This window comes from Phascolarctos cinereus, unplaced genomic scaffold (assembly GCF_003287225.1).
Source record: "Phascolarctos cinereus isolate Bilbo 61053 unplaced genomic scaffold, phaCin_HiC Scaffold_7;HRSCAF=346, whole genome shotgun sequence".
Taxonomy (NCBI): domain Eukaryota; kingdom Metazoa; phylum Chordata; class Mammalia; order Diprotodontia; family Phascolarctidae; genus Phascolarctos; species Phascolarctos cinereus.
The window spans coordinates 69477432-69549520 of NW_027556180.1; the positions used below are offsets into that span (position 1 = coordinate 69477432).

General features: G+C 42.5%; 1 protein-coding gene across 1 annotated transcript; it reads right to left on the reverse strand.

Moving 5' to 3' along the window:
- Nucleotides 1-7460: 7460 nt before the first annotated feature.
- Nucleotides 7461-52216, reverse strand: IGFBP2 (insulin like growth factor binding protein 2). The gene is given in 5 exon segments (XM_021002836.2): nt 7461-8002; nt 8420-8560; nt 9838-10055; nt 51699-51858; nt 51860-52216. Coding segments are annotated over 5 exon segments (957 nt in total). The 5' UTR covers nt 52136-52216; the 3' UTR covers nt 7461-7840.
- Between the last annotated feature and the right edge of the window lie 19873 nt (nt 52217-72089).

Consider the following 72089-nt stretch of genomic DNA (forward strand, 5'->3'; position numbering starts at 1 on the left):
CGAACAAAAAAAAAGCTCAATGTGTGGAAAATAAAACAAAACAAAAAAAAACCTGAATGTGGAAGAGCTTAGCTCCTGTTTTAGCATTTTGTACTTAAGAAAATAAAAAACAAAGGATCTCACATTTTATTAAAAAAAGTGAAGATTGCTGTATACTATTTATTCAACTTATAATTTATGTTACTCTTTGATCTTTGTCTTTTGTCATGACAAAGCATTTATTTAATAAAGTTATGCATTCAGTTAGCCTGCGTCAGCTTCCTCCAAGGACCTAGGAAAGACAGAGCAGGCAAAGGGGTGAAGGTCAAGCCAAGAGTAGATGCAAAGTCAGACAAGAAGAAGGATTGGGGACAAAGGTTGCTACTTGAATTAGGCCTCAGTTATTTCATCTGTGAGGGTTAAACTAAATGATTTCTGACTTCTCTTCCAACTCTAAATCCAGTTATCCTAAATCAGAGCTAAGGAGGCCCCTTCAGAGAGCTTCAGAATCCTGGGACAAGTCGCTCAACTGGACCATTTCAATGTGTCTTGTATCCCTGGACTTGGACAGTGTCAATACTCTTTTGTCTGGTATCCCAGGAAGGCAAGGAACATAGCAAGTGGGCCCTAATCTAACTCCCCAGTTTTAGGAAGATCTGTACATAAACCATTCAAAAAAGAGAAAGGAGATCCCACAGTCCCTCAGCCCCCCATGCAGGTTTCTAACACCTGGAATCATCATAGAACAGCCAAATTGGAAAGGATCCCAGGTCATCTCATCTCATCTCAGAATCTCAGAGGGAAAAGGGAGCGTAGAAGCCACGTAGTCCAACTTGTACTAGAACAGGAATCCCTAAAATGTCTCTCAAAATCGTGACACTTCAGAGCAGTACTGACTTGAGGAAATTTTTCTTTATGTTGAGCTTATAGCTATTTTTCTGTGACTTGAACTTTTGCCCCTAATTTGCCCCTAATTCTTCCTTCCAGAACAAAAAAAAGTCAGCTTAGTCTTAGGCAGAGATAAGTAACCTATCCCTACCTATCCCCTCCTGAACTGGGTCTCAGTGGGCAGGCTGGTCATCGAATGTTAAAACTGAAGTTTGGAAGGAAGAGATAATTGAGGCCAATCTCATTTTAAGAAAGAAGCAATTTGCCCAATGGTTTAATAACTAAATTAATGGTGGAGCTGGGATTAGAACTTCCATTACACCCCTAACTCTAACTAAAAAGGTAATGATAACTTTTAAATTAAACCAAGTTACCATTTTTGTCTCCTTGAAGACCTCCATGGCCTTCTCTCCTGAGAAAGTGTTCTTGGTAGCAACAATAGGCAGATCAGGGCTTTTTCTGGGTTATTTAACTTCCGTCCTCCCATTTTACATCTAAAGAAAATGAAACCCAGAGAAGTTAAGTGATTGGTTAAAGCTTATATAAAGACTGAGTTAGAATTTGAACCCCAGTCGTCTAACTCTGAATCTAAGACACCCCACAGCCTCTAATGCTTAATTGGAAAATTCTAAGTTCTCCTCCATCTGGAAGGATAATAGTGTACCCTCTGCATAGTTATCTTGCAGAGATTTAGCAAACGTTATTTATTCATTTGAAGGAAAGGTAGCACAGTGGATAGAGTCTTGGGCTTAGAATCACGAAGACTCATCTTCATGAGTTCAAATCCAGCCTCAGACACTTACTGGCTGTGTGACCCTGGGCAAGTCATTTAATCCTGTTTGCCTCCGTTTCCTCATCTGTAAAATGAGCTGGAGGAGGAAATGGCAAACCACTCCAGTATCCTTGCCAAGAAAGCCACAAATGGGGTCATGAAGAGTTGGATATGATTGAACAACAAATTTATACACTCTCTGGATCCTCTAAACTTCTTTCGTTCTACATTAAATCATCCAAGCTTTTTTCTTCAGAGGTCCCATCACCCATGTCCCCATGTCTCCTTGCCCCATCCCTAGCTGCTTTCTTTATGGAGCCCAGAACCTGATATATACAATGTGGTGACATCTTCCAATCTGTCTTTGTGTGTACTGTCATTATTCCCATCACCAATTCTTCAAACCCTTGAGGAAAGCAAGACTCAGAAATGGGAACCATTTGTCCAATCCACCTCTGTAGAGGAACACAGAGGAATACTGCTACCCTGCTATCCTAAGCTGTGAAATTTTAATTTCAAGGCTCCCATCCTCAGGATGCTGAAGCAGATGGGATAATGACTATAGGAGAATTTTTGCTTAATAGAACTGAATAGTTGTAAAGGTGCATGGGGCATGGAGATCACCTCATCATAAAATTATACCATGTAAGAACTGAAAGGGGTCATCTAGTTCCACCTCCAATCAGGTTCCCAAATTCCTTTTTACACCATTCTTGATACTGCTTAAATCTTTCAGAGTGAGAGGGAGATCACTACTGAAGACAACTCATTCCTTCTTTGTTTTTTCAGATGATAAAACTGAGATTGAGGGGAAAAAAAACATAGAGTCCTAGATTTAGAGACAAAAGGGTGCTAAGGAGCCATCTGGTCTCATTTCATATATGAAGAAATCAAGGCCTAGAGAATTAATCAAAATTATGAAATTTAATCTAGAACAATCCATACACAAAAGGAATGCTTACCACAGCACACCCAACAAGTAACTATCATAGTCTTGAAAGGTCATAAATTTAGCAGCCTGAGGATCCTGAGAGTTTAACATAATCCACTGATTTTACAGATGAAAACACTGAGTCCCAGAGAAGAATTACAGAATCATAGTTTTAGAGCTGCAAAGGACCTAAAAGGTCTATTATCTTAACTTTACAAATGAAGAAACTGAGCCCCAGAAAATGACTTGCCTAAGATGATTAAGTATAAATGGCAGAGGCAGGATTGAAGTCAGGTCTCCTGCCTGTACTTAGGCAATCCCAAATCACCTTGGGGATGTGCATTATTCACACAGAGGGATATTTAGTGAGAGCCAGGAATCAAACCCAAGTTCAATTCGAGTCTATTGCCTTCACTCGTCCTGGTTTTTCCTGGCTGATCACAGGCCACTATTGATGAGCCATTAATGCTGGTCCAAGAGATATGGAGATAGGGGAATGCCATTTGGAATAAGGGGGAGCAGAGAGAATCATAAAAATTTTGGTGGAGAATAAGGGAAAGGAAACTTATTTTCATGCTTAACTTGAAATAGTAACATTCTTATCTTTAAAAAAAATTTTTTGGGGGGAGAGGCAATCAATCAGAGTTAAGTGACTTGCCCAGGGTCATACACCTAGTAAGTATCTGAGGCCAAATTTGAACTCAGGTCCTTCTGACTCCAGATCGGTGCTCTATCCACTGTGCCACCTAGATGCCTAGGGAACATTCTTATCTTACAGCGCATAAGAAGCATTTTGATAATTCCATATTTAATTTTTCATGGGGAAAATGGAGTCAAGCACCTAAAGTTTCTCAATGAACCCCTATTCACGTCATGCAGAACAACAGTTTCCACAGAACAGTTTCAGCTGCACTAACACCATATAATCTCTCCAACCCCATTCCTCTACTGGAGGAGGGCTTGAGGCTACCAAGAAGCCAGAGGATGGAGAAAAGAGGTCAAGGTCAATTAGAAAGTCTCCAATAGAGAGAAATGGAGTGCCTCTGGGATCTGTTTTTAGCCCCATGCTGCTTCACACTTTTATCAATAATTTAGATAAAGGCATAGATAGTCTAGTCATCAGATCTGCAGGTGACACAAATCGGGAGGGTGAGCTAATACACTGGGTGACAAAGTCAGGATCCAAAACAATCTTAGTGAGCTTGGACATTGGGCTGAGTCTAATAAGATGAAACTTAATAGGGGTAAATGCAAAGTGTCCCATTTCTATTCAAAACATGGACTTCACAAGTACAAGATGGTGGAGGCATGGTTGGACAGCAATCTATCAGAAAAAAAGATCTGAGGGTTTTGGTTTACTGTAAGCTCCATATGGATTAACAATATGATATGACTGTAGGGAAAAAAAACTAAACTAATACAATGTGAATTGAGGCATAGCTTCCCAGAAAATATACTCTGCCCTGACCAGAACACACCTGAAATATGGTTTCAGTATGAGATGCTACGTGTTAGGAAGGAGATTCACAAGCTAGAGGGAGAGTAACCAATATAGTGAAGAAGCTCCAGTTGTTGTCACATGAGGATTGGTTGAAGGAACTGGAAGATTAGCCTAGAAAAGAGTCAGGAGAGACAAGATAGTTTTCTCTACCTTAATTTGAGTAGGTATCAGGGAAAAGAAGGGTTAGACTTGTTTGACCCCAGAGGCTAGAACTAAGGGAGAAGTTGTAAAGAGACAAATTTAGATTTGATGTCGGAAAAAAGCTTCTAATAATTAGAGCTGCCCAAAAGTGGAATGTGTTTCTGCGGGATGTAGTAATAAGCTAGATATCTTCAAACAAATGCTGGATGACCACTTATTGGGTATATCATAGAAGAAATTATTTGGGAGGTATAAGTTGGTTTTGGTGGGGTGTATGGGGTATTCAGGGAGCATCTCTGATGTGAGGGCTGCTGAGCCCTTTTCAGGGCTGCTCATCCATCTTTGTAAATGGGCAGATGAGCTAAACCAGGTGGGAGGTAACTACAAACCCAATGGTGAGTTAGATGAGGTGCTACCCCAAGCATGTGAAGACTTCCTCTGGCAGGAGGGGAAGATGAGAACAATTTGTTCCAATGGCCATGAAGGCAGCTGAAGCAACAACTTAGAGCTTGGTCAGATATCAAAGATGCCAAGGTCATCCACTGCAACCCAGACATTGTCTTGCCCCTTGGACTTAAGAGAGAGTGAGGCTAACAACTTTATGCAACTCTGCCTCACTTAAATCCAATTGATGCATGAGTCAAGACATCATCCTGTGCTGTCATTGGTCCTCTTTGAAACCAAAGGACAAACAGCTAGATGGTCACTGAGGTCCTTTCCAACTCTGAAGCTCAACTCTAGGATTCTGCCAGCAGGGAGAGGCAATTATTCCATTTGTCCACCCTAAAATAAAGAATGTAGAGCTGGAAAGGACTTTAAAGCTAGTCTAGTCCAACCACCTTCTTGTGGAGTTGAACAGAGATCCAGAGAGTTTATGTTGCTTGAGCACATAGGGAGTAGATGACAGAGGAAGAAATGGAACCCAGGTCTTCTAATTCCAAATCCATACTCTTTTCATTATACTATATTGCCTCATGTCTTTTTTAGGTTTGGAGTTTTTAATCACCTTTTGGAGTGTGAGGAACACTTTTAACCTTACCAGAACTCCAGACCTACACACACACACACACACACACACACACACACACTAATTGTGCTGTTAGTAGCTAATAATGAAGACAACATATGACTGGATGTTGACCCTTTGCAATAGTATAGGTTGGGAACCATTGGTTTAGGCCATTCTCCATTACATCCCAGGGTCCTAACAAGGTCAAGATAAGCATAGGGGATCTAAAAACCTCATACAGACAAATAAAGATATATCTGAATGTCCCCTTCTCTTCTTTTGCTCCTGTCCCTATTCTAAGGGGAAGAGGTGGAAGGAAATGAGCCAAAGATGGAAGTCAAAAATTCTGAGATCATCAGTCTTGACACACTGCACCACTGCTCCTAATAAAATAGTCTGAAACTCTAGAGAATTGCAGTTGGAGTTTCTGATACTGACGCAAGATGGCAGCACAGCCCTACTTTGAGTACTCAGGAGGCCCAGACTTAGTTTTGTATAAATGATTTTCACAGATTTCCCCTTATGGGCTTTGGTTCTGGCCCAGTCTTCTCACTCTCTCCAATTTCAAGATCTACAATGGATCCACTGGTATCCCTTTAAACTAACTACATATACTTAAGTCTACCAGTGCACACTCAACCTCCCACCCTTCAACTCATTGAAGACACTCTGCAAAGGAGATTAGTGAAACTGGGGAGAGGTGGCATTTTTTCAGGGCTACATAGCCTGCCCAGTGAGGTGATGAGTTGGGTCCGTGTGAAATGATTTTCAGAAAGAGAAAGATTAGTATTCATACAAGCCCTTAAACAATGCCCTCTCTCCATGGCCAATAGGAGGCAGAGAGGTGACAAAGTGTTAGACCTTGAATCAGGAAGTTCAAATCCAGCCTCAGACACTTAGCTATGTGCCACTAGCCAAGTCATTTCAGTCTGTCTACTTTTAATTTCCTCAGCTGTAAAGAGGAAATAATAAGAGCACCTACCTCCCAGGATCGGTGTAAGCATAAAATGAAAGAGCATTTGTAAAGTGCTTTTTAAATTTTAAGGCACTATACAAGGTGCCTCTAAAGTATTAGCGCAGTTTTAAGCTTATTAATGAATTAAATGCTAGTTGTTATTGTTGTTATTCTGTGAACATGTCAATTCCCTTTTGAGCCTCAGTTTCCTCATCTGGAAAATGAGTGGGGTGGGCCCTAAGATTCCTTCCAGCTTTCTGCCTATGATTTGAGGAGTCCTTGGATTTGGTGAGATGAGAAACAGAACAAAGGAGGGAGGAATAAAGAGGGAGGAGGTTTTGCAACCCCCTGACATGGTTTCAACGAATGAAGACTTGGGCTAGTATAGACCAGTCCTGGATGTATAGTCAAAAGGTATCCAGGGTTCGAATCTTGGCTCTGCTACCTATTACCTGTGCAATTATGAGCAGGTCTTTTCCTCTTTCTGGGCCAGTTTCCTCCTATGTAAAATGCTAAGAGTATATTAGAGGGTCTCTAGATGGTCCTTCCAGCATCCCTCTGATCCTGGGGCATGCTGGCTGATTGTCTTTGGCAGCAGGGCTGGTGATGCCACCTAGCTGCTTCCTAATGGCCATGCAGAAAGCGCACTTAGCAGCCTGTGTGGATATCGCTCCCTCTCTTACTGAAAATCAGCTCATTCAATCCTACCATCCAATCTCTTCAGCTCATAGGACAGGCTCCCTTAGCCACACTGCCTCTGGACCAGTGAAACCCCAGATTCCCAACCCCTGGACTTCTTGGTGACAGGGGAATAGTTTTGTTTGCTTGTTTTCAATTGGTTCTCTGCTTCTTAAAGTAATAACAACAAGAGTCTAACTAGCTTCAGTGTTTGGGGATTCCCATTTCCCAAGTTTCTCAACTCCCTCCTAATTCCCCATTTTCCTTTCACAAAGAAGTTCTTGGTTTTTGGGGTCCTTGTACTCCCCCTTCTCTTTTTGTCAGAGCAGGAAGAAAGCAAGAATGATGGAGAGTTTATTTACAACAGATAAAGCCACTTTCTCATAGGTCACAGGCAAAATGGGGCTGGAGGTCAGTATCCCATAGCTCACATAAAAGGGAAAGAGATAAGTTTCTTGGGGCTGATATGGTTTGATCTCAACTGAAAAGGTTGTACAACTTCAGAGAAGTTCCTACCCCAATCCTCCTGACTCAGAGATTGGTCCCATTTTGCCATGTCTAGAGACAGCCTCTGCTCTCCCAGTCCCAGGAATGTTCAAGACACAGTTGTTGTTGTTTTTTTATTCCTTCCTTTAATCTTAAGTGAAAGAGACACAGGGCTTCAAAAATAAAAACCTCCTCCCCTTCCCAGACCTTCACTGGCTTCCACACACCCAGCCACCTCCTTCCCTCCCCAACAAGGGAAGAGAGAAGGGGACAGGGAGTAGGCATTTCATGCAGGAAAGGGGGAAAGCAGGGTATATGCCAGGCAAGGTGCTGGTCTCTTTCCAAATATAAATACACGTGTCAAAACTTGTGGAAAAACCACCACCACCACCATCACCACCACCAGCACTCCCACCCTCCCAGCCACTCTCCTCTCTCTGCTGATGTTTGGGGAGGAAGGTTGAGGAGGAGGTGGCATCAGGGCACTGGTGGGCTCCAGACTACTGCATTCGCTGAGCGTGTGCCCCCCGAGCCTCCTGCTCATTGTAGAACAGATGACACTCAGGATCTCCTCGGATGGTGGGGGCCCCCTGGATCAGCTTGCCAGTATGAGGATTCACACACCAGCACTCCCCACGCTGACCGTTCAGAGACATCTTGCACTGCGGAGAGAAAAGAGGAGGGGGTAGGGGATAGAGGAGATCATTACCCTCAGCATCATCTATTAAGATTTCAGACAGCTCTTGCTTCGCTTAGCTCTCTGAGGCTCAACCTAATGGTCAATAAGTTAAACCTCCTCCCGAATTGATTCACCAAAGTCTTTTCAACTGTATGCTGTAAACAAGGAACAACATGGGCTGATATAATTTTGGGGTGAGGTTGGGAGGTAAGGAAGGCTGGCTAGGATAAGTCAGGTTTACTGTATTTACAGATCTATGTCTTCCCATCAAACTTCTTGGCCTTGAAAGTATCCAGTTGGATGGAAAATGGCCACCCCTATGAGCTAAGCATGGTCCCTTCAAACTCATCCCTACTTTCCTATTCTTCCCCAAACACCCTGGGGACAGGTGCCCACTTGCCTGTTTGAGGTTATAGAGGCCTTGCTTGTCACAATTGGGGATGTGCAGGGAGTAGAGATGCTCCAAGGGACCACGCTCATCTGGGAGGCGCATGGTAGAAATCCGCTCCAGGACCTGGTCCAGCTCCTGCTGGCAGGGGGTCTATGCAGGGCCAAGAAAGAAAGACAGGAAGTTCAGAGAAGGGACAGAGAAAAAGCAGGCTGGGGGTGGAGAAGCTGTCTGCTGACCGACAAGGAGGGGAGCCAACTCCCACACAACAGACAAGGGGACAAGTTTGCGTTTTTCTTTCCCCTCCCTGGCGCAGCCACAGCTCTGGGGAAAGGCTTCAGTGAACTAGAAAGCTTCAGTGGGCTTGGGGAGGGTGCAGAGGCTTGGAAAAACTATTTGCAGGAAGAAACTACAGCTGAAGAATTAGAATTCTAGCACATCTCCATCTGTTGCATGGAACAGTGGAGAGAGCACGAGAGATGGAGTCAGGAGAACTGAGTTCTCTGACTCCTGCTTTGGGTACGTCCTAGTTCATGTGACCCCGGATAAATCACTTCCCCTAAACCCCAGGTTCCACATCTGGGTACAAAACAGCACCCTCACAGGAATATTGTGCGGATCAAATGAGATAACATATGTAAAGCTCTTTGCAAGCTTTTAAGTACAATGTCAATGTTAGTTGTTTTTGTTTTATAATCAATGCCATTATCATCCAGGCAGCCCAAGTTTCATCCCCCCTCACCCCATAAGATCCTGCCATATTCCTAGACTGGCAGTAACAGGGTTATGGAGGGAGCCCTATATGAGGTTCAGATCTGAATGTATGTGTGCAAATATGTACATAGGAATATATAGAGAGACAGACATATATGTGTATATGTATATATTTATCTATTTATCTTTCTCTGGTCTAATCTCAAAGTCTAATAAGAAATGAAAAGGAGCATAGATTTAGAACCAGAAAGAACCTCAGAGGTGTTCTATCCAACCCTCTCACTTTACACACAAGAAAACTGAAAACCAGAGAGGCTGAGACCCAAGATCACACAAGTGGCAAAACAGCTGATCCAGGATCTGAACTCCTTTTCATTGCATACAGCAATGGACATCTGATTGGTCCACCATCATCCCAATGGTTCATAAAAGGTGGACATCTGATCATCCATTATCATCTCCATCATGCAGAAAGAGAACTGGGGCTCAGAGAGTGATTTGCCAAGGTCAAATTGCTGCTAAATGACGAAGAGAGGAATTAGAACCTTAGGTCTCCTAGTACAATGCCATTGCCACAATTCTCTTATCAGGTACACCACTGATATGTCCTCTGCCTGACATTTAATGCAGAGAAATTGAGTGTTGTCTATGTATGTGGATTCTTAACAACATGCAGTTCCCCTCTCCCATCCATCCCTCTCTCCCTCTCCTCTGACCCTAGTAGGAGGTGGGCGCAGTTTCTTGGTGTCTTCATGGATATGATGATGCATGTTGACTTTGCCCAGCTGTCGATGCTGCCCTATAACCTTCTCCCGGATCACTGCTAACTCCTTCATGCCAGACTTGTGGGGCTTCCGACCCCCACCACCTAGCACGCTCACTGTCCCATCCACATGGTTCTCTGCCAGTCCGCCATCTGAGTCATCAATGGTATCTAGAGGAAAGAGAAAGAAAAAATGTGACTCCCAGTTTTCCAAACTTCAGTCCCAAAGTTTTTACACATGTAGTTCTTTAAAAGTTGTACATATCACTATCCTCTTTCATTTCTGGCATTCAGTCTAGCCCTTTACCTGGAGTCTATAAAGTTACTTTCATTTCGTATTTTGATAACTATATTTTAATATAATTGGTTTCTTTTGTAATTTTATGATATTTAGTTTATGTATTTAGAAACATTATTCTGCAAAGGGGTCCATGAGCTTCTCCAGAGAGCCAAAAAGCTCCACAACATAAAAAAGGTTAAGAACCCCTGATCTAAGCAGATTGGGGGAAAAGAGAGAAAGCTGGTATCCTTTTTCCTAAAGCTCTCTGGAGAAAGCCATTCCAGGGTTTTTCAAATGTCAAAATCATAAAGTTCTGCCTCACATCTCACTTAGATATATTTCTCTTTCTATAACCTAATAGTTAAGCCCAATTTATATCTGTCCTGAAAATTAAAGATGATCCATTTCCAGGCTCCCTTCTTCAAAGCCATCAGTAGAGTGCCAAATAATAGAATCATGGTGGTTCTTCTAGTTATAGAGTATGCAAGATGGAGAGGGGAAGGCAATGTCTGAGAGATGTGGGAACAGGTAGAGCTCACTACCTCAACAGCAGCCATGGTGGTCTTTTCTGAATTTCAGAACACAATTATTTAAAACACAAATAATGAGGGTGAAGAATACAGAGACTCAAGGATGAAAGGTTTCTAATGGGAGGATAACCAAGGACCAGAATTACTTGTTCTTGCTGGTAGAAGTCCCCTGGAGGATCTGGTGGAGCATAGAGGGGAGGAAACTCAAAAGAAAACAATTAGAGTTGGCAAAAAACCTCAACTGTCCTTTTCTTCACCACATTGAGGGAAGGAGGACCCTACCATGAGTTCTGAGAGTGTGGCTGTGGTCTCCTTTCCTCTTAAAGACCTCCCTTACTGTACAATTTTTCTAACTCCTTTCCCTTTTCTGGTGTCTCCTAATCCTTGAGATGGCCAGTCTTGCTCCTTATGACTAATTAAAACATTTCCTGTTCCAATTCAGTTGATAAATAATATGGATGGAGTGCCCTCCATACTCCCCAAGGTGCCACTGAATAATCCAAAGGGAAGAGTTTTTTATGACAAAGGAGGTGACAATATGAAGCAATTTCTTTTTGTAGCACTCACTTTAAATATATCATCTCACTAGAACTTCCTAACAACCCTGTCAGGAAGGTACCACAGTGATTCTAATCTCCAATTTTAGAGATGATCAAACTGAGGGTTAGAAAGGTCTATTGACTTGCCTACACTCATGCCGCTAAAATGTACCAGAGATGGGACTTCAAGGCAGGATTTCCTAAATCCAAGTCTCTAACCACTAGATTACATTGCCTCTTTTTTTCTGAGTGAGAATTGCAGACCAATCTTTGGTGTAACAGCCATCCAGCGACTTGGATTCTAAACACTCTCCTATCATTTTTTCTCCAGTCTAGAGGATCCCCAAAGGTGGTATGATATAGTACGGTCATATCAAGCTTAAATAGAAACAGGGACCACTAAATCGTACAAAGGGATCCATGCAGGCACATAGAGACTTAGAAAACCACACATGAACATTACCTATGATCTACTGTATTTTTATTAACTTTGCTAAATATTTCCCAATACAATTTTCATCTGGTTCAGGTAAAACTTGGGAGTGTTGCTGACTGCCATGCACCCTGTGTTTGACATCTCTGATGCAGTGGACAAAGAGCTAGCTCTGCAGTCAGGAAGATCTGGGTTCAAGAGGTGCCCCTGAAATATACCAGCTAGGTAAATTACCCTGAACAAATCACGTAATCTCTCAGTATCTGAGGCCACCCTCTAAGACTCTAAACTATGGAAAGTTTGCTTCTTCCCTGGAGTATGTTTCCACGCTGGAAGTTATCCACACTGATGATACTCCCCCGATATATAGACTCCTTTCAAAACAATTGGGGGATGGAACTGAGTTTTTTTTTCCCTTCCCCTCTTACAGCTAGCCTACATCCCAATCTTTCTGTCACATCCATTGCTCTCTCTTATGATGCCCAAGTCCCCACTCAAATCCAAATTCATACAGCAAAGGGTGGGGGGGAGAGAAAGGGTTGATAACTCAGTTTATAACCCAAGTTATCATATTCCCCCATCCCACTGAGCCTGAATAAGCCCAAGGGAACATTCTGACAGAGGACAATATTGCAGCACAGTGTTTTGTTTTTTCTCGTTCTTGAATATCACCCACCAACTGGTCAAGAATCATGTAGGGAAACATCTCGAGGCTGAAGGAGGATGGCAAAAGTTGGCTACAGGAGTCACAGAATAAAACAGACTCCCCAAAGCAGTGTTTAACATGTGGCCAGTTCTTCTGAGCAGAGTCCAGGCCCCATGTGACTGTTGTGAGTAAATTCATCCCCTCCCCATGTCCACATTTCTGTACCTGTCTGTTCTCCAGAGTTACAGTGATGGGGAAGGATGTGAGGAGCAGAGGGAGAGGGGAGAGAGGAAGGTATATGGGAATCAAGGCAGTAAAGTATGGTAGAAATGAAACTAGGAATCTGGAGACTCGGGTTCTGGTCCTGACCATGCCACTAGCCAGCTATATAACCTCACTCAGTTTTCTCATTTGTAAAATGAGGGGCTTGAACAGTAAGATAATCTTTGGTATTCCATATTACCATTATGCTTTACACACCATAGGTGCTTAATAAATGTTTATTCATTGACTGACCAACAACTAAGTGAATTCATGGAATAATATCTTTCTGTTTGGGGACTTTGGGAACATTGAGCACAAGACAAGAATAAGTAAAGGATGGAAAAGATGGAGGGATGGAGAGACATGGGATTCATAGAAAGACTATTCCTCCATTACATTTCTCATTTTCATAATTATTATTATTTAAAATGATTTAGTATAAATAATATTTAATACCAATAACCAGTTAAACTTAATTTGTAACTGTTTATTATTGAATAAAATTGCTTGCATGAAATACCCTTATACATAAAAACAACTTACAGTTCATTTTCTAAAAGTTTCCATCGGGATTCTTTGTATATTCATTCCCTTTCACTTTTCCTCTTATAAGGTCATAGTCAAGATTTTTCTTCAACCTCAGCCCTTCAGTGAGGACAGAAACCCTTCACTGCCTCTGTCTTTGCTTTCTGGGGGAGCAATGAAAGGATCAGATCCTTACATCCCTCTCCTCATTCCCCCTCACTCTGGCTCTGAACTCCCAAGGTAGTCTATAGTGAGGCAGAGCAAGGTTTGACAGAAAAATATGTGCCAGAAGCAGCTTGGGGACAACATGCCCAAGCAAGGCCCAAAAGGCCTCCATGCAAAGTGTGAGGAATAAAACTGCCTAGCCCAGCCCCCTCCCCTAGTCCAAACAGCAGGATGGGGAGCAAGAGAGCAAGTCAGGACTTTCCACCCCAGGCTGCTCTCCTGACAGGTCCCAACAAGAAGCCAAGTTTGGAAAATGAATCAGCAACTCTTTTGCCCTTCCAGGTACATCTTCTCTTTAGCTTTTTCTTTCCTCCTCAACCACCTTCTTTACTGTTTATTGTCCCCGCTGTACATCTGAAAAATCTCTAGTTTTTAACCTCTTGACAAAGAGGTTCTGAGAAAAGACAAGATATAATGTGATGTACAAGAAGAAAAAAAAAGAAACGCTAGCTAGAGAGTCAAAATATCTGAACTGGAGTCAACCAGATCAGTCACTTCTTGGCCATGTAACAAAGCAAACCTCAGTTTCTTCATCTGTAAAATGGGAATTACCTGAGCAGTACCTTCCTATAACCCAGTTATATGACAAAAGGTATTTCATGGATTATAAAGTGCTAAATAAGTATTCATTTTTTTTAAAGTTTGGATTAGTATTTTCTGTTTTAATACCACTTTCATTTCAGGACATATCTAACCCTTATTTCCCCATCCATCCTTTCTCTTCCTATTCCCAATGGACAGTTTCTCCTCTGAACCTACTTTTACTGACTTTGTTTATGCTAAAGCTTTTCAATTTCATGCAATATTATGATCACCTCTTGTCCCATGTTTGGTTAATAATTCTCCTCCTAGACATAGCTATGAAAGTTATCTGATCTGATTCTTTTCCATTTAAAAAAATTCAATCTTTATATTCGACTCATATATCCATTTTGACCTCCCTGTCATTGTGCAAGTTCTTGGCGTAAACCTCATTGCTCCCAAACTACTTTCCCTTTTTCTTTCCCTTTTTTAATTTAAAGTATTTTATTATGAACTTAACAATCACCTTGTCCAATTTTCTCAACAATTTTTATCAAATAGGGAATTCTCCAAGAATTTATATTCTTAGGTTTATGACACAAGACTACTGAGTTCAATTGTTTCCATTTCTTCCTTCTCTAATCTGTTGGACAGATTCACTTTTCTATTTTTAAACCAATTTGATATGAAATATTGTCATTAGTGACATTGGCCTTGGCATGTAGAATTCAGCCTTGGTACACAGAATGACTTCAGTGGGTTCTTGGCCATTACTGACATATGGCGGAGTCCCAGTATAAATATAAAATAATTTACTATTGAATGATAGTAAATAATACCAGGAATGCTAATTGCTTGCATTTTAAGCACTTTCCCCTTCATTATCTAATCTAATTTTTATGGCAACCACACCTACTTAAAAGACCTCCAAGAACCAAGAACTGAGTTAAAAGTTCAGCCAACAGACACCACCAAGCTCCTTCCCTGATGCTCCCATACTTCATCCCTTCGAGATCCTCTCAGACTATTTATATGTTGTTCGTATACGCCCAAGTTTTCAGATAGCGCCAAAATGCTTGGCTTTCTAGTTTCTTGTTCCACCATAGATTAGAAAGAAAAAAATAAATAAATAGGGGAAGGGGCTTCTCAATGGCAGGGGCTGTCTTTTCCCTTTCTTTGTACACCTGGCCATTAGTACTGTGTTTGCTGTTTGTTGTTCATTTCTGTCCTGACTCTTCATGACCCCATGTGGAGTTTTCTTGGCAAAGATACTGGAATGGCTTGCCATTTCCTTCTCCAGCTCATTTTACAGAGGAGGAAACTGAGGCAAACAGGGTTAAGTGATTTGTCCAGGGTCACAAAGCTAGGAAGCGTCTGAGGCTGGATTTGAACTCAAGTCTTCCTGACCCCAGACCTGGCACTCTGTCCACTGTGCCACCTTCTAGGCGCCCACAGCACAATGTCTAGCATTTAATAAATGTTGACTGACTGGTGCTTGAGGTAGGATCACTAGCATAACAATGAGAAGAAAAAAGGGGAGCCCAGATGAAAGACAGTGTGCTTTAGTACCAAGAGCACTGGTTTGGGGAATGAGAAGATCTAGATTTGGGTTCCAGCTCTCTTATTCACTACCTTTGTTACTTGCCTTCGAGTCACCTCACCTCTTGGGGCCAGTTTCCTTCTCTAAAATATTCCATGTATGATCTGAGTTCTTATAATGTGCTGAAGTCTTTAAGGTCCTGTCAAGTTCTAAATATGTGATCCTGTGATTCTGAAAGCCATATATGATAGAATCCCTTCACAGGGTATTATTAGTCTTCTTCCACTGTATGTAAACCAGACTATCAATTACTGCTAGACCTGAGCATTCCTTTCTTCTTTCCACCCTTGGAAGCAGCGTGTATAGCAGAAAGACATGGACCGCTTAGGATATACGCTGAGTCTGAAGGTGAGGATTGGGATTTTCTCTCATCCCTTTCCTGTAGAGTTCTGCAAGATGGAAATAATGAGTCAAAACTTGATTCAGAGCTTTCTAAACTCTAACTCCCTATGCCAAGGCAGGTCATCTTTTAGTACTGTAGCCAAGCATCATAAGCAATCATAAAGGGACAGTGAGGAGCAAGCATGGAAAAAGAAGTTCCCCTGTCAAACCACAGCCAGTTACCAAAGGTGGAAAGATTGCAGGAAGCAGGCAGGAAGAGGAAGAATTGAGTTGAGTAGCTTTGGGAATTTCTGGGAATTAAATGAAGAATATTAACTGAGATCAGCACACGACCTCAAATTCCATATCCTTTTAAAACACTCCATGGTATAACCATGGTCTCCTAGGGAAATTTTAACTCTCTGTTACTCACATTATGGTAGAGGAAGAAACAAGATCCCAGCAGTAACACCTCAAACTCCCCCTCTATTATCCCTGTAGCAAGGGAAATCAGAGAAGGATGGGGCTAAAAGAGAAGAAAGATGGCACTCAAAATGAAGAAGAGAGAATAGGGGCATCTGTATTATCCAAGAAACAGGCATTTTGTTGTTTTGTAGAAATAGCCTTTTGTGGGGAGTCCAGAGACCCAGGTCCTTGCCATATATGATCTGAGTGCTTATAATGTGCTAAACATTGCCCAGAAACACCCATTGCCTTTTAGATATTGTGCACTTTTAAGAACTTCTGCCATTCATTATCCCCCAGTTTCCTCCCTGTGTCAGTCCATTGTCTTCCAGAAGATTGGGTGAGACAAGTGAAATCCTTAATGGGAAAGTGATCTATAGTCTTTGGGAGACTCCTAGAAACTATGAAATAACCTTCAGAGGTCTCCTCTTACCCACTGCAAGAATCCCCCTCCACAAAGGAAATCCTCTAGGTCTTCACTTCCTTAGACACAATCTCAAGAATCTTAGATTTGGAAGGGACCTCAAGGTTAGTGAGTCCAACCACCAACTAATAAGCAGAAAAGCTCTTCCATAATATCTCTGACATAGACAATAACCAATCAACAAGCATTTACTAAGTACCTACTATATGATAGTCCCTGGAAAATACAAAAGGAGGCTAGTCTTTGATGCCTAAAAGCGTCTTTGCTACTAAGAAATGATTGACATTCCATAGATTTAAGATCACTGGACCATAGGATCTTAGATCAATGGGATTCAGTTATTTTCTAGTAAAATGGAAACTCCTTGAGAGCAGGATCTAAATCTATGAAATATCAATTATTTTCTAATAAAATGTAAAGACTTTGAGGGTGGGGACTGACTTAATTTTGTATTCACATCCCCAAAACCTAAAACACCACCTGGTACACAATAGGTGCTTACTGAGCTCTTTCTGAGGTTGCTTAAAGCATATATGAATTGCTTAATGTATACATTAAGCTCTCTGTATGAAAATGTATATGTTATCATATGATCCCCTTATCAATTCTGTGAGCTATTATAGGTACCATTATCCCCTTTTTACAGATGAAGAAACAGGTTCAGAGAGGTTAAGTGATTTGCCCATGATCACACAATTAGAAAATGTCAGAAGCTGGATTTGAACCCAGCCTCTACTTTGACTTCAAAGCCAGTATTCATTTCATTACCCCACACTTCCTCCGAACATCAGTGACCTATATGTATTTATCTAGCCTCTGATGGACAGTTTCCAGTGACAGGGCATTTCTTGCCTAATGAGACAATCCATTTTATTGTTGGGTAGTTCTAACTGTTAGGAAATTCCTATGTCAATCTGAACCCTGTCTCCCTATGGCTTCTACCCAGTGGTCCTGGTTCTTCTACCTAGAAAAACACAAAATAATCCTGATGTCTATTCCACTGGTCAAAAATCTGAACTGGTCCTAGCAATAACACTTCCTCCTCCTCAGCCCCCCACCCCCCAACACCACACATATACCTTTTACCTTCTCCAGTGTAGGGACCCCACTGTTCTTTCAGCTGAGGTACAAGACATAATGTCTAGACCCTTTGTTCTCCAATGTTACTGTCTTTGAAGGCCAGGACTATCTTTTGACTCTTAGCATAATTCCTGGCACGTAGACGGCACTTAATCAATGTTTATTAATTGATTCTCACTATAGCTTGTCAACGCCCCTTCAGAAACATGGTGCCCAGAACTCTATGCAGTACTCCAGATAGAGCCTGACCAAGGGGGCAGTAGCACCTCCTTTGGTCTGGACACTCTATTTACGTCAATACAAGCTTAGAACATGTTAACTTTTTTGGCAATGACTCCACACTCTTGCATCACCACATGTAGCTTGTATTTCACTAAAGTCTTCCTCATGAGTTGGGGAGTTAGTGTACCTCACCCCATATTGGTCCAGTTGATTTTTTTTTAAATCTAAGTTCAGGAGTTGATATTTATGCCAATTAAATTCCATCTCTCTCTGCCAAAGTCCTACACCTAGCCATGATGTGGAAATTATTCTGGGTTCTGGAAAGATATTCCAATTAAGCACAAGCTTTAGTGGTTTCTACACCAAAGCAGAAAACCTATGAAGAAGAGCCAAGCAACTACCATCCAAGAACCAGCTTAGCTCAAGTCATTGAAATTTATCACCAAATCAAGATTTTTATGACCCACAGCTACTCAGAAAACTGCCCACTAAGGTGCATGCACAGCGACTACAATCACATTGCAGAAGAAGCACCCACACCTATGAAATCACTGATCTTTTCCAGCACAAGAATATAATTTTCATAGAGTTAGTTAGGGGGCATTGTGGATAGAGAGCCAGATCTGGAGTGAGGAAAACCTCAGTTCAAATCCAGCCTCAGACATTTACTAGCTATGTTACCCTAGGCAAGTCTTAAACTCTGTTCATCTGAGTGTCCTTATCTGTAAAATGGGGATAATAATAGCACCCTATTTCCTAGGGTTGTTATGAGGACCAGATGAGATGGTATATGTAAGAAGTGCTTTGCACAGAGCCTGGCACATTAGAGGCACTATATAAATGCTCCTTATTGGTGGTGGCGGTTTCTTCCCATTATTCTAGCCTTTTTGAGACAATTTTGCCCATCAACATAAACGTGCGTACAAGTCTTCCTACACTACCTCTGAAGCCCAGAGGTGAGGTAATAACCTAGTCTGTCAATGCAAGTGGGAGTTGGCATAGTCACTCCAGAACATGGGCTACATTGTTGGGACTTATATAGGATAACTTTTGCACCATATGTACTTGAAGTGTTCCAATACGGCATCTTCATCTTTGGTACTGCTGTCTCAGTCATGCTGCAGGAAGTTTTCAGATTTGCCTGTTACAAATTATTTAAGAAGGTACATGAGAGGTTAGCATCACGGACTGAGAAGGGAAGGTTTACCATCATCCTCAGACACATGGTCTATTTTTCTGGTCTATCTTTCCCAAGGGGCAGCTAGGTAGCACAGTGGATAGAACACTGGCTCTTGAGTCAGGAGGACTGCATTCAAATCCAGCCTCAGACACTCACTAGCTCTGTGACCCAAGGCATGTCACTTAATTCTGTTTGCCTCAGTTTCCCCATTTGTAAAGTGAGCTGGAGAAGGAAATGGCAAACCACTCCGGTATCTTTGTCAAGAAAACCCCAAATGGGGTCATGGAGAGCCAGACGCGACTGAAACAATTGAACAACAATAACCACGAAGTTTCCCATATCCTAGATTTTAGGATTTTTTCCCCTCTCTTTTGTTTTAGACTGCAATTGTACAGTAGTCTGTTTTCTATTATCTTTCTTAAACTTCCGACCAAGTTTTTTTCATGCCTTTTGTGTGTTTGAACGTTTCTGTACCAATCTCTGTGGTGTGCGTACTGCAGCAATTATGCGAAATATGGGGTTTGCATCCAAAAGTTCACTTAGAGCATGCTCTGATAGCTCACAAATGTTCCCCCTCCCTTTTTTTCTTCTTACTTTCAATCAGTCCTAGACTACTTACCAATTTGCTAAATAATTCATCTAACTTGTCTGAGATTCTTTTGGATTTACACATTCATAAGAAGAGGTTTGCTAGCTGGCCTAAACTCCTCCAAGTAATTACGTAAATGCTTAACCCCTTTTAGGTGGAGCCTCCATCCCTAAGCTTGTTTTCTTTAAATTAATCTGTTTATTCTAGTAAGAGGTGAGTTAGAAGTTCCATTGGGTTTATCCTTACAGTATCTGAGAAGAAATTTTTAAGTGTTTTTTGGTATAGAGACTTAGAGGAAATTTGCTTGGGGCTCCAGGAGAATTGTCTATGCCTACATGGACCTTTGGAGACATTTTTGTGTGCTCTCATAGAAAGGGATATCTAAGAATTTTGCCTGGAGCCCAGTTAGATGACCTCCTGCACTTGCTCTCAAGGGAACCACAATCTTCCCAGTAACCCAAGCTCACAACTAGGCGACCTCCTCTCCTCTTCCCTTTATCTCACCTCAAGTCCCCCCCCCCAACCACTGCCATAACCAATCTGTTGCCAAGTCCTGTTAATTTTACCTTCAGAACATCTCTCACTTTTGCCCTCCTTCTCTCTCATGACACTGCCACCACCCTTATCACTTCACACCTAGACTACTGAAATAGCCTGCTGGGGTGGAGGTGGGAGGAAGGTCTCCTCCGCCACAAGCCTCTCCCTATTCCAGTACATCCTCCACTCAGCTGTCAAAGTAATTTTTTAAAGCATATGTCTGATCATGTCACAACACGCACACACACTTAACAAGCTCCAGTGATTTCTAGTTATCCTCAAGATCAAACATAAAATCATCTTTTGGGCATTCAAAGCCCTTCATAGCCTGTCCACCATCCCACTCTATTTTTCTAGTTTTATTACAACTGGACCACACACACACACACATACACATCCCATTCTTCCATCCAGTAACACTAACTTCTCCTTGATGTCCCTCTCCCAATTCTGGACATTTTTGTTGACTGCCCCACATGCATGGAATGTTCTCCCCCCTCATTTATGCCTCCTGGCTTCCTTCAAGTCTCAGCTAAAATCACACCTGCTATAGGAAGCCTTTCCCAAACCTTATTTCCAGTGCCTTCCCTCTGTCAATTCTATCCAATTTTCCCTTTATACAGCTTTTTTTGTACCTATTTGTTTCCATGTTTTCTCCCCCACTGGATGAGCTTCTGGATTCAAGAACCGGTCTTTTACTTTTCTTTGTATTCCAGTGCCTGGTGTACAGTAGGTGCTTAATAACTGCTTACCCACTGACTGACTGACTGACTGATTGCTCCTGTAAGAGTTCTCACCCAGGATAGTTTGGATTCTCACCTGAAAAGTGAGGGAGGGACTTCCAGGTGACCCCAGCTCATTGATCCCTGTGCTTTTTTTTTTTTTGGTGAGGTGATGGGGTTAAGTGACTTGCCCAAGGTCACACAGCTAATAAGTGTTAACTCTGAGGCTGAATTTGAACTCAGGTCCTTCGACTCCAAGGCCAGAGCTCCTTACTGCACCACCTAGCTGCCCCTGTGCTTTTCTTTTTGAAGTAGGAAATTTGATTTTCTTTTTAAGTTAGTTTGTAATTAAAACCAAACTTTATTCATGGTTCCAGAGTAGAGAAATCCTTTAATGGGAGAGGGAGAGAGTAAAGTACTCCAGTCCCCCTTAGACCTGGTGTTGAAGCACTTTGCAGGTGTCTGAACCCTAAGCAGAAAAGAGAGAGGATGAGGAAGAGGAGCCCAGCCCCACTTGGAACCATTGAACCAATTTTGCTACGTAATCTCCAAGCCAGATTTGTTTGGTTTCCCAAATGAAGGATAAGGGGTGAGTTCCAGTCAACCTCAGGTTCCTAATCCCTGTGGGGAGAGCCCCTGTCCTCAGGGAATGCTATAAGGGACCAGGCTTTCCTCTATAAGGAATGCTTGATTTCTTTTCCTTTTTTTCCCTTTATTGTATTAGTTAGGGGAAGGCCTTTTTGTAAGCACCAATCTAGATCTTAACCTATTATGATGTTGTAAAAAGGTATTAGTTTGTTAAATTATGCCACCACACATTTGAAAGAATAAAAGAGGGTTAATTATCCAGTTTGATTACGAACTGTGTGCCACATAAATTTTTCCTAAAGCACTTGGAAAAGCATTCGAAATAGGTGAGGAGAACCTTCTCAAGTCACTGAAGACCTCTCCAGGATTTAGGACTATGGATTTTTCCAAACATACTCCAGTAGATTTGCTGAAGACAGCAAATATCAAAACTGAGGGGAGACTTTAAAGGTCAACTGAGTAAATCAATCAAATTATTCCACTTTGCCTAAGGTAAGTGGTAAAGTGCTACACCAGTAATATAACCAGGTTGAAATGATTGAAGACAATCCAGCTAAGTGTGAAAAGGCCTTGATCATGTAAATGTCTCTAACGAACCACTATATGTACTACAAGTGGCATTGTACAGGAAGAATTTTCAGACTGACTGAGGAAATTTAATCACATTCTAGGCATCGTCTCTAAAATTTCAAGCTGGTTCAGGCCTGAGGAAGATTCAAGAGATCCTAGCAAGTCAGGATAGAGTTTTCTATCAAAGCCCCTGAGGTGAAACTGTTTAGAGAAGAGTGCCTTGCCTTGAGCTTTGATATTAGGTCTCCTTCCTCACCTTGACCAGAGAAGGATCTCAGAAGCTTCACCAGAGGATTTCCTGTCTTTCCATCTGCACTGAGAGCCAAGAATGATGCAGATTTAAAGATGTCCAAAGAGCCCAACAGAAAAAGACTAGACCATATTTAAGGGGAACATTTTGAGGACTCCTGCAAAAGGACTTCCAGGACCTGTGAGTTACCCCCTTTGAAACATGTGCTCCCTAAGCTTAAGCCCACTTTCCCCTAGACTCTATATGTACTAGTAAGAAAGTATGTCACAGACTTTGGTGGAAATGTTTTATACCAACTATTCTTACTACACAACCTTAATAAACGCCTCTTTCTAAAAGCTACTTAAGTAGCTGACTAATTGATAATCAACTAATAACTGTGGTGGGAAGCACACCAGTGGGGCTCATAGGCCAGCTAGTACTTGAAACCCCTCAGGAATAACCCTAGTACTTTAGAGGAAAAGCATTAACCATTATCTGGGGTCTCAACTGTTCTATTCAAGTGAATTTGGAACAGTCATCTAAGAACACATGCTATAAAAATTAAAATGTTATCTATGCAGAAACAACCCTCATATGATCACCCCAACCACCAGATATGACCTCCTTAACTGATCTCACCCCATGCAGCTTCCACCAGCACCCCTGGCCCAGACAGTTTCCAACACGATCTCACTTTGTGGTGGGAGAGGAGAACAATTTTGGAAGACCTCAACACCTTTCCTAGTACTCATAAGACCCTCCCAGACTAGCAACTATCAAATTAAGAGATGACATAATCAGAGATGAGGATGACTGAAAATCTGCTCATTCAGCACGTTTCTTTTTTTTCCTTCTCTTTCTTCAATTACTGATGGCTCTGGATATTGCAGTTTTGAAATTTCAAAAGCTCACCTCGGTAACTCTCCCCATGAACTCTCCTTGGCCCATTTATACATTTAGTCCTGTCCTCTGCGGATAGTGTCTACTAGTATTTCCTCATGTGTGTTACCTACCTTCTCACTCCAAGTTATATGGATAAAGAAATAATGGGACCACCTAATCCTTACTGTGGCCCCAGGGACTTTTTGAAGGGTTCTTCTCACCTATACCCCAAGCTTGAATTACCTATCTTAAAGTGAACTGCATTTAGTATCTGCCCTTCCCTAAAATGGCCCCCAACTCATCACAACAAGGTTCCCAGGGACTACTGGTGAGACAAGAATCATTTTTGCATGGTAATAGTATAGGGTAACATACTATACTATATACATAATGCCATTTGTTGTTCAGTTGTTTCAGTTATGTCAGACTCTTCATGATCCCATTTGGGGTTTTCTTGGCACAGATATTGGAGTAGTTTGCCATTTCCTCCCCCATCTCACATTATAGTTGAGGAACTGAGGAAAACAGGGTTAAGTGACTTGCCCAAGGTCACCCAGCTAGTAAGTGTCTGAGGCTGGATTTGAACTGGAAATCTTCCTGATTCCAAGCCCAGTGATCGATCTACTGTGCCACATAGCTGTCCCAAAAGAGGTGATTTCTAAGCCATCTTCCAGTTCTAGATCTAAGGACCTATGAAGAATGGGAGTTTTGTCAACTTTAAAAGATTTTTCTTAAATTTTTTCTTTTCTCTGCCTTCTCTAGACTCAGTTCTTTAGCTTTTCTACACAGATGTTCCTATTCTAAAGAGATGGGGGAGGGAGAGAAGATTTCTCTGAGTCACGGTAAACATTAGAAACACAAATCCACCCACAGTGGTCAGGCTGCATTGTTTTTTCTTAGACCTTAGTCAACAAATGGGTTCCCCAGTAATGCCACTGTGGCCTCTATCTGTACAAAATACTCAGCCCAGCTTGGTCAGAGTAGCCAGGAGCTCTGTTTCTCCCAGACCCCAATCATCAAGATGGTAAACTGAAGGCATAATTTTTTTCTACCACTGTTACCACCACTTGCCAGAACAATTTTCATCTTACAGATCTGGGGTGATTGAGTGGATAATTTTGCCCACAGAGTACAAATGACCACCCCAAGGTCATGAAGCCAAGACAGCACTTACAGACTTACCACTCCTCAAATGAGTGCCTACTGAAAACCAGTGTCCTTTCTACATAGGACTCTACATTAATCATTTCTACAAAGAACTTTGGGAATAAAAGATTTGGAGAGGCTGTGTGTTACAGCAGAGGGAACATTAGATTTAGAATCAAAGGTGTGGACCCAAATCTTGGCTCTATTACTCACTACCTATGTGACCTGAGGCAAGTCATTTTTCTCCTTGGCATCAATTTCCTGATTTGTAAAATGAAGGGACTGGACCAGCTGTTCTCTATGGCATCTGTATTTATGATCCTTTCCCTCTCTTCTCTACTCTTGCAAGCCCATCTGAGACCCCAAACATCCCCTGACCCCAACATCTAGCTGCTCACTTGAATAATAATCATAATCATCATAATGGCTCATTTCTATAACACTTTATCATTTACAATGCACTTTCCTTTTAACCCCATGAGGTTTTTATTTGTTTTGTTGTTCAGCAATTTCTGTAGTGTTGTACTTTTCATGACCCCGTCTAGGGTTTTCTTGGCAAAGTGGTTTGCCATTTCCTTCTCCAGTTCATTTTACAGATGAGGAAACTGAGGCCAACAAGGTTAACTTGCCTAGGGTCACATAGCTAGTAAGTGTCTGAGGCTGTATTTGAACTCATAAACATGTCTATGTGCTGCTCCACATAGTGCCAAGCATCATTTCCACTCTTTTATAGATGACGAAACAGGATAACAGGTTAAATCATGTGTTCACAGTCACTCATTCATGGCTAGGACTCAAATCCGTGTCTTGAGGTTCTAATTCTAATGCCTTTGTCTTTAGTTTTGTGTGGCTCTCAATTTTGGCAACAGAGATACTAGGGTCCTCCAGAGATGGCTTTCCTTTCCTATGTCTTCCCCCCTCCCTTTATCTCCCTAAGCATTCCCAAGAACCTTAGGAAAAATCCAGTAAATCTTGTAGCCAAGGACCAGCCCAAATGGCAAAAGGATTCTCACAGATGCTAGGAAGAGCATACATCATTTTAAGGACACAGAATTTAGAAGAGCTTGATCTGCTCTGAGGGTCAAGAGTCAGGTGAGGGAGGGAAGATGAAGGAATTCAGCTCAACTAAAATACTATTTGAGTGTGCTGGGCAGGGAACTTGTTATCATTATCCCCAGTCCAGTATTTGTTTCCAACCTTTCACATGACTAACAGATAGGTATCTGTTCTGAGATGCCTCATTTCCTCTGGGCTGAAGGGCAAATTTGCTCCCAGCCTCATGGAGGGCACTTGGCCTCAAGAGTATGGTCTGTTCTATCATCCCTTTGCTGATACCCTCTCCCCCAGTCAACATGAATGCCAACAGAATATGGAAATTTCTTGAGTTCTAGTTGACCAGTGTATACTCTAAGAAGCAGGTGGTACAGTGCAGGAAGTCAGGGAACCTAGGCTCAAATCCCAACACTGCTACTGGTCCAAGATAACTTAACCTTTAGGCCTCAGTTTCCCTAACTGTAAAAGGAAGGTTTTGGATAGATGACTTTTAAAGTCCTTTCTAGATCTAATTCTATGACCTTATTCCTCTTGATGCTGAGAACTGGGACATTCCTCTCCTTTGGGTCAGGCCCTAGTACCAAAGTCTAATGTCTAGCTCCAAACTCTGTATTTTAACTAGACTGGTTAGATCAGACCCCTTCAATCACAGAATGACTGATGAATATCCATAAATATAGTAGCCCCTGACTGAAGATATTTGACCAGCCTAGGGTTTAGCTTTATCTGGCTTACTCCTGAATGATGAATTCAAAGGTACTTGAAGTTTGCTTAACCTGGACTGGCCCATCAGTAAGAGATTCCAGCTCCCTTGTCTTGCTCTAATACAAAACCTCACAGCCCTTAACACCTTTCCAACACTCAGGACAGGTGTGGTGCCTAGATAAGCAGTCCCTGGATTGCAGTTACAAACATCATTTCATATCCATGAGCAGACATTTTCTTTATGAGGGATGAAGTCCACTAAGTTGGCTAGTATGCTATCAGTAAATCTTGTAGGGAGATCAAATAAGTGAAACTTGGTCTCTGTTCCTGAAAACCCCAGAGCTGATTAACACAACACACCTGAACATACATGAAACTCCAGATACTTAGAATTTGCTGTCTAGGAGAACCTGATTTGGCATCATATTTATTAAATAACTACATGTTTTTTAACTTGGCCCAGGGCTGTGCTGGTAAATGTCTGACAACTGGCTATCCACACCTTTAAGTTCAATTTGCATAATTAACATTTTTTCCCATAACTTTCTCAAATCTAGACTAGAGGTGTCAAACTCTAATAGAAATGGGGCCACTAATACATAATAAGGATCCCTGTGTATGTTGACTTCCTTTTTAAATGTCATGTTATCTATGTTTTATTGTGTTTTTATTTACTTTGTTAAATATTTCCCAATTACATTTTATTTTCATTCCAGCTTACACACTGGAACATCGCTGGCCAGCCCATGTGTTCCACACCTCTGGTCTAGACAATCAACCAAACAATCAATTAAGCCCTGATTTGTAGCATTTACCCAAATTCTGGTTTCAACACAAGCCTGCATGCCTCCTATCTGGTTCCACTTAACAGGAACCATAATTCTTTAACTTAAGGAAAAACAGGCATGGGGATTTTCGTAAGTCTTCTGGTCACTTAAGAGATTACTATAATTGAGGACAGCAGCTTGGATTTTTTTTTTCTTTTCTTTTTTCTTTTCACTAAGGAATGATTGAGAAAACATGATCAAAGGTAGACATAAAGTGTTACTTCCTGACCCAGAAAGACACTGAAAGGAAGTGTTTAGTGAAACTATGAGACCTCTTCTGTTTAAAAAAACAGAGGAGATGCTCACAAGAGAAGAGTTCTTGATGACATCTGCACAACTCCCTAAACTGGAGCTAAGATTCAACCTGTAGAGTAGAAGGTGATGCCTCCATGTTCATATACCATAAATAGCGGCATGGGAAAATATTCCCATCTTCCAGGTGCCAAAATTGAGGCCAGAAATCCAATTAAAACAAGGGAATGAAGAAGGCAAAATAATATTTGTGAGGTTACAAAAAGCTCTCCACAAATTAGCAAAGGCTGCCCCATAATAGATGGATTCCTACTCTTCCAGCCACATGACCTTTTATCCTGACCTGCAGTCTAAAAGAAAGAATGATGGCTGGGAATCCAGAGGCCTGGGTTCTATTCTTGACCCCACTGATAACCAGCTAAAAGACTTTAAACAAGTCCCCTTAGTCTCTTCGTTTATCACATACGGCAATAATCTTTTCCCACTCTATGTTATAAGACTACTTAGAACCCAAGGTCCTGGCTATAGAAATTCTCAGAGCAAAAGGGGCTGATCTACCCAACCCTAGTTTCACAACATCCAGGATGTCTCCAATTACCTCAAATTATCCAATCAAGATTAATTTTAATAATTCGCTTTAATTTGCAAAATAAATATACGCAATTCCAGGGGGAGGTGGACAGAGCTGGAGAGCTGGTATGGTGAAATCAGACAAACAACAGGGTGTCGCAACTCCGAAAAGCCGGGAATCTCCAAATTAGAGAAATGCAAGGCTCATTTTCACAGCATTTATCTTGGCTCCCCTTTTCTTCCTTGCCCCTCAGAGAGGTATCATTGCCGGAAACTCCAGCTCTCCCACCTGGGGCTGGGACCTTGGACCCAACTTCACAAATGGAGCACTCAGGGGCTTGGAGAGAAACTGCCTCCCTCCAAGGACCAGAGGACTCTTCTCTCCTTCAGGGAGGAGAGTGAGGTTGGTTATTCGATGCCTTTGGAGGCAGCCAGAACTCATTTCATTGTCAAAGAATCCTTGCACCAGAAAGGTTCTCTGGAGGCCATCCAGTCCAGCGTACTAATGCAGCATAGGAACAATTCAAACTATCCACTCCCGGCTCTCCACAGATTTTTCAACCCACCCATCAGCCCCCAGGATGCTGGCAAGATGGCCTCTTCCCTAGTGCAAACAGATGAAGTTTCTCTCCTCTTCTCTCCAGCCTCACTCTTTCCTCTATGGCCCACTGCCTCCATTAATGCCTATTAGCAAACAGGCATTTGTTAAGAATTAGTTAAATTTTTTGCTTAATTTGTTAAAAAAATTTTTCACACGTCAATTCTAGATTTTCAAGGGACTTATTATTATTATCATTGTTTGTTGTTGTTGTTAATATTAATGTGTCTTCCCAGCATCCTGGTAGAGCAATAAGGAATAGGGACATGTTCCCCCATTTTCTAGATGGGCCAATTAGGATCCTGAGTCATAAAGAGAAAGGTAAAAGAGGAAATGAGTAATGAGCAGAATTCAGTTTCTTGATTCTACACCAGATTCAAGGACTTTCTGATAACATGGTCATTTTGAATTTAAACTTCTTGTGAACAACAAAGATGATGAAAGAGAAAGAGACAGGGCAGAGCAAGGATAGGGAGTAGCTTACAAATTGATTTGTACATGGGGTTGGAGCCTAGAGTTAAGCTCACCAGCCACTAGAAAATCACTCTCCATGCAATTCAAAAGTCCCTTTGGTCCCTTTGACCACACCCAGAGGAACAGCTGGGGTAACGAGACTCTTCCATGTGACTGATATGTACAATAACACAGCCCACCCACAGATCAGATTGTTGATTCAGGTCAATGACAGGGGGAATCCATAAAAAGTGGGGTGGAAAGGAGGAAAGAGGTCTTGTTATTATTCATTGGCTAAAGTTAAACCCAGAGCTTCTCAAATTTACTATGTGACTATCATTGCTTTTATACCATTCTCAAACTTAAAAGAAACCTCACTCAGTGACCACGGATAATACCCAGTCACCCCAAAATTCCAAACTGTGTGCGTTAGCATGCGTAAGTAAGTGTGTGACTGGATGTATGGTTAAGTTTGAGCTGACACCCAGGGCAAATTCCAAACTGGTTAATGACATTCTCCTAGCCCATATCCCCTTTGCTGATACGCACTCCATTCCAAACCATCCCCATCTCCTGCTATTCTCTACTGAGTCCTGGTCGTACCCTTTAATCTGCCCCGCTTAGAACTCAGCCCATAGCTAGAAAATCCTTCTGGAGTCATCCTCAATCATCCCTCTACTGTGTGGTCACCCATACTTACATGGGAGTTGAGAAAGGATGGCAAATTCACAAAGAGTAACTGATTCTGACTCTTCCCTTTTATCTTCCATTGCCCTCCATTCCCAAGGGTTGGGCCTTCAAACATCCCCCTCTCCTCATCCCACAGATTCATTTCTGTTTTAACTGGCACCTGGATCCCAATTCTGCAATGTACTGCAAATGTTTTCAAGATCCATTTATCAATGGATAGGCCTACTGATAGGCCTCTTTTTCAGCCAGATGTAGGACTGTACAGATACATTCCTTTATTGCTAGCTTCAGGCTTCAAAAAGGAACCTCTATAAGAGGTAACCAAAATTCATGGCCATCAACCCCTTTAGACATCAGATCATCAGTTACTAGGCATTTGTGACAATACTTCTTAAGACTCAAATTCTACTTATGGTGTGTGACACAGGGTAAGTCACTTTTACTTCTCCAGGCCTAAGTTTTCTCATCTGGGAAATGTAGGGGTTGAATTAAATGATATCTAAACTCCCTCTCAGCTGTCAGTCTAAATCCTAAGTACAGGGCCTTGCACAATTGCTGAACTGAAATGAATCCTGTAATTCCTTTGCCCAATCAGAGTCATGTTGTTGTCCAGTCTTTCAGTCACGTCTGCCTCTTCATGACCCCATTTGGAGTTTTCTTGGCAGGGATACTGGAGTGGTTGGCCATTTCCTCCTCCAGCTCATTTTACAGATGAGGAAACTTGAGACAAACAGGGTTAAGCGACTTGCCCAAGGTTACACAGATAGCGTCTGAGGCCAGATTTGAACTAATGAAGATGAGTCTTCCTGATTCCAAGTCTAGAGTTCTATCCACTGCCCCACTTAGTCTTATGGAAAGGACCTTTAACTGAGAATCAGAAGGACCTGGGTTTTGTATTGGTTCTGCCACTGACACAGGGCATGACCCTAGACAAGGCAGTGCATTTTGGGAACCTATCGTCTCATCCAACAAATGAGGGGATTAGAAGAGATGACCTCTAAGGACCCTCTCACAGGTAAAATTCTACAAAATCAATGAGTCTTCACTGTTGTCCACTAAGTCTAGCTGGATCATCTTCTGTCTTGGTTTCCCAGAAAGTAATATCATCTGAAATAATACTTCAATGTGTCCTTTGATAGGGTCAAATACCTACATACACACACATGACACACATGTATATAGTTCACTTATACTCACTCATGGACACATGTTGCAAGTTCACACTTGCACAGTCAAACCTATGAATACATATACAAACACAAAATGGGAAGAAAGCCCTTCCTGGCCCATACTCTACTGAGGCTGCTAGAGAGTGCATTTATCTCACTGTAATCTCAGTCACCCCCTTAGCAAGTTAAACATGCCAGCCATCTCAGGAGCCTCCCTGCCTGGGTGCTCTCCAGATGACTGCTCTATAAACACCAGAGTCATTCCTGGAATTGGAAGGCATGGGGGTGGGGGTAGGGGGTGCTCGGGCTGGGGTTAGGAAAGGGGTGGAGATTGGGTCATTTGGGAAAACAAAAACAAGCTGGTTCTGCCAAGGTCTTCTCTGGCTTTACCGGCCTGCTCTGCCCTTGAAGTGCTAGGAGAGATTAATAGTGAAATGGTAAATGGCACTATCAGCTTCAACGCCTTTCAAAGAACAGGGAGGGTGTGGGGAGGAAGGGAGATTTTTCCCTGACATTCAGCCCTTATTAAAGTAAAGCTCTCCAGGAACCCTGGCAAGGTGACCTGTGTGCTAGAGAACTGAGCTGGTGGGCGGTTGGGACCTTTGGTGTCTCATCCCAAACACACTGCCCACGCTCTGTGTGACCTTGGGGAAGGCTTACTTACCACCTCTATCCCACTCCCTCCACCCCCTTCATACACCTCTCCATCTGTCAAATGGGCAAAGGGGGTGTGTACCCTCTTGGCTTCTCACTTCCTGAGTACCAAACCCCATGAGGTCCCTGGAAGCTAAAGGAAAAGACAGTCAATCCCATTGTTTTAAAAGGTGAATACATAGCTGTACTGGGCGAATCAGAACAGAGCAGGTTGAAGCAGGTAACTCTTCCTTCCTTTATTCTCAGTCCCACATCAGGGATACAGTTGTGAGGCTAGTTCTCTGTGACTTTCTAGGGGCCAGGGGGAAACTGAGGAAATGAGATCAAAGTAAAGTCCCAGCTGGAATTGAAGGACTAAGTCATTGGACCTGGGAAGAAAAACGAGAAAAAGAAATTGTGATTTAGAGTGGAGAAGGGCAAGCTATGGGATGGATCAATCTCCATGCATCACCAATTATCACCAAGAGCACCCACTGAGTGCAGAGTGAATAGTCTCTGAATGGGGAGGAATTTTCAGCAGATCATGGCCAGCTTTTCTCCAGTTCCACAGTGGGCAGGAGAGGAAACGGGTTTAAACTGAAGCAAAGGAAATCCGGGTTAGACGTGACAAAAGAATTTCATGGCAAGAATCAGAACCACTATCAGAGAAGGAAGGAAATTCTCTTTCTCTAGGGGTCCTTAATAATTAGGACTGACTATCTGTCTGGGATAGTATAGGATTTACCCTTCATGGAAGCAGACAGACCTTTGGGGAACCTTATAGCCTCATGACACTATAAAAATGCAAATAAATATTATATTCTAATTAGTATATGAATAATTTCCAATACTCTATAAAGACAGTGTGGCGCAGTAAATAAAGAGCTGGACTTTAAGGCAGGAAGATTTGAGTTCAAATCCTGATTCTGATACTAGCTATGTGACTATATATTTACCCTTTTAAGCCTTGGTTTCCTCATCTGTAAAATGAGAATTATCAAATAATGTACATAATAAAGCAATATGTATAAAACAACTTTGCAAAATTTTAAGTACCACATACACACACATAAAATACATATGCATGCATGTATTGTATACATGTAGATGTATATAGTGTATGTGTGCACACATATACTATATACATGTATGAATGTTTATATGCATTGAAAGAAAAAAGGAAACTGGACCTAAGATTTCAGCTGAGGAAACTCTCTGTCAGTGCAGGTAGATATCTCTCCTGCAGCTTGGGGAATCTTTGAGAGTCGCTTATGCTATAGAACCTCAGTTGTTCTTATTCTGTTCTCACTGTACCAGATGCTCCATCTTTTGTGGGCCCGTGCCTATATTGTTCCTAACTATGACGAGAATGGGACAAAAAGCCCAGCGTCTGCACTGCGCCTGGGGCAATCACCAGTCATCCCGATCTGCATCTGGCCACCGGACCCAGGCGGTTCTGAAAGAGGGAGTGTGGCTGGCGACTTTGCACTGCCCTCCCTCATTCAAACCAGTTCACCTGCAAGTCATGGCATCACCTTCCTGATGTCAAGGTCTTCTTCGGGAATGAAGGACGAACAACATCACAGGAATGAAAGATTCTTGAGGGAAAAGTCTTTGCCTTAGCTTCCGCAGAATACTTGTTAAAGCACTGAATGTGAGCCCCTCCCGTGTTCTGTCAAATCCTTATGAATGAATTCCAAGAACAATTTATAAATAGCCTTTTCTGGGATGCACACTGTTTTTATACCCACGATCTCAAATTAAACTCACATGTCCAGGGTATGTTTTACCATCCCCACTTTATAAGACCCTCCTGTGACAGGGTCACAGTAACCCTCCAGGTGACATAGTCGACAAATGGCAGGACCAGGACTCAAACCCAAGACCTGATCATTATCAAGTAAGCCCATACCTCTTTCTGCAAGAGAAAGATTTTGCCTCTCCAAGTGACCATATTACCATGAGCAAAAGAATCAGGAATGAGATTTCTTCTGGATGACTCTCTTAAAATCAAAAACTATACTGACTCTAAGACCAGGGAAGAAAAGATTGCAATTAATACTGAATCTGTGACTGGATTCAGAAGAGACCATCATTCCTTCTTTTTTTTCTTTCAGGTTTTATTAATTTATTTATGTATCTGGCCACTGGACCCAGGCGGTTCTGAAAGAGGGAGTATGGCTGGCGACTTTGCACTGCCCTCCCTCATTCAAACCAGTTCACCTGCAAGTCATGGCATCATCTTCCTGATGTCAAGGTCTTCTTCGGGAATGAAGGACGAACAACATCACAGGAATGAAAGATTCTTGAGGGAAAAATCTTTGCCTTAGCTTCCGCAGAATACTTGTTAAAACACTGAATGTGAGCCCCTCCCGTGTTCTGTCAAATCCTTATGAATGAATTCCAAGAACAATTTATAAATAGCCTTTTCTGGGATGCACACTGTTTTTATACCCACGATCTCAAATTAAACTCACAATGTCCAGGGTACGTTTTACTATCCCCACTTTATAGGACCCTCCTGTGACAGGGTCACAGTAACCCTCCAGGTGACATAGTCGACAAATGGCAGGACCAGGACTCAAACCCAAGACCTGATCATTGTCAAGTAAGCCCATACCTCTTTCTGCAAGAGAAAGATTTTGCCTCTCCAAGTGACCATATTACCATGAGCAAAAGAATCAGGAATGAGATTTCTTCTGGATGACTCTTTTAAAATCAAAAACTATACTGACTCTAAGACCAGGGAAGAAAAGATTGCAATTAATACTGAATCTGTGACTGGATTCAGAAGAGACCATCATTCCTTCTTTTTTTTCTTTCAGGTTTTATTAATTAATTTATTTTTAGCTGTCAATATTCACTTCCACAAGATTTTGAGTTCCAAATTTTCTTCCCATCTCCTCCCTCCCCCCACCCCAAGAAGGCACACATTCTGAATACCCTTTCCCCCAGTCTGCCCTCCCTTCTGTCTCTCTCTGGCCTTCTCTTATGCTCTTCCCCTTCAATTGTCCTGTAGGGCAGGATAGATTTCTATTCCCCATTGCCTGTATACCTTATTTCCCAGTTGCATGTGAAAGCATTCTAAACATTTGTTTTTAGAACTTTATGTTCCAAATTTTCTCCCTTCCTCCCTCCTCACCCACTCTCATTGAGAAGGCAAGCAACTCGATACAGGCTACACATGTGTAGTCATGCAAAACACTTCCATAGTAGTCATGTTGTGAAAAACTAAGTATTTTTCCCTTCATCCTATCCTACCTCCCCTTTTTTCTATTCTCTCTTTTGACCCTGTCCATCCTCAGAAATGTTCGCTTCTGACTATCTCCTCCCTCAATCTACCCTCTCCTCTATCATCCCCCTACTCTCTTGTTCCCTTCCCCCTCTGAGATTTCCATACCCAATTGAGTGTGTATGTTATTCCCTCCTTAAGCCAAATTCAATGAGAATATGATTCTCTCACTCCCTCTCACATTCCCCCACTTCCCCTCCACTGTAAAAGCCCTTCCTTGTCTGTTTTATGTGAGATAATTTACTCTATTCTATCTCTCCCTTTCTCCTCCCAGTATAATCCTCTCTCACACCTTAATTTTATTCTCCAGATATCATCCCTTCATCTTCAATTCACCCTGTGCCCTCTATTTATCTATCTATCTATCTATCTACATGCATACATAAAATTTTTTCCCTCCAACTACTGTAATACTGATAAAAGTCTCATGAGTTACAAATATCATCTTTCTATGCAGGAATGTAAATAGTTCAACCTTAATAAGTCCCTTATGATTTCTCTTTCTTGTTTATCTCTTCATGTTTCTCTTGAGTCTTGTATTTGAAAGGCAAATTTTCTATTCAGCTCTGGTCTTTTCATCAAGAATGCTTGAAAGTCCTCTATTTCACTGAATGTCCATTTTCCCCCCTGAAAAATTATATTCAATTTTGCTGGGTAGGTGATTCTTGGTTGTAATTCCATCTCCTTTGACCTTTGGAATATTATATTCCAAGCCCTCTGGTCCCTTAATGTAGAAGCTGCTAAATCTTGTGTTATCCTGATTGTGTTTCCACAATACTTGAATTATTTCTTTCTGGCTGCTTGCAATATTTTCTGCTTGACCTGAGAACTCTGCAATTTGGCTACTTGTTAAAACACTGAATGTGAGCCTCTCCCATGTTCTGTCAAATCCTTTTGAAAGAGATTGGGGATCTCTTTCAGGAGGTGATTGGTGGATTCTTTCAATTTCTGTTTTGCCCTCTGGTTCTAGAATATCAGGGCAGTTTTCCTAAATAATTTTTTGAAAGATGATGTCTAGGCTCTTTTTTTGATCATGGCTTTCAGATAGTTCAATAATTTTTAAATTGTCTTTCCTGGATCTATTTTTCAGGTCAGTTGTTTTTCCAATGAGATATTTCACATTGTCTTCTATTTTTTCATTCTTTTGGTTTTGTTTTACAATGTCTTGATTTCTCATAAAGTCACTAGCTTCCAATTGCTCTATTCTAATTTTTAAGGAAATATTTTCTTCAGTGAGCTTTTGGACTTCCTTTTCCAGTTGGTCAAGTCTGCTTGTTAAGGCAGAACTCTTTTCTGCCTTGGAACTGTGAGGAGGATTCCCTCTCCACTGCCACTACAAGCTCCACCATGCCAGCACTCTTCCTCGACCCAGGTTCACCACCCCGAACTGTGACCCAGATCCAAACAAGGGCAAAGTAAGAGAATCCTGCCTCAGCACCAGCAAAGAGATTCCTGCAATCCCCCTCTGATCAGCCACTTCGTTCCCCCTCCATCTGTGGGCTGGAAGCTTCAGAAGTAGTACCCATCCCCAGGCTGCACCAGGACTGTTGCTGGGAACTAGCATCTCTCTCACCAGAGTCACAGACTTTTCCTACCGACCTTCTAAGTTGCCTTTGATGTTTGTGGGTTGAGAAGTCTGGAAACCACCACAGCTGCCTGTGATTCAGCCCTCTGAGGCCTGCTCCAGGTTTGCTAAGCCCTATTTTTCCTGCATGCCCAGGCTGAACTGCGATCCTCTCCCAGCCTAGTATGACAGACCTTTCCAATGAACCATCCAGGTTGTCTTGGGCTGGAAATTTGTTCCACTCTGTCTTTTTGTGGCTTCTGCTGCTCTAGAATTTGTTTAGAGCCATTTTTTACAGGTATTTGGAGGGGTTTGGGGGAGAGCTCAAGCAAATCTTACTCTGCCATTTTGGCTCGGCCCTCCATCATTCCTTAACACTATACGTTCCCTAATATTTTTCTAAAAGCCATTTTAGACAAATAAGGAGGATGAATATGTATGATATCTATGATCTTTTGGGAAGGTTACCTGTTTGCAAATGGTTTACATGTACCAACATATGTTATCTGAACTCTTCTGACGCAATTTTCAATTTCAAAATGCTCATTCTTATTTCCCTGCAGGGTTTCATCTCCACCCTCTTCCCTTGTCAAAAAGCCATTGATTTATCTTGCAGCTGGCATGATGCTTGCCACCTACTCCACACGTGTTGATTGGACTTCATGTGAAAGAGCAAAAAAACACTGTCAAAAGAGAACCTTATCAACCTAGTCACTTCTTTTTGGAACCAACAGTTTCAATTCCTCTCTGTTACCTCTCAACCCATCTGTGGGGCAAACTCCCAACAGCACTAACATTAGGAGTTGATGACAGAAGGAGGGAGATTATTTAGTCAGAGAAAAAGAGTTTGAAGGGATCTCAGAGGCATTTATTTTACAGACGAGGAAATTGAGGCGCTGAAAGATTAAGTGACTAATCCAAGGTTACAAGGGTATCAAGAAGCAGAGCCAGGGCCCAAACCTGGATAGATAGTCCAACTCCAAACCCAACACACTTCCCACCACACAATGCTTCCTCCACAGAGCTAGGCTAAGGATGAGAAGACTGAGTTGGAAGATACTCTCATCTCAACCATCACCCAACCTCCTCATTTTTTAGGAGGAAACCAAGACCCAGAGAAGGGAAGTCATTCACCCAAGGTCACACAGGTATAAAATAGCAGAACTAGGATTCAAACCCGGGTCCTCTGGTTCCAATTCCAGCATTCTTTCCATTACAGTGTCTTATGGTTCATTAAGCCAACACCCCCATCACAGGCCACAAAGCATTATTCTAATAGTACAGCCCAACCACCAAGAGTTTCCAAATCAGTAAAGAAAAATTAGATCTATCTTTTTGTCACCCACATTCCCCTCAAACAACCTTCCTTCCCTCATTCAGGGAGCTTCCTTCATGACCACAAACAACGTGGAAGGTTGCTCCCGGATACCCTGGTCTGACTGAATGGAGAGAATGCAAAGAATCAGAAAACTTGCAAAAATGCTCAGGGTTGCACCCTCTCTCTAACCAGCACAGGGAGCATCCTGAATATAAATAAGTATCTTTAAATGGGTCACCACTCTTTTTCCTTTCTCCTTGGCTACTAAGAGTTCACTAATTTTCTCTCAAAATAACGAACGAGGCTAGTTGCCTCACCCATTTCTACCCTCTTGGCTAAAGAAGCAGCAGAGAAGAGACAACCAATATAGCCTCTTAACTCTGGGGAGAACCCAGTGGGACATAAATTAGAAACTGCTTGCAATTAGCTGCTTAGAGGCTCATAATAAGAATTACTAGTCAAGAGAACGTCTTATATCTTGGTGTTCCTTTGAACACTCCTCAGCTAAGGACCTCCTCTAGAAATTCTCCTCTGGAATCTTTAGAGATTAAGTGGTATGAATTCAAACAGAGGATCCAGAATAAGGGTGTTGCTCATCCACTTGTACACTCTACCCTGGTCAGTTAACATCTGGAGTATTCTGCTCTTCCAAGCACCTCTGAGGAGGAATATTGGCAGTTTGTGGTACATTCAGGAGGCTAGCCAGGATGACAATGCACTCAAAAGTGTGCCATTACAAGGAGAGGCTCAGGAAGCCACTATCTGCCTAGGTGGTTACATTAAACCCATTATCATGGAGTTAGGTAGTTCATATTACTTATCTCCAGTACTTACCTGAAAAAAAAAGAGATGTAAAGTCACTTCACCTGTCTAAAACTCAGTTTCCTCATTTGCAAGATGAAAGGAATAGATGACCCAAAGGTCTCTTCCATTTCTAAATCTATGAACCTGTGAACTGGGGACCTGGAGAATAGAAAGTTTCAAGGGGCCCAATAGCTATCTTCAACCACCTTAAAGGTTACCATATGGATAAGAGATTAGACATATTATGCATGGCTTCAGAGCTAAAACCAAGACCAATGGATGGATGAAAGTCACTGAGAAGCAGACTTTGAGTCAATATCAAGGGGGGATATTTCCCAAAAAGTAATAATTAAGAGTTATCCAAAACTACAATGGTCTACCTTGAAAGGTATGACTCCCTGCAAGTGAAGACTATTTAGGCAGAGGCTGCAGGGCCATTTGTTGTACATGTTTTTAGAGAGGATTTGTCCTTCAGTTTGGGATTAGACCAAATGACCCTGAGGTACTTTCCAATTTCACAATTCTCTCCAGATTGAATGGTTGTAATGACATGTACATTCTTCCTCCTCCCCATTCCCATCAAACCATGTATATGTTGGAAATAAATTCAATGAGCACCTCATTTCTTTCAGAGAAGGTCAAAAATCTTCCATTAAATCTCAAACATCACAAGCCAGAGGTAAGAAATAAAGCATGTACAGAAATGGGGGATATCATCAATCGTACGTTGATAATGGACATGATGTTTATTATGGAAACAAAAAAACCATGAAGTAGAGGAGATGGTAGCTAGTTCAAGCATTTGAAAGGTTTACATACAGAAGAAAGATCTTACTTATCCTACTTGAACTCTGGAGGACTGAACTAGATTGTTGAATGCAGGTTGCTGGAAGGAAGAATTTGCCTCAACATATAGAAAAACTTGCCAAAGATCACAACTGTCCCAAAGTGGGATGGGCTCCCCATCACTTGGGCTCATTAAGCAGAGTCTGGATGACCACTTTCAGAGGAGGATGGGTCAAGGGGCACTGCCTTCTGGAGGGGATTCCTGTTCTGATGGAGTTGGGCTAAATGCATTCCTTAAGGGTCTCTTCTACCTCTGAAATTCTGAGACTCCAGGATCTGATAACTGAGTAAGGGGAAAAGATTTGGTCTCTTCTCCCTCCACTCCCAAGGGATCCTTGATCTCCACCTTGGCCCTCTTCATTCTCACAGCTCCTCTTCCCCGCCCCCCTCCTCATACCAATCACAACCTCAGCATGACAAAGAACAAACACTCCAGTCATCCGTTCACCAGCTGGCCCCATCCAACTTCAAAAGCTTTTGTGATCCACAAGACCTTCTACTACTCCCCCCCCCACTGTACCCCACACACCTCCTGCCACAGTTGCTATGGAAACTCTACAGACTGATCTGGCTGCTGCTGGGGAGTTGCTATTTTCATATTATCAGTCTCCAGCACTGAAAGAACCCACCCTCCAAAGGCCACTTGGCTTCCACACTCCGAGGTGATGGAAACGGACCCCACCAACACTTCCCAGAAGTGGAGTGTGCAGGAGGAAAGCTTCCTTGAAGTTTTGCCTCAATCATTCTTTCTCAAGCTTAAAAGGGGGAAAGGATATAGAAATCAAATGTTTTTGCATATGTTTAAAGTCAACATGGGAATCAGAAACCTTAGCCTTGGTCACTATTCTTCTCTTTACTTACAAAAGGACACAGTCCTGGTCAGCCCTTTAGTTTCTACAAAGAGAGGGAGAGGGAGAGAGAGAGAGAGAGAGAGAGAATCACAAGAAAAATGGAAGAGACATGAGCTTGTTTGTACATGAACCCCAGCCTCTATAACCATGACTTGATTATGCATCTTCAGAGATACTACCACCTCTCACCAGTGCTAAGCAAGGAGGGGCTGCAATCACTTCAAAATCTCCTTTCAGAGAAAAGAGGCACTATGTATGTAATAGAGTCAGAACATGTAAGATCAAGGCCTGGCTGTCTGTTGATGTTCTAAGTTACCTAACTCTCAATGAGCAAGGGCCTCAGTTTCCTTCTCTGTAAAATGGGGATAAATGTCTATCTACCACCCAGTTTCCTCATCAGTAATAGGAGGAGATTGGAGTTAACAACCTCCAAGGTCTCTTAAAACTCTTCATAAATAACCTTATGAGCTATGACCACTTAAGAAATCTACCTGCCCTTCCCCAGGGATGTGATTTATACATTAAAGCCCTAGAGAAATCTTAGCTGTGATTAAAGAAATTTTAGCTATAATAATAGCATAAATATAGATACCTAGAATAATAGTCTGGAAGTTTTAACATTTGATAATTTTATGATCCAGGAAAACTTTTCCCCAAATTTGATGAAAACCCTACCCTAAAAAAAAAAAAAAGGATTTCTCTCTCATCTCTGGCCTGAGCTGAGACGAAGCAGTGGCATCACTATAATCTCATTCAAAACTTGTAACCACGATGAGAGTAGCTGCTATTATTACTTTCATTTTATGGATGAGGAAACTGAGGCTTAAGGGGCAGTCCCTCATAACATTATCTTATCTATCATTCTAGAACTCAGCAGAAAATTTTTGGTCTTAAAGCCCCTTCCCTTCTTAAGATTCTATAAGCCTGGTTACTTGAATGAACACAGCCTGACACACCTACACCCATCCACTAATTAGAAACCTCCTCAGGCTTCTCCCAAAGAGAACTTAATGGGAGAGCCTGTGGGCCAGTTTTCCCTTCTCCCCCCTCCCCTTCAGAAGCTTGGAAGGATCCCAACCCTGCCCCCCTCTCTACAATCTCCCACCCTTGCCCTACCCCACAACAGCCAGGAAGAGATGAGGAGGATCCAAGCCAAAAGAGGGACACAGGCTGCCAAACCCCTCCCCCAAGGAAAAAAAGAAGGGGGGAAAAATTCCTGACTGCAGCCGACTCGGTATTCCTTTCCCGGGGAGAAGGCTTTCTGAGCAAGATCTCCCTCTGAGCTGTGACTGACATTCAGGATCAGAGCCAAAAGGGACCTTCTCTGGCTTTGTTAAAAAGCCAGAGACCCAAGAGGAGGAGGAGGAGGAAGAGCAGGGTATGGGTATGCATGGTGGAGAAAGGGGGAGGGAGAAGGGAGGCAAAAATGCAGAGGAGAAAAAATTAAGTTGGAAGAGAAATGTCTATATCCTCGTGAGAGAGAAATAGAGGAGATATCAGCTCTTTCCAGGTCTCAGTTGGGGGGTAGGGATGCTGTGAGGGACAGTAGGAGGTATCAGTCCAAAGAATTAGGCCAAACCCCTGAGATCTAGGCCACCACTAACTTACTTGGTCAAACTCCCGCAGCTCTTTAAAACTCCCTAAGAATGGACAGTGTGGTTGAGTGGAAAGATCTCTGGCCTAGAAGTCAGAAGGCCTAATTTCTGCTACTCGCTCACAGTGTGACTGTGGACAAATCATTTATCACCTTGGAGCCTCAGTTTCCACATCTGTAGAAGAAGGGGTTTGGACAAGATGCTCTCATGGGTCTGTTCTCACTCTAATAGTCTATGTTTCTAACACTCTCCTTTCCCACCCCAACTTCTGAAGGTACATGCCATCCTACAGACTGGTAGTCTGTTTTGGGTTTTTTTTTTGGGGGGGGAAGGGTGGGTGGGGAATCAGAGTTAGGTGACTTGCTCAGGGTCACACAGCTAGTAAGTGTCTGAGGCCAGATTTAAACTCTGGTCCTCTTGATTCCAGGGCCAGTACTCTATCCACTTCACCACCTACCTGCTCCTTTTTTTTTTTTTAATTTGGGGCAATCAGGATTAAGTGATTTTCCCAGGATCACACAGCTATTAAGTGTCTGAGCTATCTCCCCATCCCTGAGGAGAGCACCTCCACCTTCTTTGCCCTTTTGCTCTCCACTAAACCCAGTCCCTGGACTGCTCTGCCTCCTAAATGTTCCTCCAGGCAAATCTCGTGGGATTCTAAAAGCCTGAGCATCCCTCCAGTATCCTGGGCAAAGGCAGCCAGTGAATGACAGACTTCCGTGAAAGTGTTGATGTTACCTGGGGGTGGGAGCTAGCTACCTGGGATAGACTAAAAACTTCATGTGAAAAATAAGATGTTGCCACCCTAATTCAGGGAGTAGCCCCTGAAACTACTTTAAGATGGTAACCTTACTTTACCCAGGAGTCAGCCTTATGACATAATCTGACATTGGATAAGAGTTCATCAGTTTGTAAATCATATTGTTCCCATTTTACAGATGAGGAAACGGAGGCTCAGAGAGTTTAAGGAATTTGCCCACAATCACCCAGCTGAGAAGTTTTGGAGTCAGGGGTCTTCTGACTGCAAGTCCAGCACTCTCGATACCGAGAGGCATGTGATGAGGTAGAATCTCTCTGTAGCATCCTTCTTCATCTGTACAAATCAGAGACCCAAGAGAAGGGGCTATTAGTTTCCATTTTGCTAGGGTAGGAAATAAGGGCACAATGAGCATTTCCAAGATTAACCCTAGTTTAGTCATGTCTCTCTACCTACTCCAATGGATCCAACATCCTCCTTCAGATGATCACGGTTTTGTCCACTACTACCTGTTTCCATGTTTCTGTCGTCTGAGTTCCTGGGGACATGTCTCTTTTGTGTGTCTTGCCTCCCCCCTGCTAGACTAAAAGCTTCCCTGAGGGCAAAAAGTCGGCCTCCTTTGCTAAAATTCTCTTTGCCCTTAGTGGGCACTCAGTGTCATCTAGGTCTGGGGGCAGGAAATTTTTTGAGGCCACTCAGTGAATTAGCTTACATCTGTATCTTGATTTATATGTAAACATCCATGTATACATATATTCATTAATGCTCAGGTATTATATATGTGTGCATGCATGTATCCATGCACGTGTGTATGGGAAGGCAGCTAAGTGGCACAGTAGGTAGAGTACCAAACCTGGAGTCAGAAGACTCATCTTCCCAAGTTCAAATCCAGCCTCAGGCACTTACTAGCTGTGCCACCCTGGACAAGTCACTTAACCCTATTGGCCTCAGTTTCCTCATCTGCAGAATGAGCTGGAGGAGAAAAAGGCAAACCATTCCAGTATCTGCTCCAAAATCCCCAAATGAGCTCATGAAGAATCGGAAACAACTGAACAACAGCAACAATGTATGTCTGAATATGGTCATTTGATCCTCACCATGGTTTTGTGAGCTAAGTATTACAGAAACCATCATCTCCATTTTACAGATAAGGAAACTGAGGCTCAGAGAGATTAAGTGACTGACTCACAGATACAAAGCAAATAAAAACCTGAGGGGAGCTTTGAACTCAGATCTTCAAGTCCAAAACTCTATGCGCTTAGCCAAAGATTGTACCTAACACAGTGCCTGGATCAAAAAAATCACTCCATAATTGTTTGTTGATGTAAAAATATTTTTTTCAACTAAAAAAGCTTCAAGCTCTTATCAGACATGTGAGAAAAGGGTTACATGCTCCTCTCCTTTGTACCTCTTCTCTGTGCACAGGGTATATCTTTCTTTTTTTTTTAAGTTTTTTTTTAAGTTTACAGCACCCTCCCCCCCCCTCTTTTTTGTTAAATACTATTTTATTTTTTCCAATTACATGTAAATACAATTTTCAACATTCATTTTTTATGAGATTTTGAGTTCCAAATTTTTATTCCTCCCTTTCTCTCTCTTCTGTCCTCCCCAAGACAGCAAGCAATTTGATATAGGTTACACAGGGCACGGGGTACGTCCTGATTCTTTCTTACAAACAAGGTACTATTTTCCTAAGTAGTTAAAGAGTTACCATGTGGAAGAAGAAGTCAACTTACTTGCCTTCACCCCAGAGAAAGAAGTAGGAAGAGACAGATTTCAGATCAATGTACAGAAAACCTTCCTAATAAATCCTTTTCTGCCACTTACTAATTGTATGTCCTTGAGTAAGTCATTTCTCTCTGGGCCTGCGTCAAATGAGAGGATTGGACACAATGATCTCAAAGACCTTGTAATGGTCTCTTCGACCAGTGGTCACCCTTGTAATTCTAACGCACAATCTAGTAATGGAGAACTGAAATCTCTCATTGGAGAATCTTCAAAGGTTAGATAAGTACACTTTGGGAATGTTGTAGAAAAAAAAATCCTGCACAGATGAAGGTTAGACTAGCTAAACTCTTGGGTTACAACCAACTCTCAAGATTCTGTGATTCCATCCTATTATCTTTGGTTTTGTTACTCAGTTCTACCAACTTACTTCCCCAGGTTCACAGGATATAGGGCTAACAGGGACCATAAAGAACCTCTAGTCTCACTCTCATCCTTTCATAGATGAAGGAGCTAAGGGTTCAGAGAGGGAAAGTGATTTGCCCAAAGTTGAACAGCTAAGTATCAAAGCTGGAATTCAAACCAGGCCCCTGTGACTAAGTGGTCTTTCCAAGACACAAAAACTGATCAGACAGGCTGGCTTCAGCAGAAGAGGGCCTAGAACCATACCCTACTAAGGGAGGAAGTCATCAGCTCCCAAGAGTCCCTAAAGCAAGCAATGTGCTTCTTATAAAACTGTCATGCAGACAACCTTCTCATTTAAGAATTAAGAGTATATTAAACAAACAAATAAAATTCCAATTCCCCCTCTCCCAATCACCAAAATGCATTTTTCTAATTGGATCTTTGAAGCAAATTGGGGTGGAAATCAAGGGGCCAAGGGGCCCAGCCCACTGAGGCAGAATGGCTACAGTAGTGGCCACTGTATATCTGGGATGGGTGCCAGTGGGAAGAGGAATAAAGAAGGAGGGGAGCTAGGAGGAAGAGAGGCAGATTTCCATGCAGCCTAACACCCACTGTATCATTCAGAAATCATTCTTTCCTGTTTCCTTTTTTTGATGTCAATGCTTGAATCGTTGAGTAATTTTAATGACCAACTTGGCACCTCTCTCCTTTTCCAATGGAGCAGGGAGAGACTACCAGTCTGTAGTGTGACATACACCTTCATATATGGGAGTACTGTGTTGGTGGGTTTTGCTTAACTGGTTTTCTTTGTTATAGGTTGGGTTGCCCGGGTGGGGATGGGGGTGGATATATCTGAAAATGACAAAAGGCATCAATAAAAATTATTCAAATAATGGTAATAAAGTCAATGACGAAGGCACTATGGGGGTCAAGTATACATTATGTTCACTCCCCTTTTTTGGGCATTATTACTTCCCTATCCCAGGACCCACATTCCTCCCCCACCCCACTCCAAGCAAATCCCTTCCTTCTCATGACCTTTCATGACCTTTCATATATCAACACTCACCTTTTCAATGGGTCTCTAATGGCATCTCTGCTAGATGCCAGTTAGCTAATCTGATACATGACTTTCAGAAGATCTGGATTTTTTAAAAGGCCTACTTTTTCCACTTACTACCTTTGTGACCTTGGGCAAATTTCTTCACTGTAAAATGTGGGGGTTGGGCCAGATGGCCTCTGAAATCCAATCTAAATGTAGGTGACACACTAGATGAAGAGCTAAAGTCAGAGCCAGGAAGAACTTGAGTCCAAATCCAGCCTCTGGCACTTACCTACCTATGTGACCCAAGGCTAATCACTTAACTGCTATGAGTCTCAGTCAACGTAAAAATGAGGGAAATAATTGTAACTACCCACAGAGCTGTTATGAGGATCAAATGAAATAATATAATCACGATGTTTGCAAACCTTAAAATGCTATATAAGTATGATCTACTATTACTATTATCACTTAACCTCTCTGGGCCTCTTCCAAAAAAATTTGGAGGGGGAATTGATCAGTTCAGGTGCCATTCTTGGGGGATCCCCCCCAAGATGTTAGTACTCTCTCCCTCTTTCATGTTTCGAATTTACCTATCTGTATACATGCTGTATGGTTCCAGAAGAACATAAGCTCCTTGAGGGGAGGAACCATTTGGTTTTTATCTTTGTATCTCTAGATCTAGCACACTGTGTCGTACATAGGAGGTAGTCAATAAGTCATAATTTTGCAATAATTAATAACAATAATTTCATAACAATAATTAAGCACCTGCTATGTGCCAGGCACTGTATTTGCTGAATTGGAAAATGAATGGAACTGAGGGGAGGTTAAACTAGTTTACTTCTAAAATACCTTCCAACTCTGAATCTATAACCCTATAATCTCACATTTCTTCCCAACAACTCCAGTAGTTAGTATAAGTGTTACTATCCTCCATTTTACAGATGAGCAAAGTAAGGCTCAAAGAGTCTGTGCAAAATGAAACAACACGCATTTACTTCCTGGTACTGTCTTACCCCAAAGCACAGAAGTTTCGACCATCCCAATAGTAGACCTATGTGTTAGGCAAAGGGCACACCAGATCTTGGGGCTCTCCTACCATAATTCCCAGGTGACCTAATCTACCTTCTCAGAAAAGAGCTGGCTCTATGTTGGAACACAAAGTATCCTAAGTGGAAAAATCAGAACTTCTCTGCCCTGAGGCTGCGTAGGCAGAGATGCTCTCCCCAGCCCAAGCCGGACCTCGAGTGCACCAAGGCCACACCCTGGCCGTCCTTTCAGCCAAGGAACTCGGTGTCTTTCCAGTGGGTAGCAGCCTTCAGCTCCACCCTGTCTTCCAACCTGCAGTGGTGAATCAGGGAGAGCAGCAAAAGAGAGTTCGGGGTGTCCAGTCTGGAAACCCACGATGGGGAGGAGAAGGGAGATGGTGGGGGTTGGGGGAGAGAAGAGAGGGGAGTCAGCGGCACTGAGTTCCATTCATTCACATCTTTGAAGTCCTACAAGCTCCAGAAGTCGGTATGCAAATTTATGCAAGATGGAATGTAAAGGAGCATTCTAAGCCAAAAGTCCGGGTGCCTTTAAAAAAAAAAAAGAAAAGAAAAGCAAGGCTGCAACCACTGTAAATCAGAACCCTTCCCTCCCCCCTTTATTCTCCCCCAGCAACGGCCGAAGCAAAGGCTGGCCTGGGGACTTTGAATTACTTAGCATTTCTATAGTACCTTTATATCAGCACCGGGCCAGACAGCTACTCCGCTTGGCTCCTCCCCTCAGCATAATCCCCCCCATTGTACACAGAGGCTACGGAGGGAGGGAGGGAGAGTGAAATCTCCCAGCCAAGCCTGGGGCAAACCCAGGCCCCGAACTCCAAGGCTCTCCCAGACACTTCCTGCCCCACCCCTCCCCCACACACCTAAAGGAGGTGACCGCCCCCCACTCTCCCCAGTTTCCTAGGATGGTGCTTTACTTCCTGTCACCTTCCAGCAAAGATTGCGCTTCCTTTTTCACTCCCTTGCTTCTCCCCGTGACCCCCCCATTCCTTTTTTCCCCTTGTCTCTGTCAAGCCCCAAACGAGCCCTGTTCTTTCCTCTCCTTGAAATCTCTCCCTTTCCACTATCCGCCCATTCTATCCCATCGCATCGCATCCCATCCCATTCCATCCTGTCCCATCTAACCTAGTCCTGTCCCAGCCCCAGCCAGACCCGTGCTGTCCCATTCTGCCCCCTTCTTTCAGGCTTGGGATCCGGAAGCAAGCGCCCGCAGCCCCCAGTCCTGGGAACAAAGACAAAAGAGCCAAGCACAGAGCCGGAACTGCTGAGTTTTTGCTGCCTGGAAATAAGAGGGTATTTTTAAAATTCTTGCAAGCAACCTGCTCAGAGAGGAATTTAAGCTCCCAGGGCTTGTTCTTCTGAGGGGGCAGGAGAAAGGATGAGCCGGCTTAGAGCTGACAAGTAGTATTCAGGGCTGAGCCTTGCAGTCTTCCCAAGCTCACAGTCGGTCCTGAGTTAAGAAGTCTTTGGAGCCTTCCATTCAGGCCCCCTGGGCTTTACTACATTCACAATCAGTGTGTATACCCTCTACTCCATCCTCCTCCCCTCCCCCAAAGCCTTCTCTCCTCAATGATCCCCTTCCCTGCCCCAGTCTCAGCCACTCTCCCCTCAATTCCAACCCTTCGACCCCAGTGTCCCTGTCAGCAATTCTGCCTCCAGTATCCCCTCCCCCATCCCCAGACCCCGACTAGTGTTCCCACAGCCCCAGTCCTTTTCCCTCCAGTGTTCATCTCAGCCCTGCTCCTATGCAAGCTCAGATCCAGCCCCTCTTCCCCCAAATTCCAACCCTTCTGTCATGGTATCCATTCCCCAAACACACTCTCTCTCTCTCTCTCTCTCTCTCTCTCTCTCTCTCTCTCTCTCTCTCTCTCTCTCTCTCTCTCTCTCTCTCTCCCCCCTCCAGTATCTCCTTTTAATTCAATATTGCCTTTCTCCACCCTGTGTCCCAATATTCCCAAGCCTCTATTCTTCCTGGGTTCCCACCAGACCCAGCCCCTCTCCTAGTTCCAAACTATCTCATCCTTTTCCTACCCCTCCAGTTTCACCCCTAGTTTCTGCCTCCCTCTCCACATCCTCAACCCACCCTGGGACATGAACACCCAGGACCAAAAGGCGATCCAGGAGGCCTCAGGGTTAGGAGATGGATGAGAAGGCAGCAGCTGGATTTCTGTGCAGAAGGGAGCCCGATAGCCGAGATAGAAAATCCAGAGTGACACTCTTCCCATGAACTCACCCCATTGTCCCTCCTTCCCCTTCCACCCCCATCCTCATCCCCTCCCCCCCTCCCTGCTGCAAGAGAGGGCTGAATAGAATTAGCCTACATCTGTTCCCTTCTCAACACCCTAACTTTTTATGGCATTTGGGGGCAGGGAGATCAATTTCAAGGATTAGGGTAAAGGCAATATACTTTATTTTTTAATTAAACGTTTGAGAAGCAAAAACCAAAATACTTAGTACACATCATTAAAACACAATTAAATTCCAAATAATTCTTTTCATTCAGAGTCCTTAGTAAAGCTCAACCTGCCAATGAAAATGTTTAGTTTGTCCAAAAGTGCAATTCATAAACCATAGTGCCTCTACCCCAACTGCAGGGAGCCCAAGAAATGAATGAGTCTGGGGGACAGGGAAAGGGGGAGGGGAGAGAAGGGAAGGCAGGTGTAAAATGTGTAGAAGGATGGACCTTTTTTTTTTAAAGAAATATTTTACTCTGAAGTGTTCATCTCAATTACTTGAAGGTTGAGGCAAAGAAAAGGAAGGGAGAATCATTTCTGCAAAGGATAGGGAGAGAAAGAAAAGGCACCCTGGTTCCTCAACCAAGATCAAAATGTGTTATAGAACTAGGAGAAAGATTTCAACTTTGACCCGTAACTCCTCTGTAATTCCATTCAGAGAGGAAGCCGGGAAAAAATATAAAACAATAGCAGGGGGAGGCTGTGGGGGGGGGGTTAGTACTACAGAGAAGGGGAGAGATTGACTGGAAAGAAAGTCTGGGAAGGCAAGTCTGCGTGGTCTCATATTCTTTAAAGTTTGAAACTCTGATCCCACTCTGTTTTAATGCAGACATGCAGGCACTGCCTAATTTTTGTCTACAAGAGGAATGAAAAGAATTAGGATTTCCTAGACATCTTACTCCAGGCAACTACGACAGGTGGTAACATAATAAAATTAAATTAAATTAAATTAAAAAGTAAGCCAACCTAACCTGAGTATGTTGCTGTGTTTCTTCGTTTGGGGGTGGTTGAGGGCTTTAAAAAAAATCACACTTATAAATTGCTTAAATGAGGTTTTAATAATGAAATGGCTTTTCTCTCTAGTGAAGGAAAATAATGACTCTTAGAAAATGTTTCCCTCCCACCCCTTCACTAAAAAAAAAAAGTTATGAGTTACTCTCATCTTTTGAAAGAAGCTTCAAGGACTTTCCCAGTTGAACAATAAATGTAAATTGTATGAGACTTAATTGCACCTCTCAGATTCCTGAAATGTGGGCAGAGACAAAAGCCATATAATGGAATGGGTAAGAGTTGGGGGAGTCTTGGAACCACAGAATTAGAGAACTAGAAGATGACTCTTGAAATCACACAGGCCAGAATTCTTCCTTTTACAAGATGAGGAAACTGAGGCTCAGAAAGGTTGTCACTTATTTCCAAGGTCACACTCCAAATTAAGCAGAGTGAATATTAGAAGCCAAGTCTTCAGACTCACAGTCCAGAGATCCTTCCACTATGCCACATGGCCTCCTGAAATATGCCTGAAAGCTAATCAGCACCCTCCCCCACCCCCACAGAACATAAATGCCATTCTGCCATCTGGAAGGGAGGGGCTTTTATTAAAAAGTTAGATTGGTCCTCCCTATTGTCCAAGACACTCCCCCCCCCATAAAAGCATTCACCCAATCATCCAGAACTGGAATGTTCTTTGACTTCCATAAGAGCAGCATTTCTCTTTCTCCCACTTAAATGTTTCCTCCTTTCTGTGTTTCCAACATTGTAGGAAGTATCCTCCCTGTTCCCTCCCAAAATAGAAGTCTTGCCTTTTTTTAAAAAAGCAATTCTCCCTCCAAAATAATAGCCTATGTCCTTTTCTTCCTGCCTGTATCATCTAGGTCTATCATCTAGTCCCACCCCTTTCATTTTACCAAATAATGAAAATGAGGCCCTGGGAAAGGGAAAGGACTTTCCCAAGGTCACACAGCTAGTAAATAGCCACAACCAGACACCAAGTCTTTTGACTCCAAGCCCAGGGTTCTTGCCACTACAACAGAAAGTGGTTAAGTGGTAAGTGTCCTTGCCTTCCTTCATCTAGGCAGGACAATGAGCAAAGTCTACCTTGTGATGGACAAGGCAACAGATTTGGAAAACCTTTAAAAGTGAGAAAACCTTTAAAAGAGTAAGGAACACCTTTGTCCCCTTTCAATACCCCTTCCAAAGGAAGTAGGCAGGAATCTTTCCTCCACCCACACAAGCAGTGTATTTAAGGTCCTTCTTCCCAGGATCCGAGAAGGTTCTTTCTCTCCGAATTGTATCCTAATTTTTCTCTGCACCACTCCCCACGTGAGGAGGAGGACTCTTCCTTGTCCTCCCCCCTCCCCAAATAGATATTTCCCTCAAACAGTAGTTAAGTTCTTTTTTCGTGGATCATTAGAGTTGAAAGGTGCTTTTAAGAGTCCAACACCCTCATTGTACTTAGGAAACTAAGAAAGAGACCAAGTGATTTGTCTCAGGGTAAGGGATTAAATCCAGGTTAAGATTATATTGTGAAAACCCCTACTCTTTCCACCTCTCTACTAAATGAGATATTTGTAAAGCACTTACCACTGTGCCTGGCATGTAATAGGTGCTATATAAATGCTTATTCTCTCCTCTTCCCTTCATTCTACCATCCTAACTTCCACCTACCCATCCACCCTCCCACCCTAAAGTGGTTTTAAGGGCCCTCGTCCTAACAACATTTCTCCTTTAAAATCTGGCTCTTTTTCTCACACCTCCCCTCCCAGTTCTTTCCACAAGAGTAGAAAGGCAGCCCTTCACTCCCCTCAAGTTTGCCTTGCAGAATAGTTATCCAGGTTTCTGCACAGCCCCCTCCCTCCTTTACCTGCAACCTGCTCCTGGCTGGTGCCATATTCGGTGTCCCGTCTCTTGGCGCAAGTACCCTCGCCCTGGACCAGCGCTTGGAGGGGCAGCTCGGATCCCGGGTTTGGGTAGCAGCGGAGCCCCTGGGCGCAGCGCGGGGTGTAGACACCGCACGCCTCGCCCCTCTAGCCGGGCGCAGACCGGACAGCAGCCGCAGCCGGGCTCCCGGACCAGTTCGGTGCAGGGTAAGACTGCGGCGGCGGCGGCACCTGGGGGCACCGCTGGCGGCGCAGCTGGCTCTGCGGCCGGGGGAGCGCAGGCTGCCAGGCGCTCCGGGGTGCAAGGGGGACAGCGGAACAGCACCTCGGCTAGGGCCCCGCGGCTCCCTCCCCCAGCCAGCAGCGAAGGCAGCAGAGGTAGCAGCAGCAGCAGCGCGGGGCCACTCAGCCTCGCCAGCATGTTGGCAATTGTGACAACGAGGGCGGGGTGGAGGCAGGTGGCAACCTCCGGAGCTCTGGAGCCGCCTCCTTCTGGTCCTTCTCCTCCCCACCGGGAGCTGCCGGGTCCTAAAGGGCCCCACTTCTCCCCGCCCCCCGAACTTCTCCCCTCCCCCTTTCGGAGACCACCCCCTCTTCAGCAGTGCTATGCGAACCGACCTAGAAGCGCACACGTACCTCTCTGCACGGTCAAGCCCCAATCTCCTTCTGCTCTCTACCTATGCAGCTCCTTTGTCCACGTCTTTGCCCCTTCCATTCTCTGCCCTCTCCTTGTCTGTTCCTCTCTCTGCCTTCCCTGGGGTCACTACCAAAAGAACCTAGATCAGGAAAGAGAACAAGGAACGGACACAGATCGTCCTCCAGGAGACCCAAATCTGCCATTCCTTTTCGTTTCAAAAACTCCACTCCCAACACAATTCTCCGTTACAAATCTGGAAGCTGCCTCTAGCTGCCAAATAACCCCAAACTCACACCTTTTTGAGGTTCCCTTCTCTCCTTGAGTCCCTAGAGCTATATAGGCAGGATAGAGTTACTCTTGGAATCTACCCTGGATCTCCAGTACGGGATGAACTAAGTTTATCCCCCCTAACCTACCTCCATAGTGGCACTCTCCAAGGACTGACTCTGTCTACCACGACTTTCTAACTCCTACAATCCATGTTTGCCCCAGAAGTGGAATGGAGGCTCCTGGAGGGAAGAATTTGTTTCGTTCTTGTTATTTGTACTTCCAGGGCCAAGCACAGAACCTGGCACGTAGTAGGTACTTAAATACTCGTTGAATTCACATGAAATCTAGCACGATCAGCATTCCAGGTCTGACACACTCCTGCTCTCTGCCACACTCACGTGGGGAGACTTTGCGGGGTAAAGGGACAATATCCTGCTCTCTTTTCTTTACGTGGTATATAGTACTCCGTCTGTTTAATTAAGCATAGTCTTTCCCTCAGTCCAACCTCCCATCCCCTCTGCTCCTGGGCAATTGTCCTCAGTGCTCCCAGATGCAGAAGTGATTGGTGTAGGATTATAGACTCCAGAGACCACAGCACTGGAAGGGGTCCTTGAGAGGTCATCTCTGCCTACCAGGTGTGAGAGAAAGCCCAAGGGCTCTGTCATTTACAACCTCCCCCCCCCCAACAATAGCAGATGGACAAGGGTTGTCTCCATTCATTGTGGACTTTGATTTATGGAATCATCCCTCCCACTCTTCTTCCAGGCAAGACTCCTGCTTAATTACCTCTCCGACTCCCTGGAAATAGCCCAAACAAAGACCCTTGTCAGGAAGAATTCCTGTTTCAAGCCCTAATATCTGGAGGTCCATTAAATTGCTCACTACCTAAGTTTAATATCCCAGTGCCCTACAACCTCTGCTCCTTTCCCCCTTAAGATCCCTTGCCTTAGTAAGGTTGTGTGTCTCTAACCTCAATAACAAATTCCCCCCCCAAAAAAAAACTAACAAGCTGGGGCTCCATCTAGGGACTTACAACAGTGCCCAATGGTCTGGTTTGCTTTAGTGAAAGAATTTGAAAAAAGGAGAATCTTCCCAGCTATTCTCTTTACATGAATATATCTTATAGGTGGAAAGAAGAGACCTTAATGATCATTTAGTTCATTTTGTAGATGGTCAAAATGAGGCAAAGCCAGGATTTTGTCCTCTTACTCCAATTTCAGTGCAAACATTCTATTTGCATCAACCTTGTTCTCTTGATTGGACATCTTTCTGGATATTATTCCGCCCATCTCTTGAAAAGGGCTATTAATCTTGATCCCTCATTCCCAGAAATGGGAGTAAGAGGGTGAAACAAAGAGGTAAAGAATTAGTTCATGTTTGCACTGGACTCATAATCAGAAACCCTGGAGACCAGAGACTTGAATACTGATCTCAGCTTGTTTTTTTTAATAATTGTAAAATATTGGGCAAACTCTTCAGATCCTCAGCTTCATCATCCATAAGTTGAGGATAACAGTCTTTGGTCCTAAACAACCTCACAGAATTGTAGAGATAACTATAATTGTATGTGTAAACTGCTTTGTAAACCCAAAACCCAATACAATCTATCCTGATGGACCAAGGCAATGTTGCAGAATTCCTTCTCACTGTCTCAGACTCCACCCTGTGTTCTCACTTCAGAAAAGTGCTGGGTTGGACTATATGTAAAGTCTTATAGCTGAGTTAAAAAAAAAAAAGCAGTCTCACAAGTACAAGATGAGGAAGACACAGATAACTTTTTTTGAGGGGGATGGGGAACCTAAAGGGACTGGAGGAGAATTAGTGTACTGAAAACTTGATGTGAGTCAATAGTGAGATGTGATGATCAAAAGAGCTAAGAAAATCAAGTGTTGAATTAATAGAGGCAGAGTTTCCATTAATTAAATTCCAATCTTCCATTAATAAAGAAGTGATAGTCCATTGGTACTCTACCTGCTTAGACAACAAGTAGCACAATGCATTTAATTCTGGGAACCAGTTCAAGAAAGAGATTGTTAAACTGGAGAGTATCCAGAGAAAGGTAACCAGGCTACCGAAGGGCCTGGAGTTGGTTCCAGATGAGGATTGGTTGAAAGAAATGAGGCTGTTTAACCCAAAGAAGAAAAGACTCAGAGGAAACATGATAGTTGTCATCAAGGATGTGAAGGGCTGTGATTGGGAAAAAGATTAAATTTGTTCTGTTTAGCCCCAGAGGGCAGAACTACAAACAACTGGTAGAAGTTGTAAAGGGGCAGATCTAGGCTTGATTTCAGGAAAACTAGAGCTCTTCAATAGCAGTGGGTTTGCTTTCAATGGAGAAGTCTTGAGGCAAAGGCAGAAAGACCATTTATGGAAGAGTTTTGGTTTTGGTTTTGGTTTGTTTTTTTTTTTTTCAGGTGAGACATGGGGCCACTGAGATCCTTTCCAGCTCTGAAGATTCCTCTTTAGCTCTTCTGCTCTCTGCTCATCTAAGGGTCTCCCATAAGGGATTCTTGTTTTAAGGATGTTTTCCAGAGTCAGATTGTGACTGACAGTCCATTTTGAAGGGAGAACAGCTTGCTTAGACTGTCTCCTTATTCCATCCAGTCATTCTCTCTGCCTTTCCCTAGAAAACAACTAAGGGCAGAAAGTTCAAGGGAGGAAGGGATGAAATGAGAGTAGGCTGAGGGTGAAGACATTTTCCTCCCCTCTTTTCTCCTTTGCAACCTTGGACTTGGGACCTCCAGTCCCAGAGAGGCATAAAGCTAAGGGGTATTAAAGCCCACTAGCTCACCACTAACTGACCCAATGCCCTGATTGAAAACTTTTCTGCTCCGGAGACTGGGGAGTATCACAGCATGAAATCTAAGTTTAAAAATAAAAATGCAGGCACATGCACATACACATACCTGGGATGCTGGCATAGTAGCTTTGTGGCCATCTCTTGAATATACTCCAGGCATTTTGCCAAGACTTTTATCTCATCCTCATCATCTTTGTTGTCAAAATGTTTTAACAAGCACCTATTTGCATATGGACCAGAGCCAGGTTTTGTATGGAGTGATTTAGAAAGACGTGGACCTTGCCCTCCAGGGGCTTGCTGGTTTGAGTCATGTGGGTGGGATGTGGCCAGACATGTAGAGGACACAGAGGCAAAAGTATATTCTGTGTATAACTGTATGAGAAGCATGTTTGATTAGTTATGGGCCTATTCAAACAACCCTCTTAGTGGAAAACTCCCTTAAAAGTGTTGGTGTATTTTAGGAACTCTGGATTGAGAACAGAAGCAGTCTTAGAGGGCAGGGACAGGAGAATCAAAAGTTTGCATGGTGCAGTGGAAAGACTGAAGTTAACGGCCCTGGATTCAAACCTTGGGCCTGGAGTCAAGAAGACCTGAGTTCAAATCTGGCCTCATAAGTCCTAGCTGTGTGACCTGGAACAAGTCACTTAACCTCTGATTGCCTGACAAAAAAAGATCCCCTAGGTCCACTGGAGAAGGAAATGGCAAACCATCCCAGCATTTTTGCAAGAAAACCACAAGGACAGTTGATCTGTGGGGTTATGAAGAGGTGGATGTGACTGACTGACTGAACAACACCGAGGATTTTGAAATTGATCCATCTAGTGGGAAAATCCTTGGTGGGTATTAAGTAGGAGACAATAGTCAATAACAGGAAGACAATGTTAGCAACAGAATCAGAAATTTATTTCTCCTTGAGGAGACAGTGATTCTTCACTAATCTAGAGCTAGAAGGACACTCAGAGGTATCCAGTCCAACCTCTTCATTTTATAAATGAGGAAAATGAATCCCCTAAAAGTGAAGTGCCTTGCTCTCCCACAATTAGGATGGCAGTAAATGTCAGAAACAGGATTTGAACCCAAGTCCTCTGACTTTACAATCATTTCTCTTTCTACTATACCATGAGGTTATAAGAAAAATGTCAATTACACTTTGTTTCATGGATGCCTTTGGCAGTCTGAAAAAGCCTATGGACCCCTACTCAGAATAACATTTTGTCATCTCCATTCATAATTGAAGGAAAAGCTAAATTTCTGTTAGAGGCTAATGAAAATAAAGATATATTTTTTTCCTACCCAAGCTCATAGACCTCCTAAAAGTTATTCACATACCTCTTGGGGTCCATGGACCCCAGGTCAAAAACCCCTGCTCCAGCTAGAGTTGTACCGAGGCACAGTGGGAGAAAAGACTCTGTCTATATCTAAGGTTTGTGAGTTAGTATCCTAGTAGCCATGCCCCAGCCAAGGAAAGGTGAAGAGAGTGGATCTTATTTGAACCTTCACAGATGTTCTTTATAGTTTTATTCATACCTCAGCTCCTTCAGGAAGTCTTCCCAGACTGAGTTAACTAGTGCCCCCTAACACCTCATATTTACCAACAACAGCCCACTACTGCAATCTCACAGGCAGGTATGGTTGAGTGAATGTTTGAAACTTCACTATAAAATTTCACTCAGATATACCAGAACTTTTCAAATTGTGTCTGGGGTACTGGATATGGAGAAGCAGGTGGCAGGGGCAGTATAGCAGAGCAGTAGGGTTATAGACAACCTGTTGGGGATTTGAACCATGTTAATCAACCTCCTCCAACTTCTGTGGGTGTCCTTTCCATGCCTCCAACCTCTCTAAATTCTGCTTTTTGAAGGAAGAGGAAGAAAAATATAGGGGGCTGGTAGCTGTTTGGTGGTGATGGTGCTACCTATGAGGTCAACCAAGATGTAGGTGTTGTTGCTGTTAATTCTGGGGGGATAGTGTGGGATATTGGGGTAAGGGTATGTGTGTGAGAAAGCTGGGGAGTTATAGGAGTCCCTAGGAAAGAGGTGGAGGAGATCGTCAGATTCCTGGTTGCAAGCCACCAACTAAAACTATGATTTAGCCCAAATTGAGCTATGAGTGCATATACACACACCCCAAAACAAAAACAAAATTATAATTCTTATTTCTTTCTTCTTTGTGTAGGCCATGTGAGGAGTCAGAAAAGGGGAATGGCAACAAGGAAAGACATTAGATTAGGTGGAAGTGGCCAAGATTAGAAGGAAAGCAGAAAATGGGGAGGGGGGAGAAATAGATAGTTTCTTGGATAAAGGCCTCATATCTCAAATACATAGAGAACTTTGTCAAATTTATAAGAATATGAGTCATTTTCTAGTTGATAAATGGTCAAAGGATATAAACAGGTAGTTTTTGGAGGAAGAAATCAAAGCTATAAATAGTCATATAAAAATGCTCAAAATCATTATTGATTAGAGAAATGCAAATTAAAACAACTTTGAGATACCATCTCACACCTATCAGATTGGCTAAAATGATAAAAGGGGGAATGACAAATGTTGGAGGGAATGTGGGAAAAAATAGGATGCTAATACACTTTTGGTGGAACTGATTCAACCATTTTGGAGAGCAATCTGGAATTATGTTCAAAGAGTTATAAAACTATATATACCTTTTGACTCAGTAATACCACTATTAGTTCTGTTCCCCAAAATGATCAGGGAAAAAGGAAAAGAACCTGTATGTTCTAAAATATTTATACCAGCTCTGTTTGTGGTGGCAAAGGAAACTGGGAATTGAGAAGATGCCCATCAATTGAGGGATGGCTGAACAGGTTGTGGTATATGATTGTGATGGAATACTACTATGCTGTAAAAAATGATAAGCAGGTTGATTTTTAGGAAAACATGGAATGATTTGCATGAAATTATGACGAGTAAAATGAGGAGAAGCAGGAGAACATTGTATACGGTAACAACAATACTGTTCAAAGAGTAAATGTGAATTACTAAGCTAGTCTAAGAGATATGAATATTCAAATCAATTACAAAGGACCTGTAGGGGAAGATGCTATCCACTTCCAGAGAAAGAACTGATATATGGAAATATGTATTATATAGTTTCAGATATAGATATATAGATATAGATATAGATATAATCTGTCAAATGTTGGTCTTCTCTAGTGTAGGGTTGGGAGGAATGGAAGCAAACAGCTTGGAGCTCAAATATAACTCAAAAATATATAATAAAAAAAAAAGATTGGGGGAAACACATCTCTAGACTTTGTGGTGCAGTGGAGTAAGAAGACCAGTAGTTCAAATCCTGGACCAGTAGTTCAAATCCTATCTCAGACATTTCTATCTGTGTGACAATGGGCAAGTCACTTAGCCCTCCCAGGCCCCAGGTTCCTCATATGTATTAACTTACATGACCTCTAAAGTCCCTTCCAGCTCCAGGTCTGTGACTTTATGACCCGAGGGGGCATGGAGATATAAGGCATGTCACATAGGTAGAATCAGGTAGCTAAGTGGCACCATGGATAAAGGGCCAAGCCTGGAGTCAGAAAGATTCATCTTCATGAGCTCAAATACAGCCTCAGACTTATTAGCTGTGTGATTTTGGGCAATTCACTTAACCCTGTTGGCCTCAGTTTCTTCATCTGTAAAATGAACTGGAGAAGGAAATGGCAAACCACTCCAGTATCTTTGCAAAGAAAATCCCAAATGGGGTCATGAAGAGTTGGATGTGACTGAAAAAAATGACTCAAGAATAACAAAGCATAGGTAGAGGAAAAGGAAAAAGAATGAATTAAAAATATGATCAAGATTTCATGGAATTTAGGGCTGGAATTTAGCACAGATTTAGAGATCATCTCATTCAACTCCATCATTTTGCAAGTAAGGGAGCTGAGACCCAGAGAGTTTCAGAAAGGAATAAGGGAAGGGGAAGGAACAGTGGGAGATAGTGAAAGTGGGGAAAAAACGATATGAGGAAAAGAAAAAAAAAGGAAAGTGGGTTTTATATGATTGTTGGAAAGCCAACAACTGTTAGTGACCATGAGTTCAACTCACCAACATCCTTGAAAACTCAGCTTGCCTGAATCCCATGCCCATGCTCCATCCACTGTCATCTGCCTTAGACTTCAAAGACCAGCCTTAGCCTAGTAACAACAGGTCTGCTAGAAGGTGCTAAAAGGTATTTCTTTCTAGAAGGTAGAAAGACTTTCCCATGTCTTAGCACTTGGCATAGGGAGTCACACCTACTTTCTTCTGGTCTTGTCTCTGCCCACAACTGGGTCATCTTCATCAAGACACTCCTCCTCTCTGGTTCTCCATTTCTTCATGTGGAAAGAGAGAGGATGAGACTAAATGGTCTCTAATGTCCCTTTTGGCTCTAACATTTTAAGGTTATGGAATTTCTAAATACGGTGAAGGCAAGAGGCAGAAAGACCCCCTCTGTTTTTATTTCCCCATGTATTAGAGAAAATAGAACACAACTCAAACCCAATTAGCTTCAAGGAGACATCACGGTAAGGGAGAAGGGAAGCCTTGGCCTTGGAACCCAAATTTAAATCCTGTCTCTGATGCTTCAATACTTCTATAACCTGGGACAAGTCATTTAACGTCTCCAAGCCTCAGTTTCCTTATCTGTAAAATGAGGAGTTTGAATTAGATGGTTTCTGAGGACTAAGTAAAGACTAAGAGGAAAAGTAATACCAAACCAAGAGAGCCACTTCCAATGGAATTCAAGTCAACATGGATTTGTTAAACACTTTCTACTTGAAAGGCACAGTTTTAAGCAATGGGATACATAGAATATATAGAAATATACATATGTGCATATATTTATAATATATATACATTTTGTAACATATACACATATTTATGTAAAATCTATATTTTGTAGACATACACATATGTTTATATATAAATGTGTTTTTATAAAATATAGCTTATGGCATATATATTTATATAAAATCTGTTTTTGACATACACATACATTTTTATATAAATTTATATAAAATATACCTTACAATATAGACATATTTATATAAAATCTGTATTTTGTTACCATAGATATATTTACATATAAATGTATTTCTATAAAATATACCTTATGATATATACATGTATCTCTATAAAATCTATATTTTGTTAACATATACATATATTTACATAAAATCTATATTGAACATACACATATATTTATGCATAAATATGTTTGTGCAAAATATACATTATAATATATACATATTTATATAAAATGTATGTTTTATAGACATATACATATGTCTATATAAATCTATATTTTCTATGTGCGTAGAATTATATAAAATATATTATAAATATATACATATATGTAAAAGCAGTATATGCCTCAAAAGAATTTTATCTGCGGAAGGTGGAGGGGAAAAGAGATCAGGGATGGGAAGCAACATGTGTGCAGATGAATAAATAAGAAGAATGTACAAAGTAATCAGGGTGGGGGAGGGATTCATCAGGAAAGGCTTTCTATAGGAGGCAGAATCTGATCTGAGCCTTAAAGAGAGCCAAGGCCAGAAGTGAGGATCAAAAGCTTTTAAGGATATCCTGTGCAAAGATGTAGAGACAGGAGATGGAATCTAGTATACAGAGAGCAAACAAGTAGAGCAGTCTGGTTGGAACATAGGGTGAATAAGGGAAAATAATAGAAAATTAGTCCGCAAAGACTGGCGGATGCCAGATCTCAAAGGGCTTTGAATATCAAGCATAGGGGTTTGTAGTTTATCCTAAAGGCACTAGGAGTCCCCTGAAGCCAGGTGAAAAGGAGGATGATTTAATTAGCCCTAACAGTTTAAGAGCATCAATTTGGCCCCTATGGGAAGGTTGGATTGGAGAGAGGAGAGGCTTAAGGCAGGGAAATCCATTAGGAGGCTGTTGGGATAGTCTAGGACAGTTAGTGAGAGCTTGGACAAAAGGCCCAATGAGTAGAGAGAAGGGGATACATTAATGGATCACAAAACCTCTAATGCATAAGTCTTCTGTGACTGTTTTCTGTCTGCTTATTGAATGCTGAAGTCCATTGAAGGACTAGATGCTATAAGCCTCTGGGTGGGAGAGAGACCTTGAGCCCTTATCTCCTGGTCCAGGCCACCATGTGGCTCCTAAGTACACGGCCAGCTCTTTTCTTGCTTTTTTTGTTTGTCCTTTCTCATGAAGGAGTATTGGAGGAAAAAGAGAGTTAAGCCATGATCTTGAACTCCAAAAGGTCAGAAAAGCCCATGGAGGGCCAGGGTCTGAAGCTGATACTATAATTTGCCAAGCAGGCAAAACCCTAAAGGGCAACCTGTTTGATCCAGGTTAGCAGTGGATAGACTGGGCGGTGAAGATACTACATTTGCAAGGGAGGAAATAGCTCTGTTCACTTTCTATGCCACACTCACAAGTAAAATAGGCAGGGAAAATGTTTATAACGGCTACTTTAGTTTGAGCCCACTGTCCCCAGGGGCCAAAGTGGTAGAGGGGAGAATGTGCCCTGATTTTTGCTTTAATTCTTGCTATAGATTTTTAGTAGACATCTCTCTGTAGGAGCTAGGTTATTAATGACATCAAAGAGGTATCAATGGATTAATTGATATTAGGGTGTTAGTCACTGGTGATTATATTAGGGAGAACAGACCGGGATGAGCGTTCAAGCTGATTAGAAGAATCCCATTGCCTCTCAAGAGTATCCCTAGAACCTTGAGGGGAAGATGTAGTCAGCCACATTCCGGAGATCCAACCTGCTAGTGGGAGTGTAGGTTGGGAGCTTAAGTCTAGAATCTTAATACGTAAAGTCTGCCTCAGTCCTCCCATATAGATAACCCCAGACCTATAGGAGTCTGTAACCAAGAAATATTTATCCAAGAGAAAAGACCACTTTCTTCTTAGTGAAGGCCATTTTCCTGGCATTTGGAGATAGTTCTCCTTGCAAATGAGATTACCAGAATTTACATTATTGGTGCTAGGCTTGCTTGGACCCACATTATAGCTATTTCATATAATTGTATCCCTCCCTAAAGGGTCCTATTCAAACTTTCCCAGCTTCTGTTTCAGTTTTTGCTGACTAAATGACCTAACTCGTTGAGTTGATTGACTCTCTAAACCCCAGGGGGCAACAGAGTGTAAAGTTGAAAAAGTAAGCCAATCAATGATAGGGAGCTTTAAGTGGGGTCCCCAATTTCCATGCATTCTCTCCTCTTCTGTATTGATGAAGCCCTCAGGATGCTCAGATCCTTAGTCTGTGGGAGATCTTAGAGATATATTTTAAAGGATTTTCTAAATATTATTTTCCATTTGAGCACCAGACATCCGGAGCTTCTACTTGGTTGAGTCAACTTCCCAGGCTTGGAAGTTTATTTATTTTTCTTATTTTTAATGAGTTTCACTTGCCAGATGGGGGATACTGAGCTTGTGGAGTTTGGAGGCATAATCTAAGCATATTCTAAGGAATTTGCAAAACAAATCTTCCAATATCAGAAAGAAATATTTCCGTCTTCTTTGGGGGAATATCATGGCCATCACTGAATGGCAAAATGCTGGTTGACCATTGCCATTTGAATGAATAGTCATTTAAAAGTTAAAGGAAATGTAATATTGGGAGTTGAAGAATATATACATCAGCAGGAACAATGCAAGTATTGAAATAACACCATAGCTATAATATGTTATTAATAAGAATTTTCTAGCAATTAGAATCTGTACATGTTGTCTCCTGTGGAATGGTGAGCCCTTTGCCATCAGGGGCTTCATTTTTGTCTTTGTATATCTAGCATATTGCCTGCCACATATAGTAGGCACTTAAGTATTTTTGATGAGCTGATTTATTGGTATGTAAGGTCCCTGAGGGCAGGGACTTTTGTGGGGTTTTTGTTGTGTTTTTTCTTGGTTTTGATCATTCAGCTCTTAGCACAGTGCCCTCACATTGTAGGTGCTCAATAAATGTTTATTGATTAATTTCATCTAATCTGTAGATCCTAGCACAGTGGCTCAGCATGTCGTAGGAGCTTAATAATGGCTTTTTATTGAATTGATTTGAATGGAAACCTTTCCTAAAATGGAATGAAGTGAAGAATGTAGTGAAGAATATATCATATTCCTCCTGTGCCATCACTGGAGCTATTAAGAGTGGACAGGAGCAGCTAGGTGATGCAGTGAATAGAGCTCTGGCCTTGGAGTCAGGAAGACCTGAGTTCAAATCCAGCCTCAGACACTTACCACTTACTAGCTGTGTGACCTTGGGCAAGTCGGTTAACCCTGATCACCTCAGCAAAAAAAAAAAAGGGAAAAAAAAGAGTATGAACAATTGTTAGCAATGTTAGCAATGTTGCAAAGGGGGATTGCGGCCAGAGGTGGAGAACAGACCACATGATCACTAAAGTACTGACCCTAATTTCCTTTTTAATTAAGAAAAATGACCTTAACAAACACCAAAGAAAGTGAGCATTTCCATATTCAAAATAGAACAGAAAAAGAGACTTGTAGACAAAAATTTGAATTTCTTTTCAAATACAGCTTGCTTTCTTTTCAAAAGAAATAATAAAACCAATGTTTAACTTCAAAGCTGTCCTGCTGGTCTGCGTTTCCTTCTGGCCTTCCTCCTGTTCTCTTCTATGCATTTTTATATGCTTCCACTACCTTCCATTTTCTGGGGGGCTTGGTGGGCGGGGAGACCCCATAACCAGTCCCTTCCTCTGCTCTGCCTCCCCCAATAGAAAGACAGAAAAAACCATTAGTATCATTTCCAACCCTAAGTAGCCATGATTCGAGTTCATCCCATCTTCTTGCAGAAGGAGGCTCCATTCCTTTGTCCTAGTTCACATTACCTAGATAGGAAGAAGCCTGGTGTAATGAGGAAAAGTACTAGACAAGTTAAAAGAGGAATGTTTCCAAGATCCAGCCCTGACACTTAATAGCTTTGTGACCTTAGGTAAGCTTCTGAATTCAGCTTGTTAGGTGTCGGTTTCTTCCCTTGTAAAAAGGAGAGTTTGGGACTGGCAAAGGGTCCCTTAAAGCTCTAAAAATAAAAAAATGAAATAATATAAAATAAAAATGAGATGTCCCTGGAATAGGAGATTCTATTAGTTCAATTATAGTCAAGCTGTAGCAATCCTCTCTCAGACCATCTTTGAGAAAGTACAAGGGGTGAAAGGACGGGGAGGAGGGGAGAGAGAGCTCCTGGGGATTCTTAGAGGAAGGGGAGTACAGACCGGGAGGGGAAGAAGGAGAGGAGGGCGGGAGGAGGGAGAGGGAAGAGGGGGATTGCTGACTACAGGGGCAGAGAGCAGTGACCAGAGAGAGGGAGGGAGGGAGAATTGGCTTGAAAAGGTTTCTAGAAACCCTGGAGCATCTGTGACAATTTTGAACGCGGCTGCTGCCTCCCAGAGCGGTGCTTGCTCCCCTCCTCCCAGGCTCAGCTTTTCTTTCGAGGAACAACACTACATCTGTTTGGCGATACCCTATCTAGAATGGTGAAATAAACCTTTCAGACCCTGCCGAACAAGAGTCCATCTTATAGCGACCCGAGAGCTCCTGAAACAGAGCCGACTTCTCAATCCTAAAGCTGTCCGCAGCATTCCCCCCGCCCCCACATAGCCGGCCGAGGACCCCCGCCCCCCGCCTCCCCTCTCCCCATCCTAGAAGGAGAATATGCAGCCACTGCCAGGGTGCCAGAGCTGGCCGCCTTATCTTCTCAGCTGGAAGAGATCCTGGCTTGAGGGCTGGGGAGCTTACATTTAGTTATTCCTGAGTTTGGTGCCCCCTCACTCCTTTTTGGTCTTTTTTCCCGTCCTTTCTTCTTTACTATTCCTTCTCCTCCCTTTTTCTTTCTTTGTCATTTTTCTTACTTTCCATCCTTCTCTCTATGATTTTTTCCTTTTCTTTCCTTCTTTCCCTGATAATTTTTCCTCTTCTTGCTTTCTTTCTTTCTTTCCTTCTTTCTCTTCTTGCCTATATTTTTCTCTCTCCCTTCTTTCTCCCTCCCTCCTTCCTTTCCTTCTTTTCTTTCTTTCTTCCTTCCCTCCTTTCTTCTTTCCCTTTTCTCCTCTTTCCTTTCTTTCTCTTCCTTCCCTCCTGCCTTTCTTCCTTCCTTTCCTTCTCTTTCTTTCTTTCTTTCTTTCTTTCTTTCTTTCTTTCTTTCTTTCTTTCTTTCTTTCTTTCTTTCTCTTTCTTTCTTTCTTTCTTTCTTTCTTTCTTTCTTTCTTTCTTTCTTTCTTTCTTTTTCTTTCTTTCTTTCTTTTCTTTCTTTCTTTCTTTCTTTTCTTTCTTTCTTTCTTTCTTTCTTCTTTCTTTCTTTCTTTCTTTCTTTTTCTTTCTTTTTCTTTTTCTTTTTTTTTTTTTTTCTCTTTTTCTTTTCTTTCTTCTTTCTTCTTTCTTCCTTTCTTTCTTTCTTTCTTTCTTTCTTTCTTTCTTTTCTTTCTTTCTTCTCTTTCTTGTCAGCTCAATTAATGCTAGCCACACAGATTACTTGCTGTGTAAGTAAACTAGTCCTTCCCCCCCCACACACATTATCTCATCCCTGCCTGCTGGCTACCCCCACTCCCAAGATTCTGGTCCAAAGCAGTAGTAGGCAGAAACCAAGCAAATAGAAGAAAGCCCTGCCAACTTCTCCAAGGGGAAGAAAATGTAAGATCCCAAGCAAATTTACTCAACTTGCTTTCCTCTCCACCTCTCCCTTGTCTCACTAAACTGGGCCACTACAAGTCCATTGCCTCTGTCTTCCTCATCTTCATCACTATTTTGAACATAGAAATCCCATGCAAGGCTTTCCTCCAAAGGCCCCGTCAGCAGCTGTCCTTGTCTTAAAAACAATTATACACGAGGTATGGAAAAATTATCTGTGCATCATTGATACCCACGGGCAAATCCCATCCCTCCCCCTGCCCCACTCATGTCTCCAAGGCATCCTTCCCCAGGAACCGTCAGAGGAGCGTAATGGCATGCAAGGCAGCTGCTACAAGCAAAGTGGTTTCTTGCAAAACTCTTTTGTTGTGAAAAATCAGTTCGAAATGCTACTAAGCTTTCCTTGCTCCCCTCCCCCCCTCCAACCCACCCTCCCCCCATTCCCAAGCTATTTCCCGCCTAGGAGAATGATCTATAGACCCCAATTCTACAGGCAGGTCTTGTTCACTCTGTAATTAAGTTGGAGCCTCTCTGCACGGATCCAATGCCAGCCTGTGAGATTGCTTCAGCTCTGAGATTGGGGGAAGGGGGAGAGGAAGAGTGGGAAAGGACCTAGGGGCAAGCCAGGAAATGGCAGAGGCTTATAGAATCCAATCGGAAAACTGGGACCCGGATAACAGAATTACACTCTGGAAAGGCCCTTAGAGGTCATGTAAAACAGTCCTCTCATTACAAACCCAGTCAGTCAATAAACAATTACTAAGTGTCCACAATGTGCCAGGCCCTGGGCTAAGTGCTGGGGAATAAAGAAAGGTAAAAGACAGACTCTGGTCTTGAGGAGATCACAGTCTCATGGGGGACTAAGAACTGTGGACAACCAAACTATATATAGGATCAATTGACAATGCTCAACAGAGAGGAGACACTAGAATTAAGAGGGACCCAGAAACTGGAGCCCAGAGAGGGAAGGACTCCACCGAGGTTATGAAAGTTTTTCTTAGCAAAGTCTGGATTTGGACCTGGGCCTCCTAACTCCAAATTCCCTACTTTTCCCATGACAGCACTCTGAAAAATTAAATCTTCTGCTGAAGGGAATGTGGGACACTTCCCCAGTCCATCCCCTCCTGACCCCCCACTCAATCCAGCCCATTTTTTCAAGACTGGATTTCGAAAGATTTCTTTCTAAAAATGTGTTTTTTCTTCTCTCCTTCAGAAAGTCACCTCTTCTGTCAAGTGTTCCCAAACTAACCAGTTTCCATTCATTTACCATACTGAGCTCCAACATCCCTTTCTCCCCACTTATGAATAGTGAGAACACTGAAGACATTAACTTTGTCCCAACTTATGTATGCTTCACATGATGCAGACTTTAAACTCCCTGAGGGCAGGGACCAAGTCTTTTCCATCCTCAACTATCTCCCATAATGTTTTTTGAATTGTAGGAGAAACTGAATTGCCTCCTTCCCCACCCACTTATCAAGAGTAAAATGGATAATATTTGCATAACTGACCTCACAGTGTAAAGTTTGCCTTCTTTGCAAACTAGGTGCTGTAGAAATGTGAGCTGTTGTTCTCATCATGAAAACCAATAGTTAGCTCTGACTGTCTTCACAAATCTCACCTAGACCTACATGATTCGTGGAAAAAACTTTAGATAAATTGATCATTCGCCCTGGTCATCTCTTCCCTTTTAAGATCCATGGGACAAGGGGTGGCCTCTAAGATCCCTTCCAGCTCTGTATCTATAAACGTAAGTCAGGGTGGTAATTGGTTGGGTAACTTACTTTTCTAATATATATTTTCCAAGAAGTTGGGAAGGGAGAAAGAATTCAATTCAATCAGTGGTTCTATGTTAGGTAGTATAAGAGTGAAAAAAGAATTAGGGAATGAGTTTTCGATTCCTAAGGAGCTTACACTCTAGAATAAAGACCAGACTTACACACAGAAAGCAATTAGAGAATAGTGCAGAACAGAATATTATCAGGTGCCAAGATGGGAAATACAGATAGTAAGCAAGCACAAAATGAGACCTATCTTTGTTGTTCAGTCCATTATGACATCCAGTTAACAGATAAGGTAACTGGAGCCAGGAAGTTAGTTCCCTCGACCCAGGCCACACAGTTATTATGTTACAGAAGATAACAGAAGGTAGAACCAGAACCCAAAAGTCCTCACTCTTATGGGTTTTGAAGGAAAGTTAGGATTTGGATTGGCAAAGGAAAACAGGGAGACCATGTCTGGGTGCTTGGTGGGGAGGACACATCCACTTTTAGAAAGTTCATAATTGCTGAGCTTCATGGAAAGATAGAAATTTGACCAGTCTTCATTGGCAAGATGGGCTAACCCTATTTGCCTTTTCCTAAGCGTCAGTTTCTCTTCTGTATAATGGCAACAATTCCCTATCACAGCTTATAGCTGCTGTCCTTCCTGAAGATCATCATGAGTTTGTACTTTGAGCATAATTAAAAGCATTTTAATGAGTTTTAATGACTTGCTTAGGGAGAATCCTCTTGTACCCATGAGGAGAAAGGGGAAGGGGAGATAGAGTTCTACGATTGTCTGGATAATGCATGCTCAATCGTGGGATCCATATTGTAGGAAGAGCATTGACAAGAACAATCAGAGAAGGTCACCTGGGATGGAGAAGAGATTGACAACCATGCTGTAAGAGGTGTAGTTGAAGCACTAGAGATTCCTGCAGAAGGACAACCTGGAGAAGAGAAGCTTAGGGGGGGGAACCTGAGAAGTGTTTTCAGACATTTGAAGGGTTTTCATAAAGAAGGTGGAGCATAAGTGTTCTCCCTAACCCTGGAGGGTAGAACTAGGTACAATGTGTAGAAGTTGCAAAAAAGCCAACATTGGCTAAAAAGAAGGAGAAAAATGATAGCAATTAGAACTGTCTAATAGAGGAATGAGATGCGTTGGGCGGTAGTGGGCTCCCCAACCCCTCCCCTGTAGATTTTCACATGGAGGTTGAATGATCACTGATCTGAGATGCTATAGAAGAGATTTTTGGTAAGGTATGGGTTAGACTAGGTGGATCGGTGGATAAAACATCTGTCCTGGAGTCAGAAAGACCTGAGTTCAAATTTGGCCTCAGATACTTACTAGCTGTTGTGTTTGCCTCAATCTGATGGAGAAGGAAATGGCAAGCCACTCCAGTATCTTTGCCAAGAAAAGCCCATGACAGTATTGATGTGCTATGGTCCATGGGGTCACAAAGAGTCCAACATAACTGAATGTCTGAACAATAACTTGGTTTGGCCTAGATGAGGAACAGGCAACCTGATGTAATGAATTAATTATTTAAATGACATTTTTAAATGCTTACAATAAGCCCAGCATTGTACTGGATACAGATTTAAAAAAAAAAAGATATTATCTTACCTCAAGGAAGGTTGGAGAAGATAACACACAACACACAAAGGGGACTGATGACAAGGGAGGGGCACTTTAGTCTGGAAAGGTGTAGAGTTTCTGGATTAGGTTGATCCATATCATCCAAGAACAATTTCAAAGTTCACTTTATTATAGCTAATAGTTCCAGAACTGGTGAGGGTAAGTGAGGAAAGGGGTGTTGACAAGGCCATGGAGAAGATGGCCAAAGAGTCAGAAGCATGACTGGAAATTTTCCTGAAACAGTGGTCTGAGAGAGGCAGTCAACCAGGAGAGAGGGCGCTCTAAGCAGAAATTTATCCAGGGCTAGAGGTTAGGACAATGGCTGTCCAGGAAAAGAAGAATGCCAAAAGGTGAGAATAAAGTGAAACGTGGATGTTTCTGAAATTGTGGAAAGAAAACTGGATTTGGCATCAGAGGATCCGAGTTCCAATCCTGGCTCTGCTATTTGCTACATGTATAGCTTTAGGTCAGCTTCCTCATCAGTTAAGCAAAGGGATTGAACTAGAAGCTCTCCTGGGCCCTTATGTTTCCAAATCTATGCTCCTGGGACCTCTTGAGTTCCTTCCAACTCTGAAATTCTGTAATTCTGTAAACTCGTGTCTCCCATTGCTTTCAGCTTATTGGTGCCTGAAGAAAATCTGCACAGAGACTGTCTGGGGGTACCTCCCATTTGTTCTCATCTCTGCGTGTTGTTCCCAAGTCCTCCCCCTCCACTACCCCCTCCAACTCACCCACTCACTTGCACAGCCTTGCCGTGCCTGCTCTCTTTCCACCCTGCTCTCTCCAGCTGCCACCCCCAATTCAGTTTCTCTTCTGCCCTCCTGCCAAAGCATTTTGGTCCCCCTCTGGACCTCTCTCTTTTTCTCCCTCTGTATTTGTTTTCCATAGATTCTTTCTGTTGAATTTTCTGCCTCCTCTTTCTTCTTTTCCTTTTCTCTCTTTAATGTTCACTATCATCTTCATTAGTATTTTACTTGTGATCCCTTCCTCTCCCTTTACATCCACTTGTCCTTCTCTAACTTACCTAAAAATGGTGAAATCGAGATTTCTTCAGTGATTTCTGCTTTTGAAGAGAATCTATGGGATGTGGGAGACTTTGGATAGTCACCTGACTCTATCACTACTACTTTCGTCATCATTCCCATGATCTCCACCCCACCCTCAATCTCCCATAGACACACACACACACACACACACACACACACACACACACACACACACACACACACACACACACACCTGTACCTTCTGTATAGTGCCATTGGCCAAGGCATCTCTGGACCCATTCCCACCAGGTTTGTTTATTCTAGGTAACTCTAGGTGAGGGCATACACTTTCTAGTTGGCAGTTTTTGCTGCCTATCCATGTGCACTAGATTTGGAATCAGAATATGGGTTCAAATTCCAGCTTTGCCACCAGGACCCCAAGAACAATCATGGACAATCTGTGACCTTTCCCCAAGGTTTAGTCAGCTTGTGCTCTTGGTTCAGTACCAGACCCAGTGAGTCATCAGAGTAATCAAGAATGACCACAGATTAGGGATGAGGCCCAGGTGCTAGAGACTTTGAAATATAAGATTTATAAGATTTCCTTTGAGCAGCAAGTTGATAGAATACTGGTGGTCCAAGAGGAGCTGTCGACTTCTCTTTTTGAGGCAGTTAGGTGGCACAGTGGCTAGGGCCTTGAGTCTGGAGTCAGGAAGACCTGAGTTCAAATCTAGCCTTAGAAACTTATTAGCTGTACGACCCTGGGCAAGTTACTTAACTTGTTTGCCTCAGTTTCCTCAACTCCAAAATGGAGATGATAGTAGCACCTAAGTCCTGGAGTTATTATGAGGATCAAATGAAATAGTAATTATAAAGCAATTAGCACAGTGACTGGCACATAGTAAGCTCTATATAAATGTAAGCTATTATAATAACAATTACTATTCCAGGGAAGTCAGGAAAAAAAATACTGGACTTGGAGTAAGGAAACCCAAGGTTTGGATCCCAAGTTCAATACTTAGGAACTCCATGACCAAGAGCAAGTCACTTATTTCTTGGTTTCTTCATCTGTTAAGATGGGGTTGGTGTGAGGAAGGCACTTTTTACGCAGCTTAAGGAGCTAGCCAGAGAGAGATGACCTGTCATTCTTCTAGGAATTCTCTAACTTCGCCACACCACAGTGTTGATGTATATATCCAGCACAGGCTCCCTTTGGACTTCCAGCTAGAGTGATGCAGTAGCACTCTTCAGAACATGAGCAGCAGTTACTCACTGAAGACCTTCACCTCTCAGGTGTTTCTCCTGTAGCTATCAGCTGTCCCCACTTGGTCTTTGGTGAATGGAACAGAACCTTCTGTCTATGGAAACAATATTGTTGTTTTTAAGGTTCGTGTTTGATCCTTCAGAGTCAATATTTGCAGAGATAAGCACAGCGTGGAGTTGTTTATGACTGTTCTGCTATTAGGTTGCTAGTATTGTGGAGGCAGATGCCTTCCTACATTCCCAAGCTCATTCAAACCGCCTTTGGAAGGAGAGAAGACTAGGGTCCTGGGAAAGATAGATTCATCCCTCCAGAAGTGAATTTTCCATCTCAGTTCTGGCTGCTGGAGATTTAATCTTAGTCTGGGACGCAACCAGAGAAGTTGGCATCTGCCCTC